The sequence below is a fragment of the Cajanus cajan genome, chromosome 1 (assembly GCF_000230855.2).
Source record: "Cajanus cajan strain Asha chromosome 1, NIPB_CcT2T_4, whole genome shotgun sequence".
In the NCBI taxonomy this organism is placed as follows: domain Eukaryota; kingdom Viridiplantae; phylum Streptophyta; class Magnoliopsida; order Fabales; family Fabaceae; genus Cajanus; species Cajanus cajan.
The window spans coordinates 16,089,469-16,151,143 of record NC_138517.1 but is presented as its reverse complement, the minus strand read 5'-3'; the positions used below and the strand labels follow the sequence as shown (position 1 = coordinate 16,151,143).

At 31.4% G+C, this 61,675-nt stretch overlaps 5 protein-coding genes and 1 pseudogene across 5 annotated transcripts; 1 reads left to right on the top strand and 5 right to left on the bottom strand.

Annotated features, from left to right (window-relative positions):
* Positions 1-4,229: 4,229 nt before the first annotated feature.
* On the top strand, positions 4,230-8,887 carry LOC145949656 (uncharacterized). Its single transcript, XM_083060281.1, has 3 exons — positions 4,230-4,325; positions 4,562-7,639; positions 8,672-8,887. Exons 1-3 carry the CDS (start codon positions 4,230-4,232, stop codon positions 8,885-8,887), a joined length of 3,390 nt encoding a protein of 1,129 aa, XP_082916407.1.
* Positions 8,888-14,709: 5,822 nt separating this feature from the next.
* Positions 14,710-16,258, bottom strand: LOC109804408 (uncharacterized). Its single transcript, XM_020366226.3, has one exon. The coding sequence runs from the start codon at positions 15,971-15,973 to the stop codon at positions 15,269-15,271; it is 705 nt and encodes a 234-aa protein (XP_020221815.1). The 5' UTR covers positions 15,974-16,258; the 3' UTR covers positions 14,710-15,268.
* An 8,342-nt stretch (positions 16,259-24,600) lies between these two features.
* On the bottom strand, positions 24,601-26,023 carry LOC145949630 (uncharacterized; annotated as a pseudogene).
* A 7,722-nt stretch (positions 26,024-33,745) lies between these two features.
* Positions 33,746-35,359, bottom strand: LOC114916169 (uncharacterized). The gene is made up of 4 exons (XM_029272311.2): positions 35,100-35,359; positions 34,719-34,963; positions 34,100-34,146; positions 33,746-33,989 (listed from the first exon to the last, which is right to left on the bottom strand). The coding sequence occupies exons 1-4, from the start codon at positions 35,218-35,220 to the stop codon at positions 33,911-33,913; spliced, it is 492 nt and encodes a 163-aa protein (XP_029128144.2). The 5' UTR covers positions 35,221-35,359; the 3' UTR covers positions 33,746-33,910.
* Positions 35,360-36,226: 867 nt separating this feature from the next.
* On the bottom strand, positions 36,227-38,691 carry LOC109803707 (DUF21 domain-containing protein At1g47330). Its single transcript, XM_083060191.1, has 7 exons — positions 38,688-38,691; positions 38,158-38,256; positions 37,672-37,748; positions 37,307-37,390; positions 37,104-37,217; positions 36,446-36,532; positions 36,227-36,370 (listed from the first exon to the last, which is right to left on the bottom strand). Exons 1-7 carry the CDS (start codon positions 38,689-38,691, stop codon positions 36,227-36,229), a joined length of 609 nt encoding a protein of 202 aa, XP_082916317.1.
* An 18,357-nt stretch (positions 38,692-57,048) lies between these two features.
* On the bottom strand, positions 57,049-59,748 carry LOC145953896 (F-box/FBD/LRR-repeat protein At1g78750-like). The gene is made up of 2 exons (XM_083067675.1): positions 58,640-59,748; positions 57,049-58,518 (listed from the first exon to the last, which is right to left on the bottom strand). Exons 1-2 carry the CDS (start codon positions 59,537-59,539, stop codon positions 58,276-58,278), a joined length of 1,143 nt encoding a protein of 380 aa, XP_082923801.1. The 5' UTR covers positions 59,540-59,748; the 3' UTR covers positions 57,049-58,275.
* Between the last annotated feature and the right edge of the window lie 1,927 nt (positions 59,749-61,675).

Sequence of the window (61,675 nt, the reverse complement as noted above, 5' to 3'; positions counted from 1 at the left end):
ATCACTATGGTATAAAAGTTGGTGTACTTTTTAAGATTAAACCAGTGTATGAAAATACACAATATATTGATTTTTTGTATTCTCATATTCAATAATGTAAGAAGTTAATGTTATATGGTACTATAAAATTAATAATGTACTATATTATTATAAGTTTTGTAAAAACTTATTAAGTTTAAGATAATGTAAGGTATCTTGAAATCATAAGATTTTACATGAATAAAAAATATTTGTTGAAAAAATTGTTATTTTTTTTATGATTTGTACTATACATATATATTAGTACAATTAAAACACATATTCTTGTAAAACAAAAATTTACAAATCAAAATAAATTTGTTATATAGCATGATCGGTAAAGTCATCTCATGTCTATTATAATGCAAAAAATAATTGAAAAATCATGTAGACATTTATTGAATAACTAGGAGATTCTAAAATCAAATATTTTCTCATGTGTCGTTTGTTCACAAGGGAAGTTAATAATGACACCATCCCTAAAAAAAATTAAGAATGAATTTATCTTATTTTTAGAACGAATACAGGATGATATTTGTGGATCAATATACTCCATAAGGACCAATTAGATATTTTATGGTTTTAATAAATGTATCGACAAGATGATCACATGTTTGTTTATTATCAACTCCAAATTAGGCATTTGTGAGATTATTAGCTCAACTAATTAGATTAAGAACTTACGTTCCTGACTATCTAATTAAGAAAATTTGTTTAAATAATGCTGATGAATTCATATCTCATGTTTTTAATGAGTATTATATGTCTATTGGAATTGATATTGAATATTAGGGGTGAGCATAAAACCGAGACCCAAATCGAACCCGAAAAACTCAATAAAAAATATTACTTTTGGGTGGGTTTGGGCGGGTTTTATGGGTAAATCGGGTTAAAATTTTGATTTTATACAGGTTATATTGGGCGGGTTCGGTTTTTAATTTTTAAACCCGTTAAAAATCGAACCCAACCGAAAATGAGATAAGTTTAAATTTTTATTACTTTTGTATAACTAAACAATAATGGTTCAAATTCAAAAGTCTTTATTTCAAGTATAATATAGCCATCAATTTGTAACTTATTTTTTTCTTTTTTTCTCATAACCTAGATGTTTCTTTTGTCTTCTCCTTCCTCATTCAACTTCTCAACACACTAGTCCATTTTTAGAATTTTCTTTTTGTTTGTTTCTTTGTCTTTCTTTTCCATCTTCCTATGTCCATTTTGAGTACAACTTGTGCGGCTGTGATTTCTTATGGGTTTTATATCTAACTTTAGATTTCTTTTGCATGTAACAACTATGGATTTTGTTATCTTTTGTTTTTGCTTCTTTAGTTTGTGAATGTTTCATCTACGAATCTACTTAAACCATTTATTGTCACCTTCATTTTATTTTTGTACACTATTTTAAATTTTTCTTTTTACCGTTTTAAGCTTCATCTTCATTAAGATAACTTGATCTACAAAAAACCTTAAACCCAATTGTATCCACCCGCTCAAATCCGAATCCATTTCAACCCGAACCGCCTCAAACCGAAAGCTCAGTTGGTTGGATATGGGTCACATTTTTTCAAAATCGGTTTACAATGAGTTGAATATTTTTCACCCGAATCCGACCGAACCCGCCCAATGCCCACCCTTATTGAATATCCAATAATACATGTTCATACACAAAATGAACTTGTAGGTCATTCATCAAACGTATAAAATTGATTGCAAGATTATTACTCATAAGATCAAAACTTTCAATACCAACTTGGGAGTATGCAATCTTGCATGCTATAATATTAATTTGCATCAAACCAACAAACTATCAGAAATTCACTCTTTTACAATTTATTTTTGGTGAGCAACCTCATATTTTTCATTTAATCTTTTTTTGGTGTGTTGTATATGTTCCAATTTCCCCACCTCAAAGAATTAAAATGGGTCCTTAAAGAAGGTTGAGAATATATGTTGAATATGAATCATCATTTGTAATAAAGTATCTTAGATCATTAACCGAATATTTATTTATTTCTCGATGGCTGATTACCACTTTAATGAGTTGATTTTTCCAACATTAATAAAAAAAAAATAAACTAGAAAAAATATTAGTTGGAATGAATTATCACTATCTCATATTGATCCTTGTACAAAAAAATGTAAATTAAAGTTCAAAAGAATAATTCATTTGCAAAATTAGCCAACCAATAATAATCACATGTATTCACAGATCTAAATAGGATGACTTAGTCATATGTACAAATTGTTAATGCTCCAATAAGAGTCAAAGTCTCGATTGGACAATCTAATATTGCAAACGAGTCACAAATATGTCTGAAGCATGGTAGAATAATTGGTTCCAAAAATAAAAATCCTTGATTAAAAAAATGGAACTAAAGAGAAAGATGGCCAAGTTGAGGATGTAAAAATTCAAAAATTCTTCTAACATAACTAATATTCTAGAAGAAACTTAGGTACCTAAAATCATTGAAAAGAAGAGATCTTAATAAATTATATTATGAATGAAACACGATGGAACCAAAACAACGTAAATTTTGATGATGTGTTTGCATATAATATAATGCTAAATGTAATAAATGATATCGAGGATCAAGAACTAAATCCCGTTAAGGATTGTTGACAAAAAAAATGATTAACCAAAATGAAAACATGCAATTGAGAAAAAATTAGACTTGTTTGTTAAGCGAAAAGTTTTTGGACCAATAGTACACACACACCTAAAGATGTGAAACCAATTGGATACAAATAATTTTTTGTGCAAAAAAGAAATAAAAATGGTGAAACTATGAGATACAAAGCAAGACTAATTGTTCATGGATATTCACAAAGACCTGATATTCATTTTGAAGAGACATATTCACCTGTAATGAATGCAAGTACTTTTGATACTTAATTAGTTTGTTTATACGATTCGTGGATAAGTCTTCTTTAGAGGCTAGGCATCGTTCACTTGTGACTCTCACATGTAAGTTAAAGTATTTAAGTGTATTCTTGTGACAAGTTTCTTCGTATCTATTCAACAAAGTTTAAAGTCAATTTTGTGAATTTAAACTTAATTTGTTCAAGATTTAACAAATATAAATAAGATTGGATTAAATTAACTTATTAACATAATACAACTGCCATTAAAATATAATTTACAATATATTACAAGATAAATAATATCAATACATATATAATATCATGTTAGATTAAATATTATTTATTAAGTTAAGAAGTTATATTGTTAAACACATAATTGTTTAAAAAATTATCAAATACACATGACATTGAACAAAATTAGGACGACTTGAAAGATAATCCTATCATTAAAATATATTAATTTGTTAAACATGAATCCGCCTAAAGTTCTTTGAAGTTAGGCCATGTTAGTAGGACAATTGAGTTATGAACTATTGCAAAGAAAAAAAAAACTTCTTTTTTTTTATGTATAAAAATGAGATAATACAAATAAGTCAACACCATCAAGAAATAGAAAAAGGTCACACAAAATTTTATTTAATGTGATTCGGTCTTCCATATCTACATTTACAAAGATGATCATTATTTTAAAATATATTACATATATGTTCTTGAAAATCTTTCATTCAAGTTTTGTAAGTGAAACTTGAAAATTCTTTCCTCACAAATTTTATGGATGAAACTTGAAATCTCCTCCCTCACAAGTTTTCTAGCAAAATTTGAAAACCCTTCTTCACAGGTGTTTTGACATAACTTGGAAATCTTCCTTCATATAATTCTTTCTCATTTAAGGTAGTGACCCCTTCTACAGGTCAAGTAATTCTTCTCGTCTAAAAAATCTTTTATTTATTGACCTTATATATTAATCTTAAAAGAGAAAATAAATCTCTAAAATAAATATAATATATTTCAATGCTAAATAATATACTAAAAAAATCAATATTTTTTAAACTAAATAATATGTCAAATATTTAAATTTAAAAATTTGAATTATTTTTTCAACATGTAAAACTTAGCAATAACTCCATTACCTTCTTGAGGGTTTAGGCGATCAATGTTCTAAATAACTGGTATAATAATGTGATAATAGGATTGTGCTCTATATTGTTGCCAATCCATCATTATCGGTGAGATATTTTAAATTGGACACTGATCTTTTCCAACAAAAGAGGATTTGTGCTCCATAAAATTACCTTGAGAGTGACTATCACAGTTAGGGAGAGGTGTCACTTGTCACGAGTGCAGAAGAAATGACTGATGAAATGCATGGGAATACCGTTACGGGAGTGGGACACGTGGATGGTAATGTTGAAATCATGGTGAATCGAAAAAGTGAGAGGAAAAGAGTAACTAACTCAGCTCAAGGATTACGTTGGGGGTTAAAGTAAATATAAAAGAAGAAAACAAAAGTAATGAGGGGTGTGGAATTTATGATCTGTCTTTCTCCTCCTCTGGCCCTCTTTGGGATTTCTTCATTCTCTGTTATGCTATTTCCATTTGTTTCTCTATTCTGATATATGTCTTAGAGTTTTTTTCATACTTCATTGTAAGAAACCCATACTCAATACATAATACAATACAGGACATTGTTATTCATTTGTTTGTTGGGAACGTTACTGTTACATTTGGTGCTTTCATTGCCACCATGGATGAGAATACTCGCTTGAAGGACCTGGATGCTAATGTCAAGAAGCTTTTGGAGCTCATGGAAAAACGAGATCACGATTATTTTGCCAGGTTTAAGAAGCTTGAATTAGCTCTCGAGCACGTGACCAATACGTCCTCCATTGGTGGCTCGAACTCAACTATGATGCATCCCAACACACAACCCTTTCAGGTCCGCAACATCAAGTTGGATTTCCCATGCTTTGATGGTTCGAATGTGTTACAATGGATTTTCAAGGCGGAACAATTTTTTGAGTATTATTCTACTCCAGATTTACACCGTTTGACGATTGCAGCGGTACATATGGACAAGGATGTGGTTCCTTGGTTTCAGATGATGAGTAAGAACAATCCATTCCCATCCCGGGCTGCTTTTACTCGAGCATTGGAGTTGGAATTTGGTCCCTCCCCTTTTGAGTGTCCCCGCTCTACCTTGTTTAAGCTTTCGCAATTAGGTTCGGTTAATGATTATTATATCGAATTTACTGCTTTGGCTAACAGAGTTACTGGGATTACGGTAGATGCCCTCTTAGATTGCTTCATTAGTGGCTTGAAAACTGATATTCGCCGTGATGTCATTGCTCAGAGTCCTCATTCCCTCCTTAAAGCCGTCTCCCTTGCTAAGCTCTACGAGGAAAAATATTCCACCTCCACCAAACCAGCTTATACCACCACTTATTCCAGACACCTTAACACAACCCCATCCCCTTACCTAAACACCAATCAGCAAACACCATCCATACCTGCGATTCTGCCTAACCCTTCCCAGAAACCTTTTACCCACCTCCCTAAATCACCCAATATCAAAAAAATATCTCCAGCCGAAATGCAAATCAGACGCGAGAAGGGCCTTTGTTATACATGTGACGATAAATTTTCCCCTACGCATCGCTGTCCTAACAAACAATACCTATTACTTCATATAGAAGACGATGACGATCCACCTATAGACTTAGCACCGCCAGACCCAATATCCAGTCCCTGCCCTGATGTTAACCGAGAGCATCATGTTTCTTTTAATGCCTTAAACGGCTCATCCGGATTGGGCACTATGCGATTTCATGGCTCGATTAACGGTGTCAATGTCAAAATCTTGCTTGATAGTGGGAGTTCCGACAATTTTTTACAACCACGCTTGGCTCATTATTTGAAGTTACCTATTGAGCCCATTTCCAGTTTCCAGGTCCTGGTTGGTAATGGAAATTCCCTTACAGTGGAAGGATTGGTCAAAGATGTGACGGTCACAATTCAGGGGCATACTATTAAATTGCCAGTTTATTTGCTTCCTGTCTCTGGTGCAGATGTTGTTTTAGGGGCTTCTTGGCTTTCTACATTGGGACCCCATGTTTCTGATTATAGTGCTCTGACCTTAAAATTCTATTTGGAGGGTGAATTTGTTACATTACATGGTGACCAGTCTAACTTACCACGTTCCGCTCAGTTTCACCATATCAGACGCATGTGCAACACTCATGCCATTGCCGAATTGTATACACTGCAACTTCAGTCCGAGGAGCTTCCTTCCGCTCAATGGCTTGACTTACCTGCTGACATTCATCCGGGTATTTCTCGGTTGCTTCACACCTACAAAAGGGTGTTTGACAAACATATTGGGTTATCCCCGGACAGGTCACACAACCATGCTATTCCTTTAATTCCGGATAGTCAGACTGTTAAGGTCCATCCCTATCAATACCCTCACAGCCAGAAGGAACAAATCGAGAAAATGGTTGCCGAGATGCTACAGGAGGGAATCATAGCCCCGAGCACCAGTCCTTTTTCTTCACCGATTCTCTTGGTTAAAAAAAAGGATGGGACATGGCGTTTTTGCACTGATTATACAGCATTAAATGCCATAATAATCAAAGATTCTTTCCCTATTCCTACTGTTGATGAATTGCTTGATGAACTCTTTGGAGCGAAATACTTTTCTAACCTCGATCTTCGTTCGGGATACCATCAAATACTTGTATCTCCAGAGGACAGATTTAAAACAACTTTTAGAACACACCAAGGCCACTATGAATGGCTTGTCATGCCATTTGGCCTCACCAACGCACCAGCCACCTTTCAGAGTTTAATGAATTCGGTGTTCCAAGGGCTGCTGCGGAAATCCGTATTGGATTTGGAAATATACTTAAGATGTTTCACAGTTGACAATCCCAAAAGCTGGAGTAAGTTACTTTCATGGGCGGAGTTTTGGTATAATACCTCATTTCAGTCCAGCATTGGTATGACTCCCTTCCAAGCAGTCTATGGCCGACATCCTTCCACAATTACCAAGTATACTGTAGACCATCAAGACCCTCCTTCTTTACAAGAATTATTGTTGAACCGTGATTTAGTTATCTGCCAGTTGAAGAATAATTTGCTAAAAGCTCAGCAATATATGAAGAAATATGCAGATAGGAAACGATTATATTTGGAGTTTAACGTCGGTGATTTGGTTTTCGTTAAGCTTCAACCTTATCGGCAACACTCAGTTGCTTTACGCAAAAATCAGAAATTGGGACTTCGATATTTTGGTCCTTTTCCAGTTTTGCAGAAAATTGGTTCTGTGGCTTACAAACTACTCCTCCCCGCTTCTGCCAAGATTCATCCCATGTTTCATGTTTCCTTGTTGAAACCTTGCAGAGGTGAACATCAGCAACCATATGTTCCTCTTCCACTATTGACTGCTGAATTTGGTCCTATTATTCAACCCTCTAAGGTATTGCAGTCTAGAATTATTTTACGTGGCCATGATCAGATTCCTCAGGTTTTGGTCCAATGGGAAGGAATGGATACAACTAAAGCTACTTGGGAAGATCTATCATTAGTCCAGGATTTTTATCCTAACTTCAACCTTGGGGACAAGGTTGACTTTTATGGGGGAGGAAATGTCACGAGTGCAGAAGAAATGACTGATGAAATGCATGGGAATACCGTTACGGGAGTGGGACACGTGGATGGTAATGTTGAAATCATGGTGAATCGAAAAAGTGAGAGGAAAAGAGTAACTAACTCAGCTCAAGGATTACGTTGGGGGTTAAAGTAAATATAAAAGAAGAAAACAAAAGTAATGAGGGGTGTGGAATTTATGATCTGTCTTTCTCCTCCTCTGGCCCTCTTTGGGATTTCTTCATTCTCTGTTATGCTATTTCCATTTGTTTCTCTATTCTGATATATGTCTTAGAGTTTTTTTCATACTTCATTGTAAGAAACCCATACTCAATACATAATACAATACAGGACATTGTTATTCATTTGTTTGTTGGGAACGTTACTGTTACATCACTCTAGTCGAACGCAATTGCTTCCTATTTCTTCCAAAGATCAAGCAATCAATCTTTGCACTAAGGCTCTTTTACTCGTAAACTCCTTACTAAGCTTAGTGTGGTTGATCTTCACCAATCCACTTGAAGGGATGTTGTTTGTGACTCAAAATTTTTGGAACATGTATATGTTTAGTCTAATGGGTGGTTCATTCAATCTTGTGGACCATATGCTCATTTCTATAGACTTTTATTAGTTTAATAGGTTTAATATCTATTCAATCTTTTGGTGTGTGTAAAGACTTGTCCTTGATTATTGGACAGTAGAAGTTGCTCTCTCTTGTGGATGAAAACCAAATTGGTTAAAGCATACAAATTTTATTGTTTTCTCTCCTTACTCTAAATAAGGTCTTCTACATGATTTCGTTTTATGTTTTTCGTTTTATGGGGTATTGTTTAGTTTGTGTTTCTTGAATTGTTCTTTGTGTATACACTACAAAAAAATTAGGATTTAACGAGGGTTATTTAGCTGGGGTTATCATAACCTCTAGAAATGTATGAAATTATCAAGGGTTTTATTAACCTTAGTTAAGTTTCAGTGGTTTATACTAAAACCCCAAGTAAATAGATGGATTTATTATGAACCCCCGTAACATTTAGATATTTTTTATTTAATTTAATTTATTCATTAAAAATTATGATTCCCACCTTTTTGTTTTTAATTATTTTTCATTTCCCCCCCTTTTTTTTATCAATTCAATCATTTTTCCCAGCCCCTTCAAATCGCGCGTAACCCTATTTTTCCCTTTCTCCCTTTCGTTCTCTTCTCCACTTTCGTTCTCTTCTCCTTCCCTCTCCTCAGCTTCGGCACCGGCACCGCCGCCCGCCTCCTCCTCAATCTCCATCTCGTCGCCGTCCTCCACGTTTGGGAGCTCGACCCCGTCGTCCTCCAGGTCGCCCGCAAGTATTTCAACCGTCGTTGTCCATAAGGAGCGTCTCTTCATCTACGTCGAGAACGCGCTCGACGCCGCTGTTCGCCCAAGCCCATTGTTCAGGCTGCACGACGCTCTACTGTTCAGGACAACTGCTTGCACAACCTTTTGCTGTTCCAAGAACGTTCTACTATTTGTGTAAGATCCTCTCATTTTTTTATTCTTATAAGTGATGAGCCTAAATTATACTTGTTTTTATACAAGATTTAATGATCAAATTCTTCCATTCTTTGTATCATTGCATTTTAATTGTTCTCATTTTGGTTTCTTTTGTATATGCAGGTATTCAAGTAGAGAATTGAGGAAAAAAAAGGGTTAAAGGAGTGGAAAACCTAAGAAGCTAAGGAGCAGAGAAGAGGCTCTGCGCCGGGCTCAATATAACCTGCGCTGGGCGTGACAAAAACAGAGTATTTCATCTCTGCCAGGAATTAAGCCGGGCGCAAAAGGAATTAAGTCGGGCGCATTAAGCCGGGCGCAAAAGGAATTAAGCCGGGCGCATTAAGCCGGGCGCAAAAGGAATTGCGCCGGGCTTGTGTTGAGACAGAGAGTGCTTGACTTCTCTGGAAGAACTTGTGCCGGGCGCGAAGAATTGTGTGCCGGGCGCGGAACCCTAATCTGATCTCCCAGGCTCGTATTTAAAGCCATTTTCGGGGTTCTTTTCCCCCATTCGCCCAGGGGCGCCTCCAGGAGCTCTGCAGGAGGGATTCTCAGGCTTCGGAAGCCTCCCACGGTGGATCATTCCTTCGGTTCTTCCTTTCCTCTTCCATCTCTATTTTAGTTTTCCCCTCTTTGTTTTGAGAGGTTCTATCCATTGTATTGGGGTTTTGATGTAACCAACAAACTCTATTGTAATCCCTTTGTGTTTAATGTTATATATGTTTTGTTTCATTCCTTGTTGTGTATGATTCTATGCTTAATGCTTGCTTTGGCTTGATCACCCTTTGCATGATTTAAGGTTTCATTGAGTATTGGGAAATATCCTTGAAATTAGTTCTGAACATATGCCTAGTGGGAATTGTACCTAGGGATAGGGCTTGACCCATTAGTAGTCTTAAAACCCTAACCGGTAATGCGGGTGGAGGTATTGAGTACTCAAGGGATTGATATTCAATATTTTGCACCTAGGCTCTTTCTCTAAGGAATTAGGTCTGAGTAAATTTATGGTTGACTGAACAATGAATGTAACAAGAGACATAGGATTCACTAGTGTTTGTTTGGTGGAATCAAACCCCCACAACTTCAAGTGTCCATTTTGCCATTTCTCACCCCATTTCATTTCTAATCCATTTATTTGTGTTTTAACAATTCCAGTAGTTTTGTTCTTAAATTCACATTCATATTTATTGGGATTGTTCTCAAGTCACAAGTAGCCAATGAATGCTTAGTTTACGTTCTAATCCCTGTGGATACGATATTTTTACTACTTGTACGGCCGGTACACTTGCCGTGTTTGAGTCCGTTGAGGGAAGTAACCTAATCTATAATTATAAATAAAAGTACTTCAACGGAATTCTCAACAATAAGATTTTTATATATAGCAATTATCATCATGTAAAAATATGTATTATCGAAAAGTATAAGCTAGGAAAAATTTAAATTGTATTAATAGGGGTTGTATAACTCCCAACACATTCCTGGGGTTATAACCCCTGCTAATTTACAGGGGTTACACATGTTATTTAATGAGGGTTATAAACACACATTACTTAACAGAGGTTCGTAATCCTGGTTAATTACTAAGGGTTAAAAATCGCAATTATATAGTTGGAGTTACAAACCCTTGTTACTTCTTGGGGTTTCGAAACCGCAACTACATAGTCAGGGCTACAAACCTTTGTTAATTACTGGGGGTTAAAAACCTCAACTAATTAGTTGGGGTTTAAAACCGCCAGGAAATTTGCAATTTCCAGGGGTTTCTAAAAACCGCCGTTAAGATGTTCCTAGGGTTAAAAACCTCAACTAATTAGTTGGGGTTTAAAACCGCCAAGAAATTTGCAATTTCCAGGGGTTTCTAAAAACCGCCGTTAAGACGTTCCCTACGGATGATTTACCGTGGGTTTGTGCAACCCCTGGAAATGTGTTTAGCGGGGGTTATAACCCCGGTTAAATTCAAAATTAACCCCCATTAAATCCTATTTTTTTTGTAGTGATAGTATGTTTTTGTGACTTTCTTTCTTGAACAAAACCAATAGGGAAGGCAATACATGTATTCACAGCTAGTTGCGTGCATGCTATTTTCACACTCGTTTAGTCACGAAATTAGTTACAACATTGCTATTTTCTTTTTTTGGACCTTTACTTTTGAAGAGTGGTGATTTTTAGACACCCAACAATACAAACACTCCATTAAGATCCGCGGTTGTTGTTCTTTATCTTTTTTGTTTTATTTTTTGCCTTATCACATCATCAATTATATTCACTACGTATATTTTCATATCTTTCTAAGGGTGGACATCCCTTAAATACTCAAATATCTTTTTTCATTAATGAATACAGATACTCCATGTATACTCACTAATAATGAAATGAAATGAAAGATAATGATTTTATCATTATTCAACAATTATTTTCCTATGATACCAATGAGGGTAACAATCATGAAATTACATAGTAAAGTATGATTATTTGCTTTTTTTTTTAATCACCATGATAATACAATTCAGCACGAACTCAAGTTATCAATTTGGTATCATATACTTTTTTAAGAAGTATAATTTTTAAGCATTTAATTAATAATGAAACATCTTTACTTTTATATAATTTTATTATTATTTTATAAAACACGATATTATGTTTATATTAATATTATTTATTTGGAAATATATATCATAAAACCGATGTACAACTAAACTCTACATATATAGTATTATGATTGATATATATACTTTATTCACTAGTACAAAAGAAGTATTTTATATCTGTTATTTTAGGATTTTTGCGTTAGAAATAAGCTCAACGTTAATGCGGAAGACGTAAATTTACGTCGGACTATACCATGTCCGACTTAACTTTATGCGCTTTTTTTTTTAATTTGATTTACTTTTTGATACATCCAAAACATGCATACAGCCCAGAATACAAAATCAAGTAGTACACCTAACCCAGACAGTCTAGAATACAAATTCAAATATAATTTATATTTCAAAATTTAATCACAAAAAGAAAATAATATATAAATCTTAAAAAGCATAAATTAAGACAATAATGTAAACCTTATTATCTTAAAAAAGCTACAGAACCTAAGTTTGTCAATGCTATCAAACTAGAAATATAATATTCAACTAACTAATTAAACTTAGAAACGTAACTATCATATACTTTGAAGTAACAAAATTGTCCATTGTTCTCTTGTCTTTGTGATTTCATATTCAGGCAATGAAGATGAATCTTGAAAGACCTGAAACATTAATTTAATTATCGTTAATATGCAATGTTAATTATCATAAAGGTAAATATACTTAAATAAATTTTGATATGAATTACCTCCACTCAAGAATCAGTAATACCCGCAGAAACTATGACTCTCATCCAATATATAATGTAATAGCCACATTCAAATGAGTATGTTTGCTTATTACACTAAAATGAGAAACAAATAACAATATTATTTCCAAAGTTGATAAATTCAAATATTATTGATAACATACAAGTACCAAAAAATCATATACACAACTATAGCTACACATTGTCAATAAGGACTTAAAATAGGAACCAAATTCTTAACATATACGTACCAAAAACAATACACCCAAATTCATAACATATACCTACGGAATAACCTTAAATCCTCCAAAACAACACACACAAACAATGTTTAAGTTCAAAAATATCCTCCAATCCAATCTATTTGCACTAACCTTGAATCTCAACACCTTCGAGTACCCTTAAACGCTAACTAAGCAAGATGCGCACCAAAACTTCAATACAATCGGATAAAATGGTCTGCAATGATGAATAGACGTTGCCACCACTGTCGCCGCCGTTCAACGTCACCGAAAACACCCAAGATGCGTAGAAACTCGTCGTCGGAGATTGCCTGAATGTTCTACAAATAAAACCCTAGAGCGCGCGCGAAGAAATGAATCAGGGAAAAGGGATATAACAAGTTTTTTACGTCGGACACCATGAGGTCCGACGTAAATTTTTAAATCTACGTCAGACTATATAGAGGGCCGACGTAGATCTTAAATTTTACGTCAAATTTAATGGTGTTCGACGTAAAAAAACTTGGTTTAAATTTTAAAAATACTACCGCATTTTTTTATGTCAGATTTTTCGTTTTTCAACGATAATACAATGACGTAAATAACAGATTTTGTACTAGTGATTCATCCCACAATGAATGTTTCAAAATAAATGATATTTTCACTTTTCAATGTAATATTAATTTTACTAATTTATTCTTCATTAATTATCAACTATTACAATTAAAAGTAATACATTTATTGAGAAAGTGAATTATTTTAGTAAATTATATTAAAAAGTGATATATTTATTGTTATCTTTAATTTGTATGCAGAAACCTTAAATTGCAATCATTGTGAAACAAAAAAAAAATACTATGTTGTTAACTAGTGAAAAAGAAGGCATTTCCTACTTCTATGATGTCTCGCTTTGAATATACACATGTTAGTGAGAGTATTGTGCAATTACAGACAATTTTAGAGATAAAACTTCTATATAAAATTTATTTTTTGTCCTTTATTAATTATTATCATGCGATTTATATGATTTTTATAATGAGTTAAAAATTTTCAAAAATAATGTATATATCAAAGTAAAATATCATTTTTATGTATTGATTAGTAAGATAAAAAATTTCATATCTTTATTTATTTTATAAAAAAAATAATAATTTTAAGAATAATTGTGTAATGCATAATGAAAATTTTCATTTATAATAAAAACATAATACATAATTATTTAATAAAAATTTTATTTTAAAAATAAAATAATCTCATTAAAAGTAGATATAAAAAGCGGTGGAGGAGAAAAGTAACTCTTTTATCTATTTCTATAGATATCAATATATTGAATTATTGATCTTAATTTTATCAAAATTTTGAATTTGATAGAACCAGATAACATCTAGCACACGGTAAAATCAAGATAGGTATTCTGGGGTAACTTTGATGTGAATTGGGGTCTCTGAAATGTTTTACACCTCAGGATTAAGACGATACTAGGAGTAATAATGAGTTCGTACCCTTTTTAAGTTATGTGAATGTTGTCAAAGTACTTTATTTGTTCTCGAGACAAATTTTCCAAATCTTAAATGTGCTTACCGTACTGAAACTCATTTTATTCCTGTATTAGCCTAATTATGATTACATCTTTCAGTGGGGTATATGAAGACTTCAAAGTTCATATTAATGATTTTTTTAATGCTGTCATATTGCGGTTTCTAACAATAATTGCGTTTTGGTTATAGTTAATTTAAAGAAGAATAACAGTTTTTACATATTTTCTATTGGTTACATCTTACTCTTTACAACACATTCTTTGCAAACAAAGTGTGGGACGTCACCCAATAATTGAGGGTTTTAAAATATTAGTTTTAAGGTTGTGTGCTTTTAATATTCTTTTTAAAGTAATGATTATATGATATCAATATATAATTTTGAAAAAGGAATATTTTAAAAGAGTATGCAACATGATTAAATAAAAGAGGGAGTTAATTTTTATTTATTCTTAAATATATGTTGACAACATTTCTGTTAAAATAATCACATTATGATTCTCAACATCAAAAATAAAAATAAAAAAATATTAGCCATCACTTAATCACTTGTGGTGCAAGTATAAGCAGCATTTCTGCAAAGTTCAACTAGAGTAGTTATAGACTATAGATCAGCTGACAATTAAGCCTCAATTTCTGTGGCAAAATCCTGCTTGATTTGGCACTCTTCCAACAAAGTGATAAAAAATTAAGCTAAGATCCATTCATTTGTGCCTTGGAGATGCCATCACCACTAACATATAATAATTGTACTTACAATTTTTTAACTATGATATCAGGATGAAATATGTATTGTTAAAAGTTGTAACTAATCTTCACTGAACTGTGAGAGTACACAAAATAAGCATTTTTTCTCTTAATAAAATCTATTTATTTCATACTTGAGATTAAGATTTGAACCTTAAATAAATTGATTAAAGAACACAAACTATTACTTGTACAACTAACGTTGATAATTGCATAGCATTATACAATATGATATTACAGAAAGTGTCTAAACTGAAGTTTTACAAGAAAACAAAATCACCAAAGGAACATATATGACAATAAACAGGAGCCAATTAAGCAAATAAGAAGAGTAGAGACAGAGAGTGTGTTAAACCAGGTTGCTAATATTTTTCATGCATTATACTAATGTGCTAAATATCTACCACCAATGCATCAATCTTAGACGAATCACAGGCACTCCTACCACTGCTGGAAAGGCTCCACTGATCAGACACTATGCTTGCTGCAGCAGAAGCAGGCAAAATGCCACCTGCAGCAACCCCACATTTGGCCACAATCCTAACACTCTCTATCAACTCCTTGGTTCTGGCCTCTTGTGACAAAATGTCCATCAACTGTTGAGGAGTTATCACAAGCTTCACTTTCCAAAACCTGCTGCTCTTACTACTAGTAGTAATGCTGCTTTTACTAGTACTAGTCCTACAAGAGTAAGGTTCTGTGGAAGTTTTCTTGAGAAATCCAACTCCTTGGTGGTGTTGGTAGTCCAAGGACATTCTATATAGTGGAGGGTAGGGGGTTGTAGGAACACTATGAGAACGAACATGGCCTTGCCGGATGGCGCGGTTGTCACCGGCGATGTGGCCGGAGGCAGAAGGGTGTTCAAGTTGGTTGTTAAGTGGCAGCAAGTAGTATGACTGTCCTGCCACCAACTCATCAAATTGGCCAAGTGGTTTGCAAAATGGGTCATGGCTTGGGAATAAGCCATGCCCCGGGAACTCATTGGTGATGAAACTCACAGTAATTGGAGCATAGAATTCCATGATGCCACCATTTGATGTTGTGACTTTGATCACTGTTTCAGGATCTGACATGCCCCCTAACAAGCAGTTTCCCATGTTGGACTTGAAATCTTTGTGGAAGTAATAGTGATGGTCTTGTTCTTTGTAAGTATATATGGTAACTAGTTTGGTTCCTTGGAGGGTATTCAAGAGCGGGAAACTTGTGGGGATGTAAAGAAAAAGATGTTTGTGGTGGATTCTTCTTGGTGGGAAATTCTGATGAAGAATATTAGAGTAATACCATAACACCACCCTAAGAGTATTATAAAGTTAATGTGATATTCAGGTTTAGTGTCACATGTTACGTTTTAAAAGTTAATAAAAGTACTTCTTTCTCTGGAGTTTTGGCAAATTAGATTTGGCAAAAGCAGGGTTGGGAAGAAAAAGAGTGTACTTGAACAAGTTTGCACGGTTTATGATGGTTCAACATTTGTTGCAAAACATACTCATCAGTCAAAAGATGAATAAATAATGCATGTGTGTAGTTTTCACCGAGTCTTTGAATAAACACAAAAGAGGAAAAATGTAGTTCGAAATTCATTTTGGTCCCACCATGCTAGGCCCATCAGAACAGAATGGAAGAAAGCAAAAGGACTTGTAGATATACCTGCCAGTTCTTCGCCCTTTTTCTTTTTTCTTTTGACACTTTATCTTTATCCTTTGGTAAAGGCATCAAGGTGTCAAGAAACTAAAAAATCACTCCGTGCTATCATTGTGGAAAATAAAATTACAATCTTGTAAAATAATGTCACGAAGAATAGTTTATTCTGCTTGCTTTGGATTTTGTTCTACCAATTATTGTGGGATTTCATGCTCATGTCACATCTACTATAATCTCTTTGCTTTGGATTTTCACTTAAGGTTGGGGAAACTGTCTAGTGGAAACAACACTCAGAATCATATTACATGGAAAATCACTCGTGATTGAAAAATATATTAATGGAAATTCTATTGACTAACCTTCAATCCATGACTTTAAACAAGTTGGGCATTTCATGTTATCCAGTGATGTAATGAAGGTATAAAATATATAAGTGAAAAATAACTTTTGTCCCATCAACTAGTTTTTCTAGTTAAATTTAAGTTACATTCAAATTTTAAGATAATAATAATCTATTCTAGTGAATATTGTTAGACTTATTAAATCATAAATATCCAACCTTATTTCATGTTAAAAAATGTCTGATTCTCAATTGCAAGAAAGTATATTAGAGATCTTCTATTAATCAATGATGTGATCATAATCGTATGTAAATATGTAAGTGAAGAACATTTCTCCACTCATGAACTAATTTTAGAGTCGAGTTAAATCCAAACTTATATTCTAATTAATGAAAAATTATTAAAAAATACATGCATATAATTTGGGTATTTTCTTGGGTTAACTCTTTATGTCCATGGTTCTAATCTGTGATGCCTTGTAAACAAAATATGAAAGAGAAATAAATGTTGGGCAGGTCACAATAGGTACACTCTCGAGGAAAAAAGTCAAAGTTCAAATTTTGGAATACGAGGAGGGCCTACACAAAAATTATGGACTATCAAATATGCATGATCCCATACAATCTTTACAGGTGTTTAAAAATTTTAATAAAAAAAGTAATAACACTTGATTATATTTTATGTAGAGATTTATTAGGAATTATGTCGAGTAGAAGCACCTAATAAAAATGATGAGAAATGTTAAAGATGATGGAAATAGATGAAAGGCAAAAAATTAGTTCGAAACTTAGGGGTGTATTAAATTAGGATTTTAAAGGACTTTTATAGTTAAAAAAAATCTTATAGATTTTAAAAGATTTTGCAGGATTTTCATGACTTTTAAGATTTTGTAGGATTCTGCGAGACTTAAAATTAGGATTTTAATGGATTCTGTAAGACTTTTAAATCAGGATTTTTATGGATTTTAAGGGATTTTGTAGAATTTTCGTGGATTTTTGACACTTGATAAGATTTCAAAAAAAATTTCATACATTCAAATTTAAAAAGAGTCATGTTGCAACCCGAAAATTTCCGATCTTGCGACCTATGATTTAGACATCCTTTTAAAAGTCTCATTAATTAAGGAATACCCGGACACTAGACTAATCCTTAATTAATGGTTTTGAAAATAGGTTCATGGAGTCGCCACCAATATTTTACTCAAAATATTGGAAAAAGAAAAGGTTTTTAAAGATCCAATAATGGCCTTGATAACCAAAATTGGGTTCGGGGGTCGATTACGTGTAGGGAAGGTATTAAGCACCCCTACAACACCCTAAATCGGTACCCTATGATGAAGATAACGTAATAAGATTTAATAGATTAAATATTAAATCTCCTTTAATAATGTTTATTTACATGCTTAAAATATAAATTAAGCAATTTCTCTAAAATATCTACATTATGACGTTTATTATAATAAAAAGGAAATAAAAAATGAGGAATAAAAAGAAGAAAAGAAGATTGAATGAAATACCTCTTGACCAAGCTTTATTGAATCTTCAAATATGGAAAAGGTGCTTTGTGGCGATCTTTCACACTACAGTATGCCTCACAAATCTCAAGAAATACAATAGGAGGGAGAGAGAATATAGAAATGCGACACAAATCTCAAAAAAATATAATAGAAGGGAGAGAGATAGAGAATTTTCATGCTCAAAGGAGTCTTATTCGAAATTTCTCTGGCCGCCCGGAGAACTGTGCCCAAGACTTCAATTTATAGGGATCAGCAGTGGGCCAGAACGGCTTGTTCCGGTTTCGGAACGGCCCGTTCTGGCCCAATTATTATGTGTAAATTTCGTACCTTGGAACGGCCCGTTCTGAAAACGGAACGGCCCGTTCCAGAGTAGAAAATAACACAAATTTTCCTTTTCCAGAACGGCCCGTTCCAGATTTGCTTGGTTTGGAACGGCCCGTTCCACCCAAAATAATTAGTTGATTTCAGTTACGTTGGAACGGCCCGTTCCGGGGTTCAGAAAGGCCCGTTCCAATTTTGGAACGGCCCGTTCTGAGTTTTGGAACGGCCCGTTCCGGGCTACTGAAACCACCTGGCCTTTAGGCCTTCTGATGTCTTGTCTTGTTGTTTGCCTACTTCGGAAGCCCCTTCCCTTCGTAATGGAGGTCCATTTCTTTGTTTGTGTGCCCCTCGGACGAAATTGGGTGTCTACAGCTGCCCCTCTTTACTTGTCCTTTGGAGTAGCTATGTATTGCTTTTCCAAAGGCAAGTAAAGACGTAGACATTTCATTCGGGTCTCCTCCTCGTCTCTTTGGTGTTGGCGCTTCTACGTTCCTTCTCTTGGATAGGTGTATTTGCTCGTGTCCTCGCCCTTTAGAGTAGTTGAGTGTTGGTTGCATACTCTATTGGGTAACAAGGCTAACAAACTGTAGACCTGATCTTCGATCTTCAAGTAGATGCTCCATTGCGTCTCTTGTGATAGTGCGTTCTTTTATTTGTAGCTTGTTGAAGAGGGAGTATTTTCGTAGCTCAGCTTCCCTCACGACTTTGTCGTATACCGGATTGGGAGATGACTACAGTCTCCCCAGACCTTTCCCTCACGGCTTTGTCGTATACCGAATTGGGATGCGAGTACAGTCTCTCCAGACCTTTCCCTCACGACTTTGTCGTATACCGGATTGGGATGCGAGTACAGTCTCTCCAGACCTTTCCCTCACGGCTTTGTCGTATACCGGATTGGGATGCGAGTACAGTCTCTCCAGACCTTTCCCTCACGGCTTTGTCGTATACCGGATTGGGATGCGAGTACAGTCTCTCCAAACCTTTCCCTCACGGCTTTGTTGTATACTAGATTGGGATGCGAGTACAGTCTCTCCAGACCTTTCCCTCACGGTTTTGTCGTATACCGGATTGGGATGCGAGTACAGTCTCTCCAGACCTTTCCCTCACGGCTTTGTCGTATACTGAATTGGGAGGCGAGTACAGTCTCTCTAGGCCTTTCCCTCACGGCTTTGTCGTATACCGGATTGGGATGCGAGTACAGTCTCTCCAGACCTTTCCCTCACGGCTTTGTCGTATACCGTATTGGGATGCGAGTATAGTCTCTCCAGACCTTTGTTGTATTTTGAGGAAACTGTCGGTGCCCTCATTGGCTTGCTTGAATTTTGGTAGATATTTTCCCAAGGATGTTGGGCAGGAGGTGTGTCGTGATGCCTCTAATTTGGGCTGCTTTTGTCGTTTGTTCAGATGCTGTCAATTGGAATTTGTGTTTCCCTTTCTTGGCTTTTCTTGTTGGTGTTGTGGGATGAAAGACTGCCCCTAGGTGGATGGGCAGGAGATGTTTGATGTGCCCCTGTGTTGGTGGGCAGAGAAGTGGATGGATAACAGGGATTCCAGTGTTGCCCCTGCTACATGAGTATTGTGATGCCTCTCCAGGCGCTTGTTGCGGAGTCCTTTTGATTCATGGATGATTAATTGTTGATTGTTGATGGATGGTTGTGGATGCCCCATGGTGAGTATGGATGCATGGATGCACATGAAAATGCAAGACAGGAATGGATTGGATTTTTTATTATATTATTTTATTTTTATTTTTTTGTAAGGTGAAGTTATACCCTTTTGTGCACACTTGTGCCCTATGCATGCTATGCAATGATGCCTCTATGCTAATGCTTAAATGCATATTGATTTTTCTTTCAAGAAATTAATCTATGCGCATTGATCAATGACATGGATTGTTAGCCTTTTAGTCGTGTCGAATTTAGTGTTGCTTTTTTGAACCTGAGATTTATGTAGTTCAGCCCTCTCGCTCGTACCGGATATGATATATTAGCCCTTAGATTAGGTGTACCTAGACTCTGTTCTAGGACACCTCCATCTTCTCCTTGTGAGTGTTCACTGTGCATACTCCGTGTATCTCTCAAACTTATCTTAATGCCATATAGGTCAAGAGGAAAGAGAGGAAGAAGATATATATATATATATATATATATATATATATATATATATATATTTTGTAAAAGTTTTGGTAGAAAGGATTTTTTTTCAAAAAATGGTTTATAAAAGAATGGCTGGCCGAGGTAGGCTAGTGGTTTAGGCTGATGAACAAGCACATTCAAAGTGAGGAAATCATTTTTCGCGTTAGCTTATTATTTCCTTCAAAGTTAAGTGATGACTTGGGATTGCATATTGATTAAATGATCTTATCGAGCCGCCTTTCGGTTTTCGGCTCGGGATGCTGCTTTTTCCGAACTTTTGCCTAGGTTACTTGAGATGCGTTCCCTAGCAGACATTTTCTTTTGATCTTTACTTTTGTCTAAGCTACCCTTTTTGTTTGTGGGTCTCCTAGCGGACCTTGCCCTAATTTTTGTGCAGCCCCCTTGGTGGGTTTCCTGCCAGGCTTTTGCAGCATTTGTGATCATCTTTCATTCCTTCATTAAAGGGGGATTCCCCTTGCACTAATTTCATTTGGACTTTTATCCACAAGTCATGCCCAATTTGATTGATCTTTATGTGTTTTTTTTTTATTGTGTATTAAGCTATTGTCTCTGATGACGTCCTTATTTCAAATGTACTTGTTCATTTAAGGTTTGTTGACGAGGCTTAGAGTAGATAAGAGGGAGAAGAGAAACGAAGTAGAAAAATGTATGGCATTAAAATAGAATTTTTAATCTACACGTGCCCATTTAATGTAGCTCGAAGGCCCGGGCATGCCCCGAGTTCGTGATTCATACACAGAGAAGTAGAAGGAGGTTGCCCCTTAGAGAGGCCTAGGTCATCTGACTATAGAGCCAATCCTCCACTTTCTTGGATGTGGCACTTTGTGTAGAGGGAGGTCCTTTGGCTTCTTCTCTCATGAAGGTGTTGTCAACCCATATCAAGAGACTTTCTTGAGTTGAAGTGATGATAGAGCTTTTCATGGAGTCTTGCTTCTCAAGAGGAACACTTAAGCTGTCTCTTGATTTTCAGCTCGAACAAACATTGCCCTTTTTTTGTTTTGTTTTTTTGTTTTTTTTTTTGCCTAGAACGCCCTTTGCGGGTTTTCATTCTAGTAGCTTCTTAACAAGCAATGCTTATCTCTTGTTGAAATCACCTTTTGAGAAAGCTCTATTCACTTTGCCTTAGTGTTTGAGGGATTCGTCCTCCTCAGGTTCCCTTTATTAGCTGGCATCTCGTTAGGAGTGTGGATCCATCCATTCATGGTCATTTCTCCTATTTCGCTTGGATTTCACGGTTGCACGACACGACTTTATCCTCTTTGGGGTAAGAGTTGACGTCTTAATGATTGTGGAGTTCTTTACCCTAAAGTCTTTATGCATGACTTACTCTCCATTACTTTCGATTAACGCACATAGGTTAATTTCCCTTTTTATTCTCATTTATTCTTTTACAAGGAGGGATGAATGTAATGCAGAATGTAAAGAAAGTTGAGAATAATAAATATCAGTCTCATTGATTTGTTTATTTGTGAATGCTCAAATAGATTTCGGCAGTATTAAGTGAAAATCTATATTAGATTCTAAGAAGACTTACTTCAACAAACATATCGAAGCAAGGGCCCAACCATAGTATTTTTTTTTTTTAAATTGATTTGGGTTTTTCTTTATAGCACAGATACTGCCGTACATTAGAGCATTCATTTTTCTTAACTTTCTATACGTATTGCAACCTAATCCTCCTTAGCTAATGAAATAAAATGAATGAAATTAATGAGCTAATCTAGAATGCATGTCATTTTTTTTTGCCTAATCTTTATCATGTTTCTATTATCTAAAGGGGAATGATGCATGGTAAAGATGTGATTTCTTTTATTGATTTTTTTTTCACAGAAAGGAAACTACCTATATGATGTTAATGGAATGCTGACCTAAGAATGTACAAAAGGGTATAAAATTATTATTATTATTTTTTATTATTTGTTTGTTTATTTTAAAATTCCAATCCATCTTATTAGAACAAAATAATACAAACAAATGCACACACATATGTTCAATCAACGTACACCCACGAACAGTCATGATCAAATCCTTGGTCTGTGGTCCCTGTCAAGAAAAGTGCGTTGTATAGGACGGTTCTAATCTCACTGGTCTTTAAGGCCCTCAAGGTGCCCCCATTATAGGGACCCAGTATCTCTGTCGCCGTCACCTGGCAAACTCTAAGGTCTGTCGCAGTATTTCGAGCTAGAGTAACTGATTATCACCTTGAGTGTGATTTTCGACAAGGCTCGCAGGCTCCAAGGCCAAACTTGGGTCGGTCGTACCTCAACCACTCCCTATGTTTAATACCCTCATGCCCCCGAGTGTAGGGGGAACTGTTGTGTGCATAGGTTTGTGTACAAATTTTATTTCAAACAAGTGCGGAATTTAAATAAGCAAACATATATCAAAGCCAAACAAAGAAAACAAACAAGGTAAAGAGGAAAAATATTTAAATTATAATTCTTATTTTATTAACTTGATCATTTATTTGGGCCTGACCCTCTTAAAACGTCCCCAGCGAAGTCGCCATCTGTCGCAACCCGAAAATTTTCGATCTTGCGACCTATGATTTAGACATCCTTTTAAAAGTCTCATTAATTAAGGAATGCCCGAACACCAGACTAATCCTTAATTAATGGTTTTGAAAATAGGTTCATGGAGTCGCCACCAATATTTTACTCAAAATATTGGAAAAAGAAAAGGTTTTTAAAGATCCAATAATGGCCTTGATAACCAAAATTGGGTTCGGGGGTCAATTACGTGTAGGGAAGGTATTAAGCACCCCTACAACGCCCTAAATCGGTACCCTATGATGAAGATAACGTAATAAGAATTAATAGATTAAATATTAAATCCCCTTTAATAATATTTATTTACATGCTTAAAATATAAATTAAGCAATTTCTCTAAAATATCTACATTATGACTTTTATTATAATAAAAAGGAAATAAAAAACGAGGAATAAAAAGAAGAAAAGAAGATTGAATGAAATACCTCTTGAACAAGCTTTATTGAATCTTCAAATATGGAAAAGGTGCTTTGTGGCGACCTTTCACACTACAGTATGCCTCACAAATCTCAAGAAATACAATAGGAGGGAGAGAGAATATAGAAATGCGACACAAATCTCAAAAAAATATAATAGAAGGGAGAGAGATAGAGAATTTTCGTGCTCAAAGGAGTCTTATTCGAAATTTCTCTGGCCGCCCGGAGAACTGTGCCCAAGACTTCAATTTATAGGGATCAGCAATGGGCCAGAACGGCCTGTTCCGGTTTCGGAACGGCCCGTTCTGGCCCAATTATTATGTGTAAATTTCGTACCCTGGAACGACCCATTCTGAAAACGGAACGGCCCATTCCAGAGTAGAAAATAACACAAATTTTCCTTTTCCAGAACGGCCCGTTCCAGATTTGCCTGGTTTGGAACGACCCATTCTGGTATTGGAACGGCCCGTTCCACCCAAAATATTTAGTTGATTTCAGTTACGTTGGAACGACCCGTTCTTATATTGGAACGGCCCGTTCCGGGGTTCAGAACGGCTCGTTCCGGGCTACTGAAACCACCTGGCCTTTAGGCCTTCTGATGTCTTGTCTTGTTGTTTGCCTACTTCGGAAGCCCCTTCCCTTCATAATGGAGGTCCATTTCTTTGTTTGTGTGCCCCCCGAACGAAATTGGGTGTCTACAAGTCAAAGACAAAAATAATAAAAAAATAACAATATCTAGATAAATAATAATAATAATAATAATTCTCCATAATATTCTATTATCTTAAATAACATTCACCCACATATCCATAGCTATACTAGTCCTCCAAGCATTAGCGTCTTCTTGCTCTTGCTCCTGGGTTTGAATAATAGGTTCAAAAGTATGATCTTCATTAAACGGTAATGTTGAAGGTTCATTCACCGCTTCAATTGGAAATTCATCAGAACGATATTCTTTACGTAGAAAGTTATGTAGTGCTGCACATACTAACACAAGTTTTACTTGTGTCTTAAATAAAAATGGAGGTGCTGACTTAAAAATTGTGAACCTTGATTTTAAAATACCAAATATTCTCTCGATTACATTCTTTAAAGACGCATGACGAAGATTGAACAATTCTTTCTCATTTTCAAGGTCATTACCCTAACCTGCAAAATCTTGTAGATGATATCTTACACCTCGAAATGAAGCTAAAAATTGTCGTCAATTAGGAAATCCACCATCCACCAAAAAATATTTACCTAATTACATATGCAATATATATAATATTAGTATAATAATAATAATAATTATTATTATTATTATTATTATTTATAGAATAAGCATTTACCTTAAGCCACTTTAAGTGTATTCCTCCTTGTTATAGCATCATTTAGTAGCTTAGAATCATGAGCCAAACCCTCCCAACCACTAAGAATGTACATGAACTTCAAATCAAAATTACAAGCAGCTAATACATTTTGTGATATCTTTCCATGACGATTATGATAATTACTTACATCTCGCCCTTCACTATTGCTGGAATATGTGTCCCATCAATAGATTCAATGAAATCCTAAAATTTAACATATATAACACTTCATCGTATGAAAAATATAAATATAGAAGTGTCAAATTTAATTATAATTTTTATTGTAAAATAATTAGTACATACCTTGAAGAAAGGGAAGAACCTTGTGCTTTCTCTAATTTTAGCTGGCACAATTGATCCTGGTTTAACCATCAATGTAGGTGCTATCGTATTCAAAGCCTTCAAAATCTTGTGAAAATTTTCACTTGTAGCAAATTGTGATCGGCCAAATGTGTTATGAATTACACAATATCGAGTATTCTGACCAACAATTTGTAGGAATGATGCAATCATTTCTTCAACACAAATATATCGTGTATCCTCTAGAGGTGTTTTCACTCTAAGAATTGCACATAACTTTCAAAATAAATCTAGATACATCCTATAAACTTGTCGAAATATTGCAGGATCATCGTTTAATGCTCGATGTATATAGTCATTTCCCATGTTAGTAATTTGTTGTCGATTTAATGAACGCTCAATTTGTTCATTACGTATCATAACTATAAATTGAGTCAACACATGCATTAATGCATGAATTGCCGTTACACATGCGTACATGGCATCATAAAATTCTTTGTCATATATCTCTTTGTCACCCATTGCTTCTTCATCTATGTCACTACCTTCATACATGCTCGAATGTGACATTGTACATAAAACAATATAACTAAAAATAATAATATAATAGAAAAATAAAACATGCTAAAATATTTCAATTAAGGACGACCAAAATAACACCAAAACAATATAATTCCACTATTCAAAATGTGTTCATACACAACCAAAATATAAAGCAATCAATTCAATCAAGTGCAAGATCGAATATATTGGCTGTTCAAATGGATCAAATACCTCAGCCATTATAAAAAAAACATGTAAAAATGGAAATATAGGAACATAAGATAATTTTTTATATATAAAAAATTAATATATTCGATATTGAGAAAATATTTAGATATATAATTTTTTTTTATATAAACGGAAGTATTTAGATATAGAGAATATATATATATATATATATATATATATATATATATAATTTTAGTTATATATTATATGATAATTTTTTAACAATATTTATACATATAAATTATTCTAACAAATATTTTAACAATATTTCCTTTTTTTTAAAAATAAGCTAATGAAGGCATAAACCCTAAACCCTAAAAAAATAGATACTGCAATGTCTTATGTTAATTTTCTTTTTTTAAAATATAAAAAAAAATCATAATTTCATAATATAAAAACAAAAAAAATTCATAGTATAAAAAATAAAATAATTGTTTAGTCATAAAAGGAGGAGGGATAAGAGTAACAAACTCAAGGGAAGGAGAGAGATCACAGTTTTTATGGTGAGAGGGTTCTTCTCTCAACTAAGATCCATTTTCATCTCATTCTACTCACAAAAACCCTAAATGAAGTTCATCTTTTATATATATATATATATATATATATATTGTAGAGATCATGATATCAATTTCATCTTTCACCTTTTCTTTTTCTTGACGTGTGTTATAAAAAAATTTACCACTTAAAAGTTAAAATTTCAAGCATTTTTTTTGTGTTATATAAAGGAACAAATTCAACTAAATAGAATAAAATAGAGCAAGTCAATTAAAGAGAACGAACAGAAAAATAAAGCAATTCAATGACACTATCATTTACATATCAGAATTTCACAACATAGGGGAATGAGATGGGAACAATACTACAATATTATATATGAGCAATGAACAATAGTGCAATATTATTAGCAGAGAAAAATCGGAGAAGACAGGAGCATAAAAAAAAAGATGAAAAAACTCACTTGAAAATTCTTGAAGCACTTGAAAAGTCACTTTAAACAATCCTTCAAAATTCGATGGGTTTGGATGAGATTGTTTTATGAATTTGGTATTTATAGATAACACTAGAAAGTCCTTCAAAATCTCTCACACACAACAATCCTTTAAAATCCTTATATTTTTGAATACCAATAGATTATTTTTAAGTTGTAAAAAATCTCAAATGAATACCAATGAATTTTAATAGACTCTTTAAAAAATCTTGAAAATCCAGATTGAATACCACTGGATTGTTTTTAAGTGACATAAAATCCTGATTGAATACCAATGATTTTTTTACTAAAAAAAAAATCTTTTAAAATCCTACGAAATCCTAAACCAATACACTCCCTTAACTTTACATCGATTATCAACTATTGCTCGAATGCTGCTTTTAGATTTGATAAAATATCCATCGAATTCAAGATACAATAACATGCATTTTATTTATTATTTGTTATATTATATAGACTAGCAAATATAGAATTTTTAAAATTAATAAATAATTAACAACACACCCTGAATATTATTATCTTGACTATCATAACAACTTCATCTTTAATGTTACATAGGAGGGGAATTTAAATTCATGCGTCAGCCAGACCTTTTAAAAAAATAATTTTTCAAGATTTTGAACCTATATGCAGCAACATTACATATATAAAATTGAATTTGTTGACTCACAAAAACTTGAACAAAAATGAAGAGTGTATGAGGTCTATGTCTATTGCAACTAGACTTGTTAAAAAGGAGTAAACACAAAGCATTTATAAACTAAATTTCCCAAAAATAAGGATATAGAGCATACATACTGTAATAATGGGAAATGAGTCTTCGCAACCAAGTTAAAATATAATTCACTGTATGGGTGGTATGGGGAAAAAAGAAGCTTAATCTTGATTATACTCTTAACAGAATAAATTCTGATTTTTTCCAAAGTGCATGCCCAAAAATACAAAAAATGTATTTAACCTTTGTGACAGATCTACAACACAATAGAAAAGAAAAAGTATAATCAGGGGTCTTTTCCTCATAACGGACAAGGCAATTCTGAATAGTAACCTGAAAATTGACAATCTTATTGATTCAAATAAAGGAACTGAAACCAAACATGAAATGTTCAGGAATAATTTCACGTGATATATGGTTGACCTATAATAAGAAGAAAAAAATAGAGTTCCTAGTCCGATTCTCTCACACAAATAAAATGTCTCTAAACAAGGAGAAAGTTATACGTAAAATAGACAAAAATAGGATAATCGTCTGTAAAATTCTCTACATAAAGAATTAATCACGGATATCAGAAATTTATATGATATTAACTTTGGCCATGGGAGACTTTTGAAAAGTACTTCACCGCTGTGTTTACTTCACCGCTGTACATGTGTTTACTATCTCACCGTCTACGTCTGGAGATGAATCCGTGTTCACTTTCAGTGACTCCAATCTAATAAAGCTCGGAGGTTGAGATGTCAATGAAATGAGATTTGAGATATCCTACACAACTAGAATGAATTGGATACATATTTAGAGTCCGTTTATGTACCATGGTGGTCTCTCGTTGACCAATCCAAGACACATCGACAAGATGTTGATCCAACATAGACTCTTCGCACCTCAATGTTCAACCTAGAGGGCTATGTATTGTGGTGGTTTCCTTCCAACATAAACTCTTCCCACCTTCATGCTTGAGCCTAGAGGGCTCTATACCGTGGTGGTCTCTTGAGGACCGATCCAAATCACATCATTAAAATACCGATCCACTATAGGCTCTTCGCACATTCTTGCTTGAGCCTAGAGGGCTCTCTATCGTGGTGATCTCCTAAGGACCGACCTAAATCACATCATCAAATGTCGATACAACATAGACTCTTCACACCTTCATGCTTGAGCTAAGAGAGCTTTGTATTGTGGTAGTCTCCCGAGGATCGACCCGAATCACATCATCAAAATTGCGATCCAATAAGAATTTAGATCATAGTAGTTTCCTTTCAGTCGACCCAAAATGCATCATCAAAATGTCGATCTAACAAGAATAGACTGTAGTAGTCTCTTTCTGATTGACTTGAAGTGTATCATCAAAATGTCAATCCAATGAGAACATAGACCATAGTAATCTCCTTCCGACCCACCCAAGGTGCAATATCAAAATGTTGATCCAATGAGATCATAGACTATGCGCTTTAGTGTTCCAACATGGATTGTTATGTACCAAGGTGATCTCTCAAGCAATCACTAGGAGGATCGGTCATAGGATGACTGGACCCCTCTCTCAAATGGTTATTTTCTTAACATCAACACAATCGAACATGTGACGAAATTATTCTCCTTTTTGTCCAAAAGTTTCTCAAGCATGTAGCTAGCCTTGGGTGTGGTGACCTACTTCCCCCATCCTAACAGTCTATAGTAAGATCCCACAATTCTCAGAATGGCTAAGATAACAACCATAAATATTGGAATCATGGGCCTATTAATGACAATAATAATATGGCACATGCAATCTACGGAATATAACTATAAACGTGAGATTTGTGTTTATAATTTCATACCTATATATAGAGGGCGGTTAAGTCTAGAGAGAATGAGGTTACATTTATTGAATGTTCTAGGCCAGGATTGCTAATAGATTCTTTTAGCACTATATTACTAAGGGTTTTTCAAAAGTGGTCCTCAGTACTGAAACAATTTACAAGTTATGAGCACTTTTAAGAACATTTATACTAGAAAAAAAATCATTACCTTTAACAAAATTATATCGAAACATTTTCTTAAATGAATATTTTGAAATGGAATTTAAACCATAAAGATTAAGAACAAGCAAACATTTGAAATGTTACAAATAACATAAAGCATAAGGCAAAAAAAATTTGTTTGGATACAAGTTAGAAGTATTTTAAAGAGATTTTCCACCAAAAACAAGTGTATTTTTCAATAGAGAAACTCTCAGAAGCATTGTAAGCTTGTATCCAAATACGCCAAAGAAGGCAAAAACGTAGCAAAGTAACTTACACGTAGTATTAATTACTTGAAAGATATGCCAAGAAAATTTCCACCCAAAGATGATTGATCTGTGGCCATCACAAGATTGATAACCCATGTCCACACACACTTCTCGGAGAAATGAAAGAAGACATTTGAAGAAGAGTTGGTGATCAGCAAAACCCGTGATATGAAAAAAAAGTAAGATTGGAAGAATGCTCATAGGAGATCACCTTGGAGATCCACGTCCTTCAACTAGTATTCACCAAGGTAAAGGATAATTATTAATCTCACTCTAGGCGTGAGATAACTATTGGATAGTGAGATTGATCTCAATCTCTTTTTTGTTGTATACGTCGTATGAAGGAGAAAATTCCAATTTGTGACTTGTGCTATGTTTTTTTCTCTTTCATATGATTCTTCAATGCTCTAATTAATGTCTAAAATGTATATGTATGTTTAATTTCATGAATCAAATTAATCTTATGAATCTTGGATTGTCCATGGATTCCTTTGTAAATCCCAACGAATGAACGTATAGAGTCAATATGAGATAATTGAGATGAGTACGTGGGAATATGTAATTATGACTTAATAGATGGTTTTTGACTTTTAATCTATGATTCTATCAATTGATGGCCATTTTTTGTGAAATTTGGTGATGAGATGAAACACAAGGTTGAATAATCGAAGTTTGTATCTGTCGAATTTTTGTCACAAGTGTGATTGATGAGTCAAGATTATGACTGGTAAGTCATGGGCATGACCAATGTTACGAGTGTAATTGGTGAGTCTCGCAATTGTGACACATCCTAACCTTGAACTTTTAGAAACATCGAGCTAGTCATGGGCGTATTGTGACACACCTTGTTACTTCTTTTTCTTATTCTTTTCTTGTTTTTTCTCCCTTTTTATCACCTTCATTGCTTAAGATGAGTTATATTTATGAGTTCGGGATACAACATATTAATATGATTAAGTATGATGAATAGAGCATGACTTTGTGATGATGAAATGGATGAATGTTGTGAATGGATTGATGTTGCCATATCATTGAGAATATGCATAGAGATAACAAGATATTGCATTAAAGTCTTGCGTGACATGCATAATGTGAATCAACAAATCAATACAATTATATATATATATATATATATATATATATATATATATATATATATATTTGACTAGTACTAGATGCATATGCCAATTGTGGTTCATGTTTATTGCATTTTGTGTGAATGTGTATTGTGTGATAAGTGATATAGTAAGTGAAGTGGTGAATTTCGTTATTGCAAAATGGAAAGTAACTGTGCAAATGCATAGGTATCATTCTATTTTTTTTTTAAAATAGGTTTAGACCAACAATTAAAAAGAGTGTTTATGTTTATTAAAGAGAAACATTTTTAAAGAAAAATATTTAAATAAAAACCCATAGTTTGGTTTGGGTTATTCTAATTAATCTAATTATAATTAGGATGCAATTCAAATTCATACACATTAAGACACACGATAAGAAAAAATGCTTAAGATATTCAATAATTTTTTTGCTTTTGTATATTGTTTGATAAATAATAGACTATAACAAATAAAATAATATTAAATATATTACAATATTCTTTGTAATACTATTAATTATCATAATTAACAAAAAATTATTATTATTATTATTATTATTATTATTCTAATAAGAATGATAATGTTAAGAATTGTAATAACAACAATAATATTATTATTAATAATGATAATAACGATAATAATAATAATAAAGTTATGGTGGTGAGGGTAGAATTCAACAACAATGCTAAGCAACACTATTGATGATGTTGGGCAACGATAGTAAAGCTTGAAGTAGTGTTTGTATTAATGAGTGCTTTTGTACTCGAGACAAAAAAAAATTATCTCGTAACTTACTAAATAACAAAAAATAAGATTTTTGTCATGTCTCATGATTCTATTACCTTCCTAACATTTTGCCTAGAAGGCCACTGGGCCGAATAGCCTAACACCGTCAAAGGAACTTGGCATAATAATGACTAAAAATCTATATCTAACACAAAATTTAGTTATAAATAATCATGATTGATTACTAAGATATGGTGCCCTACCTTCCCAACATGAAACCAAAAGAATACTCCGATTTAAACTTTATATCTTTTATACTTGAGGTTAGTGGGTAAATGTATCTTCTTAACCTTTAGTCGATCGATAAGGCTTGACAAGAGGACCCTTACAAGGGAGCCTAATCAAGAGAGTTTGGTTGAGTATTTCACTGACCAATCGTATCCTTACTCAGAAAACAACTTGACATTTGGTCTTGAAATTCATATCTAACATAAAATTTAATTATTAATAACAATGATTGAATATTAAAATACCACATTTATTATCAGACAAATTCTTACAAGGTCCCAAAAATTCTAGACTTACGAAGGCCAAAAAAAACAAGTATCAAATATTCAACTTGGAACAAAGAAATCTTCCATTGAATACGCTGACTTTGGACAGTCGCTAACTTATCTCTAATACATTTTTCAGATAAAACACAAATAAAAGTAATTAAATTTTTAATCTGATTGATCCAATTTGGTCTAAAATTAATAAGTTTATTTGTTTTTTACGGTAAAAATGAATTGATTTGTCGAATTGAAGAAGGTAGGAGAAAATGGAAATAATTCGTTTGATAGGTAATTATTTTATTTTTATCATGTAATTCAAGAAATTGTTAGGCGAGATTTGCTCTTTTACTCCTCTATGATTTCCTAGTTGTAATTTTTTATTCTTTTTTTAATTACGCAATTTTAATTTACTGAATTTTAAATTTATTCTATGATTTCCTAGTTGTAATTTTTATTCTTTTTTTAATTACGCAATTCTAATTTACTGAATTTTAAATTTATGCAATTTTAATTTCCTATGTGAATTGAACCGTTAATTGACGAACATGGACTCTATGAATCTAAAATCCACCGTTTTAGTATCTTTAACTTCTTTGATTTTTTATACCCAATATTGTTATGCTTGCTTACAAGTCTCTGTGACTTATGGACGGCCCTTTGTTTTCTAATTTATTATTTGAATATATTCTCTGCATTTTATAGTCATTGTTCTGTGACTCATAAATTTCTTATGTCTAACTGTTACTTGAAACTTAGGGGATATATTGAATTAAAATTTTAAAGAATTTTTTTATTTAAAAAAAAATTCTACAAATTTTAAAAAATTTTATAAGATTTTCATCACTTTTAAGACTACAAAATTTTACAAGATTTTAATCAAAATTTTGCAAGATTTTTAAGTCGAAATTTTAATGAATTTTGCGAGACTTTGTAAAATTTCGTGAATTTTTTACATACAATAAAAATTTAAGATTTTTTTTCATATATTTAACTTTAAAAAGAGTCAAAAACAAAAATAATAAAAAATAACAATATTTAAATAAATAATAATAATAATAATAATAATTCTTTGGAACTCAACAAAAAAATATACTATTTGCAGTCATTTATACGAGTCATATATTGTAAGTTTAAATACTTTTTACATTAAATTACTTTTATAGTAATTATTATAAAAATAAACAATTTTATACGACAATTCATGAATGATTGAGAATATTCAAGATATTTTCACTGTTAACGTATTTGAATTATATTCTGTTGATACCTAGAAAATCAAAATCATGATGTTGTAACCAAATAAATAGTTAGAAAGTTCTTTAACGATGACCAGAACCAGAAGCCCTCCTTGATGATCTTGATTGTGACCTTAGTGATTGCAGCAGGTTAATTCTAATGCTGAAAATAAGAAAAATTGAAGCATGGAATTCGTTAATTGCTATCAATTTATTGAGGGTAAAGTGAAATGGACAAGGTAGCTATTTGAAATTCAAGGTAAATTTACTCACTTCTTTTGAACATGAACATATTCATCAGTTTCATCCAGTATGTCTCCCTTGAAAAGGAAAAAATAGATTGCAATCAGCATGGAAAAAAGATGAGTTCTAGTGGTGTCAATAATGGAAAACACCAGAAGCTTGATATTTCAAAAAATGATGAAACATTTCACTAAACTCCTAAGGGTCAACTAAATTAGTTGGTCGTTCAAACATTCAAAATATTAAACCTGAATAAGGTTTTTTTGTTATTTTCATCAAAGATATTCTCCAACCGATAGTCAGATATTAACTCCATTCAAGACTAAAAATCACTGAAATGAGTTATGTCTCTAAACAAGTTTGTTTCATACTCACGACCAAAGAATCAAACTCTTATCACATATTTAAGGAACTAGCTATCTACTAACTGTGTTACATCTTGTTAGTAATGAGATTAAGGTCTTAATAGAAGTAATCTTAACCCAGCTTCCCATATTTCTCCTAAAGTAACATAACCATGTGTGTTATCATCACTAAAAGAAAGAAATGTTATATGGTTTTCACAAATAGGAATATGAAGTATTCTGCCCTATTGACATAAGATTAGAAAAACAAAGTTATTGCATAAATGATAAACCACCATTCTAACCTGTAACAGTTCCTCCATGACATCTTCCATTGTGATGATGCCAATAACTTCCTCATCTATAACATCCGGAAGAGACTCTACTTGTTCTTGTGAGAAATCTCCATTTTCTTGTTCCACTGCTTCACTTTCTAGTTCCATCATATTTTTTAATGTTGGACTATGAAATTCCGCGTCGCTAGAGTTTAAACCAGATTCATGAACTGAACTTCTCTGACTTATTTCCAGGACAAAGGATGAATCAGATTCTGCAGATCCCAGATTGAGTAACATAAGTGATTTATCCTCTTCCAAGAAACTAAATTTTTTCTACTTTTGTTTTGCTATTCATCTTAAATAAAGTGCTTTGATTTGATACCATGGCTAAATTCTGTAAGATTTTACCTCCAGCAACTTGAGCTGGGTTTGATTTTTTATGAGTAATTATATTCAAAAAGGTAGGTGCACCGACAGCATGAACTGTAGTGCTCTCTGTGTCTTTGTTGGATTCCAAGACAATAGCCATATGGCTGTGACCCTTCTGGAATTGATTCAATATTTCATATAGTGGCCAACTTTCATAAACCCTGTCACACAATTATTAAATAAGCAATATCATGTAGTTAGCATAGTAGTGACTACTGTAATCATTTGTAATACAACCTCCCTTCCATATCTATTAATGCTTTAGCCTTCTTTTTTTTTTTTTGGAGGGAAAACATATTATAGTTTTTCCATTGCTACAAAAGTAATTTATCAGATGTAAAGTGACATTAAATACACATTTTAGTCCGGATACATTAATATTTTGCATCCATTAAATACTCCTTAATTTATGTACATTAATCTTAAACATCAATATATATGGAAATAAGAGTATAAGTCTTTTTAGATACAAGTTAGAAGTACTTCTAAAAAAAATTTATTGAAAAAAAAAATAACTATCAAAAGTTCTTTTAAACTTGTATCCAGTCAGACACAATATCTGATGGCATAAAATTCCTGTCAAGTTAGTTCTATTACCTTGGAATTTTCCTAATAATCAAATTCTTTATTGGTGTCTCATCTTCTGGGCGGCAAAACATCAAATTTTTAACCTTTGCAAAAGAATTCATAGTAATACCATATGAATACAGAGTATCATTAAGCAATGTTGAGAAACATAAGCTAAGGTACTGCAAGTAACTACATTTTCTCAAATGTCAAATGCAAACTTTCTTTTTAACCTTCATCAATTGGAATGTTCATAATGACAATACATACTCCCCTAGTTATATATTCAAGATTTATTGCAGAAAATACTTGAATACATTTCTATTTTTCATATGTGCTTCTTCAATTGCTTACCAATATGAGGCCAATAATATTTCTTGGGTGTCCAGAATGTATAGGTATTCGACTGTGACCTTTGCTCATTATTTGTGTCATTGTATGCCTGATGATCGACAAAGGTGAACTGGATTTATACATGAGAGATTGGGAGAAAAATATTTATATATATGATTTCAAAGTTGAGTTATGACAATATTATATTACATGTCAAGTTTTGAATTTATATCGAGAGAGAAAGTTTCAGATATGGGTGTCATGGCATCTTTAGCTGTCTTCTGAGTCAAATCCATAGCACCTGTGATTATAGAAGTTTCATGATGTGACAATTCTCCACCCTTCCCTGCCTGCATATGGATATTTAGCCATTAATTTCACACTTATGATCAAGTTAGTTCAGAGAGAAGATATTAGGATGAAACCTCATTTGCATGTAAGTCCACAAATGTCTTCAACTCTGACCTTCTGAGAAGAACTGAATGCTCTTTCCCTAGAGCCCAATCCAGCACCTGCCAAAATAGATAGATACTTAGAGATATTAATTAAATCCTCTCAAAAGATGCCTTTTACAAAATCACAATTTGATGTACTCATGAAGTTTACCTTCAAAAAAATGAAATAAACAAGTTAAGAGTATGTTTGAATAAGTTTCTCTAAAAGTACTTATAGAAGAGAAAAATAAGAAGGAAAAATTAAAATAATTAAACAAGTTTCTTCATAAGCTAAAATTAATTTATGTATAAATTAAAAATAAGATTTTAAAGAAACTAATATGAGAAAATTTTTATAAATTAACTTATGTATAAACTAATTTAACTTATAAAGAAACTTATTTCATTTTTCTTTTTTATTTTACTTTCTTAGAAGTTCTTATAGAGAAATCTACCTAAACAGGTTCTAAATCTATAATTCAATCTTTTTCTAGTTTTCCATTATGTGTATATAACCATGGGTAGCAGAATGAAGTTGTTTATGTGGTTTCTGATTTTGGGGAAATGAATCATCAAATACAAATGCAATAAATGACAGTGACATTGATAAATACAGAATAAATATAGACACACATAACATATAATTTACCTTACTAGCAGGATAGGTTATAGGGAAAAAGAATAGCAGAAGCAGTTGAACAATAGGAGCCATTTTTGCTCCTAAAGTTAGTCCATATCTAGAGCACACAGCTTGAGGTAAAATCTAAAATGACAAATGTGAAGAGAGTTAATTTAAGAAAAGCATGCCTCATTTCATCATTGTGGGAGTGCATCTTTCAAAACAAACATTACCTCTGCAAACACGGTCACCAAGGGTGCTGACATGAGAATAGTAAACCAAGATGGGAGGATTGCATCCATAAAAAGGGGCAGTGCCTTGAACAAAAACAATTAAATACACTCTTTCTCAGTGATTTATTAATAAAAATCATATATTGTACCTTCATTTAACAGCTAAACAATGTTTTATCAAATAAGTAGTGTGAGTTTCTGCTTTCTCAGCAATTCAAATTAAAAGGTAATTGCCTAAAGGAACATTTTTGGAGAAAGAAAGCAAAAACCATTTCAGGGCCTTGTATAATTACTTCAACATCTAGTATATGTGATTCTTTAACCATATTAACTTACTGAATAGGTGGTTGCTATATACAACATACCTCCATGGCAAGTGATTTTCCTAGGAGAAGGGTACATAGGACAAAATGTCCTTTCTTTACAAAAGGTTGAATCCTTTCTGCAGATAAAGTTAGATATTATTAATGCCAATTCTTAGAATAACTAGTCTATAGACTGTGGGTGGCTCTTTTTAAATAGATATTGAACCTAATTCAACCAACTTATAAGATATGAGTTTTCTTCTACTTATTCTACTTATATATTCTTATAGAACTTAGATTTTTTCCAATACCAATTGAGTTTAATGGTCATCCATATGAAGAGCAATCATCATATATATCGTTGGTATGACTCAACTTTTTACTTATTTTTTACAAAAGTAAACAACTTGTCAAAAATGATGGCTTGTGATTGGATGATATGTAAAACTACTTTACAGTATCATTACTTACAGCACCTATTTTCTCATACCAACTATGCTGTATAGCTTAAAAAGTGCAGACTGTATTGACATATAGATTGTAAACCTGCATGCTTTCTGTCTTTTGGAAGACCAGCCTTAATGAGGACCTCAAGATCAACTTGGCTGAAGGACAGTAGTCCTAGAGCTAGACCTGATGCAATGCCTGCCAGTGACACAAGCACCAGACATATAATCAGAAACAACCAGAAACTAAACTCACAACAAGGGTGTTCATCTTCTCCGAATATCATGGTGTGATTGGATAGATGAAGTGTACCAATGTTGGGGAGTGCGTTCAAAATGTATCCATATTTATTGGGTGGCTTGATTTTTCAAGAGAACTGGTCATGAGTGCTTCTTGTGTACAGACATCATGACAATGAGGAAGAAGATAGAAGATAGATACAAATAGCATTCGGCTCAAGCGGCCAGTATCTAAAACCTTAAAGATTCTATGAATATGTTGATTATAAGAAAAGAACAGCATTTCAAATGGAATATAGAAATGTCACTCTTGAAATATAAAATATATTTAAAAAATGGGTTGAATAAGTTTTTGATTCCTACAAAATTTTAGTTTGTTTTTTTAATTACCCATTTTAGTTTCTCCTTTATTTTTAGGCATTGTCTAGATATGATTTCTTGTGAGGCTGTATTTTTATTCTTTGGATATCTCCAAGGACCAATATTAATGACTACAAATAAACGATGAACTTAAAAATGAATATATTTTTTTTTAATAAAGACTAACAAAATAAAGACACTTTATGCCTCGTAAATATTGTACATGAAAGTTACTAAATTGTAAAAAAAAATTGTTTTAAACAAATAATAGTTTTTTATTTAAATGAACAAAATAAAATTATTGAATTATTCTACTCTAAAAAAATGAGTGATTACCAAAATAAATAAAAGATAAAAATATATTTTAACTATGTACACAAAAGTATTGAATTATTTTTATATATTGATATAGATTAAAACTATAAATCTAAAATTTTAATGGAACCAAAATTTATTTAATCTTAAAAAATTATTCTATTAACACCTTCCCTTAAAAGAATTATTTTAAGTATTAAAAAAGTAGAGTTTTTGTTAATAATATGTATTTTTTTGTGTGTTTTCGATGTATTAAATGTCTTTTTTTTAATTTTTTTCTTAAAGTAAATTATAAAGATTGATTAACAAAACCACTAAAGAAAGTTATCTGCAAATGAAAATTATATTTTGATTGCAGGAATGGTTTTTTTTTTTTTTTTTATGAACTATACAATGCAAACAACAAAAATTGATTTGATTGCCAGAATGATTTTTTTTTTTTTTTTTGGGTGAAAGATGTAAACAGAAAAAAGTTTAGAGCCTACAAGCTAAATGATGGTGGAGATATCCAGACTTGAATGAGACAAAAAGTTAGAGGCTGAAAAAAACATTCCAGATACAACTAATGATGTCATGTAAATGTTGAATGCTTAAACAAAAATTTAGTTAAGCAATTTTTTTTTTTTGCCAGCACCACAAATCCTTTGACTCAGCACTCTAGCTATTTGACTATTTGTCGTATAATAAGTTTTAATTCCCTGGAGTTAATTCCCCAGAAAAATTAAAATAATGATAAGAGTATGTATGGGAAATATTATTTTCCAACATTATAATACTTTTAAAAAAATTATTTGCAAAATTAGATGTATGTTTAAGATAATACCTGGAGTTCATTTTGATTATAATCAGTTATACATGTAATTAATTATTGAAATAATTTAATTTTTTCAAGTATATCACACATTCTAACTATGAAATTTAATTAGAACTGATGTAAAGTTATTGTTTCAACTTTAAGTCTTTTGTATCTTTGTTTTAACATTTGTGAATCGTTATAACTTTATCTTAAAATACAATTTTTTTTAAGATAACACAATAACACAAATATTAAAATAGACGATACTCCATATACATCAACCCCTAACAGTGAAAAAAAAATATTCAGGTTGGAACAATTACTTACATATGAAAATTTTGATTTTTAATTTATAAAAACTTGGTTTGAAATGGAAGGTAGGTTTACTCTTCCGAGCAAACGAAGGACATTAGGAAACTTAATAGTGAGTTTGGAGTGATGGTACGATTGTGAGAAATCGAATTCATTTTCACGATCACAGTGAAACAACTTTTTACCACTTATCCAAACATTTGGTTAGAGTTTATCTGAAAAAAAAAGTCAAAAAGCACTTCTAAAAAAAATAATAAAAATAATGCGTTTTCAAAATCTAAATTTAGTTTCTACAAAAACTAATGTATAGAAAATCATTTCTTTGAAAACTAATTTTTAAATTATAAACCTTAAAGTTAATTCAAGTAAGAAATCTTATTTATATGATAACAACTTATTACAAGTTTCATATTAAAATAAATAAATTATATTAAAATTTCATATTAAAATAAATTAATCATATTAAAGGATCACAAATAAAATTATTATGTATTATTACTATCATATTCCTCAATCATTGTTAATATAGTATAGAGTATAAAATATAAAAGAAAGAAAGAGACAATATATGACCACTATATCAAAATTTAGTTATTAAAAGGTAACTTTTAATTTATTTTATTAGAAAAACTCAAGTCTCACATTAATTAAAAATAAGAAAATTAAAAAGGACGTAAGTAGAGGACAATCTTCACCTTACAAACTGATTTTGTAGAATTGAGTTAAACTCATAACCAACTATTTTAATATGTTATCAGAGTTATTATAATGGTCATTCATCGTTGTACGCATCAAGTCCAATAATTTTGAGTGTGAGAAGGTGCATCTATATTAAAAAAAAAATACTCAAATTCCACGTCCATTAGTGTATATAATGGAGGACATAAAAGCTACGAATCTTTTCTTAGTAAGTCTTAAGAAGTGAAAACCAAAATAAATAGATAAATGAGTCTTAAAGAAAAGTGAAAACCAAAATAAGTAGGTAGCTATTATTAGTGGACAATTAATTTTTTGTTTACATATTTATTTTCTTGTTATTTTACTCGTAAGATATGATGTTGGGAAAATTTAATAGGCTAAATTGTATTTTTGGTTTCTTTATTTTTTTTGTCAATCTGCAATTTTGGTCCCTCTATTTTAAAATAGATATTTAGTCTCTCTAATTTTAAAAATATAAAATTTTAGTCTCCCATAAAATTGACATATATTAACTGCTATACTTTAATATTTATTCATACTTAAGTGGTGTGATATTTAATAACATGTCATTTAATTATAAAAAAATAAAAAATAATGTAAATAAAATTTATTAATAAAATAAATACCAATTACTCATTAAAGTATATACAAACAAAAATCTTTAGTATGTTACTTTGAAATTTTTAATCATATATGTCACGCAAATATCAAGTCACTTAAGTAGTGATAGATCATAACACTTAAGTAGGACCAACATTCTGTATTTTTTAAAATAGAGGGATTAAATGTCTCTATTTAAAAATAGAAGGACCAAAATTGCAAATCGATAAAAATAAAAAGACTAAAAGTAAAATTTAATCGTATTAATATAAAATAAAGGAGTATAAATATTTTAAAAAAAAATATGAAGACCAAAGGGAGATATACCTATATATATAATATAATTTTTAATTATATTATATATAATAATGTACAAGCTAAAATACTAGTTACGTAATAAGTATAGAAGAGGTAAAGAAGAATTATGTGTTTCTACATATTTATTTTTAAAAAAATAAAAATAACAAAATTTACAATAACAATGATGATTTTATTTAGTGAAAAAATATAATTTGTAATTATTAAAAATATTTTTGGCTTAAAACGACAAATAGGTGTAAAAATAAAAATCGAATATAGATAAATAAGTTAAAGAAAAATAAGTCTAAATAAAAGTAAAAACCAAAATTTGATATCCTTTATATAAAGGAGAAATTCTATGGTATCCATGTTATTTGAGAGGGTACCGGTACAGTTGTAATTACAATTTTATTTTATATTTTAAATAATTTATTTAAATAATATTTATGATATTTAATTCTTTCAATTTTTAAATTATTTATCTATTTTATTTTTATTTTATATATTCTAATTTTATTTGTAATAATATTATTATATATTTACGTAGTTTAATTTTAATAATTTTTTTAAGTATATTTTTGTCTTTTCACTTAAAATTTTTAAATTTTTAAATTTTAATTTTAATAATTTTTTATTTCTACTATTTATTAATTCTTTTCTTTTTTAATCTTTTATAATTAACATTATTGAAATTTTATAATCTTATCTTACTTTCCATTTTATAAATATAATTTGAATTATTTATTTTATAATTAAATTAAATTTTTTTAATTTTTTATGAGTTTACATAAAAAAATGTATTGAAACTCCTTGATCTTTGAAGTTACCGTGACAATTTCCTATATAAAGTATAGAAGTATAAATAGAAAATGCAAGCGGATCAACAGGAACTCCAATAACTTCCACACATAAGAATTGAACCACTAAAAAACTCAAAATAAGAAATTTAGCAATTGTTATTGCATTCCTTACAGAAAATTTTGTCTATTCAGTGAACTAAATTCTACAGAAGTGTACAACACAACATATGAAGGATAAAAATCAAAATTTCTCCAGACATTTTTTATGCGATTTCTTGCTTATAAAAAGAAACACAATTTACTTATTACTAAAAAAAAGATTTTCATTAAGGTGTTGGCAAAGGGAAGGCGCGTGGGGATGTGGATGTGGGTGTGGGTGAGGATAGTGTGGTTAAGGAGGTGGATGGTGATAAGTTGGAGAAGATGAGGACATTTAAGGGAGAAATTTTTATTAAAAGTCATGTGACACTCATCTTTGGAATTAAGAGAGGTTGGTATAACATTTAATCAATTTTTAAGGAATTTTATTATAAGTCTAAATTATAAAGAAATATTGGATGCAATCTTAAAAAGATACAAGGGATGCGAGTATAACTTATTCTAAAAAAGTAATCTAAAAAAACCGCTATGCAATTAGTGAAATTTTGGTACTTAAAAACGATAAATATTTTAAATTTGTTGATAAAATTAAAAAAAGACAAAAGATCTATATCAAAATAGAAACTAAGGCAATTAGTAAAAGGAGTATCCCTTTATATAATGAATAATATAACTATTTTTAATTTTAAAATATATATTATAAAATTTATTTAAATTTCATATTTGTTTTCTTTTATAATTTAGTTATTCACGATATTAAAATGGACATATTTCGTTAGAAAATCGTGATCCAATTTTATTTTATATAATCACATTAAATTTGTATTTCAAATTATTAATTTTTTTTATCCAGTTTCAAATTATTAAATTTGAATTCAAATAAATAAATCAATTAAAAATTAATTCTTATCAATAAAACAATTATAATAACAAAATTTGAAAATTTAACAAACTTTAGCGTTAATGACTAGAAAGATATGAAGTCCTCCATTGATAAAGGGTGGTTTTGATTTACTCATCCTCTGTTTCTTTTTAAGGGTCACATTTTGGAATTTTTTTTTTTCCCCTTCTTATTTGTTATTTTCATATTTTAAGATAATATTAACATCCTTTTTTCCTTTCAAATATACTCTTGGATTCTTTAATTATTTTACAAAATAAAATTTTGTACTCTTTTAGACAATAATCGACGGTCCACTCTAACCAATATCTTTTGATTTCTTTTTTTTGAAACAAATCATTTAAAAAAAGTAAAAATAATAAATATATAACAATATTTCTTTAAAATAAAAATTTAATAAATTTTTTAATAACTTTAATTAATATTTTAGCTTGTATAATATATAAGTCAAATATTTATTATATAAATAAAATTTAAAATAAATTATACATATGTAAATACTATATTTGAATAAATAAATAAATAATTTAAATATATAAAATATATTTTAAATTTATGATAAATAAAATTATTTTTTTATTAACAATTTTATTTTAAAATAATGAAATTCAATTAATAAATAAAAATCAAATTAAATATAAAATAAAAAAAAATTAAAAATATTTTCGAAGAATCATATCTAAAATTATTCTTCACATAAAATAGTCCTTCCTTATATGGATAGATTATAATAAGAAACAGAAAAGGAGGGGAGGGTTTTGGAAAACCTCTAGCGGATTCGCCCACACAGTAAACTCACTGTCTCTTGTGTTTTGGAAAACCTGTGAAAGAGAAAAACATGGACATGATCAGTGAGTTGCCTGACACAGTTCTACTCCACATGATGGATTTGATGGAACCAAAGCAAGCTGTTCAAACTTGTCTCTTATCCAAACGATGGAAGAACCTTTGCAAGCGACTCACCAATCTCAAATTCACATTCTCTCCCGTTAAAAGTTTCGAAAACTTTGCTTCTTGGATTCTCAACACTCGCGATCACTCTTATTCCCTTCACAATCTTTCTATTCATTTTTGGACCGACACTCGTTGCCTAGGCAAGCTCGTTAAATATGCTTTGTTACACAATATCCAACATTTGAAAATTCGTATACTTTCATGCTTTGGATCCACTTCTGACTACATCCCTTTACTCTTTTCCTCTCACTCTTTGACATCTCTTTCTATTAGTATTAACCGTTTCATGCAGCCTTTACGTGTAGTACTTCCAAATACTCTTCACTTGCCTTCAATTAAAAGCTTGCATCTTCATCGTGTCACGTTTACTGCAAGCGACAATCATTCTGCTGAGCCCTTTTCAATGTGTCACGTGCTACACAATTTGAAACTTCAATATTGTGCATTGCATGATGATGCACAAGTCCTATGCATATCTAATTCTACTCTTTTCAGTTTGACTATAATTAGACAACAAGCTTCGCAAATTGTGCTTTCTATTCCTAGTGTTTCTTCTTTAACTTTCAGGGTTCTGATCATAATGAACTCCTCTCCACATGCAATCTTCCTTCTCCTGGAGAAGTAAATATTAATGTGAATATGGATGTTAATGGTACAAATCCATTCATCATGAAATGGCTGCAAGTGCTTTCCAATGTAAAGATATTAACATTTTATCCCAATTCTTTTCAATTAATATATGTAAGTTACTTTACCTTGTTTTCACCTTTATTTTTGTTTGTTCTCAGTCTTGCAATTCAAACTATCCATTTAAATTATATATATATATATATATATATATATATATATATATATATCTGACTAATGCACTCTAACTGTGTAGATCATCTGTCAAATCTCATTTCAATGGGGCCTCAACCTCCGAGATTTGCTAGATTGGAGACATTGAAAGTGAAGAATTTATATTCAGACATATCTTATGAGGAAGTAAGCACGGTGGTGGAGTACTTGCTTCAAAACTCTCCAATGGCCAAAGTACTTTATATATCAAAGTGATTATGCCGGATGATATGATGTGATAGGAAGAGAGAAATAATGAGTGTTATAAGGCTACAATGTTATAAGGTTGGAGCTGCTACCAAAGTTTATGTCTTGCAGGAGCCAGAGGATGGTTTCTGTGTTATTATTTGTTATTATTTTGTCTGTTATCATGTGGGGTTGGAACCTTTTACACGATTTGCTGTTTTACATTTTGGTTAGGGGATCCTAGATGGTATGGGTCTGGTTTTCATTTTGATTTTATACTTTATGTAAGGTTAGGTTGCTGGTACATATGGTGCTTCAATTTTTGCTAGTGAAAAAAAATAATATTGATTTTGCACGTGATGCAGTTACCATCACGTGATGCAGTTACCATCAAACCTGATTTTGTAATTCAAGCTTGCATGACATCACAACATTAAATCGGTATCATGTCTTGTCTTCCTAGACTCTATCACTAATGTAAAATAGGTATTTTACGTCAATTATTTTGAAGTTTTTATGTTGTAAATAAGTCTGATATAAATACGAGAGATGTAAATTTACGTCGCATCTACCATGGCCGACGTAAAATCATTTCCATCCTCCTCGTTATTGGCAATGTCTACCTCTCCTGCATCGCCGATCGGAAGTCCCAGGTCGACTTCGAGGCTGTCCTCCTGGCCCTCTCCGCGCACAAAACACCCTTAGAATTACAGACCTCAAACTCAGTAATCGCTGAAATCGTTGCGAGCGGCGTCATTCTCGACCCTCTCGACGATTCTGTCCTCTTCGTATTTGAGTTCCTCTTCGAGAGCGAGGCCGCCGAGGGCTCCAGCAACAACGCTAACAACGAGGCCAGTACAGAGGCTTAATTTGGGAGCCGCCTTGGGCTTGGGGTTGTAGGCGGAGGAATAGTCAAGCGGGGCGGGCCCAATGGAGGCGAGAGGAGTCGTGGAGGTCTTTGAGGAGGAGACGGAGGGTGGCCATAAGGGATTTCGAGGTGTCGGAGGGTTTGGAGTGGAGGAGGGTGTGCTTGAGGTAGAGATCGACACCAAAAAGATGGAGTGAGGTTAGGATTTTTTGGACGGAGTCAAAATAGGCAAGTTTTTTTATGTGGGATACCACGAGGTCCAACATAAAAAACTTGATTATATATTCAAAAATACCATCGTATTTTTTTTACATCAAATTTTTTTTTTTCTGACGAGAATACAGTGACATAAATTTCATATTTTATACTAGATGAATCTTAAAATCCACCATTTTAGTATCTTTATCTCCTTTGATTTTTTGTTCACACAATATTGTTATGCTTGTTTACAAGTCTATGTGACTTATGGATGGTCCTGTGCTGTTATTAATTTATTATTCTAGATAGCTGGACGGTTGGTGGTTAAACAATTATTTGAATTCTCTTTAATTTATAGTCATCGTTCTATGACTGCTAATTTTTGATTATTTTTTTTAGTGTAATTTCATCATTGTTACCTCTGTAAGTTAATTAAGCTCAGTAGATGTTAATCAAGGACTCTAGGCAAGATGCTGTTATCATCAAATTGGTTGGGTTATCGATCGGTAGGGTTTATCACTCTGCCTCGTAAATTGAAAGTGACTTGGAAAGTAATAGCAGGTTTTGATATCATGGATGTAATAAGTAAAGATCTGCAACCTGAAATATTAAACAAATATTTTAGATAATTTTTTTTCTAAGATGTGTGATAATACTGATATTAAGGTAGCTTATTCGCAATTTATACGCAAGTCCCATGGATATGTGTAAAATTGGTAAGAAAATTAAGGGATAAACTTATTTAAATATGATAGTATAAGATCATGAGATTTTAAAGATTGGATCAACTCTTAAATTCAAAGAAATGGTCCAGGTTTATCTTAATTAATTAATATAATTTAATGTAATAAAAAAAAGTTTTTGTATGCCATTTTTTGCACGTATAAAAAGTAAATCGACAAATTTAAATTAGAATGGACTCATGGAAACTCATTCTCATGTACAAATACAACACTTATTTATCTCTTTGAAAGTGTTAGAAACAATTTTTTATATGTAATATTTGACTTTTTGGATGATAGAGAAAAGGCTATATCAAAAGGTTGATGAATGATATATTATAATCTACTTATTTTTTTCAAAATGAAATAAATATCGATATAATAGTTATGATATATTATAATCTACTTATTTTTTTAAAAATGAAATAAATATCAATATAATAATAATAATTGATTAAAAATTAATAGTTAATTTATATTTTATTTTATAAGAATTTAATTCTTATAAATTTTAATGGTTAATTTTATAATTTTAAGCAACAAATTCAGGGCACGTTTCATGCTCCATTTTCGGAAACCGCCTCAGTCAAGTCAGCAAGAACTTTCATTTGCGAATGTGCTTCGCATTAGGGATGACAAATGAACCCTTAAGTAATGCTTGAATTCGTTCTGATTTTGATAGGAAATATCCAGTTTGACTGGATATGGATATAGATAAAATCTAATATGTTAAACCAGGTATAGTTACGGATATATATACCCGCCTGTATCGTTTTCGATTTAATTGTGTTAAAAAATTTAATATTTTATTATGTATAATTATTTATTATAATATGAAACATTTATAGTTGTTTAATTATTAAGAAATCTCTTAATTAAAATATGAAATAGAGAAAAAATTTAATTATAATTATAATATAATAAAAAAGTAATTTAAAAATATTATGTATTTATTTTTGTAAAAAAAAAAAAATTACGGGTACGAGTACGGGTATACTCAATATCTGACAGGGATAGAGATGATGACAAAACTTATATAACCAACAAGTACAGATATAAGTACAGAAATGGGTTTGAGTCACGAGAACAGAGAAGAGTATCATGAAACCCGTACCTAACCTCCCCGGTTGCCATTCCTACTTCCCACTGTTGAACGCACAATCCATGCGTTTGGCTCCAATTTGACCAATCACCCAACCATTCAAAAATTGCCCAACCAATCCCTAAACCTCCAATTTTTTTAACTATAACAAGATTCAGTCCTCCACCCTTAACGCAACCAGCAGGCTTTCGCAATTTTCACATAACATGAGTACAAGGATCTCATTCAATCTGGAGACAATAAAGAGTTCCAAAAGAGAAAAATAAAGTGGTTGAAAGATTATATTAGATGAAATTAAATATTTATTTTATGTTTTTAAAAAATAATAAGATGTTGATACATACATAAATATTATTTATTGATTCACAATAAAATGAATTTAAAGAGATTAAAAAAGATAAATTTGCATCTTTCTACGAACTAACTAGCTACCTCCCTCTTAAACCATCACATAAAAGCACTCCCTTAAAAAATCCAACGCAAGTCTTATTTTTCCAAATGCATCCATACCACTTTATGCAACTTAAATCAATTCGTATCCAAGACATATTTCCCCCACCCAACACTTTTTCAAGCATTGCAACCTTGAGGGTAAGGTTGCTTCTGAACCTGTCGACAATGATAGAATGAATTTAGAAAGTTCAATAGAGATAAAATTAAATGGGTGAAAGACTTTCTAAGTTAGTCTTAAATATTTATCTTGTAATTATAGTATTTTCATTTTACTCTTCTTAAAATAATCGGACACTAGTGCAAAAATAGGCTATTACGTCACGTAATTTACGTCGAAAACATGTAAATACGACGTTATAAAAACGTGGTGGCAGTTCCGTAAATATTAAGTGACTAATTTACGTCGGACAGGCTGGGGTCCGACGTAAATTAGCCAATCTACGTCGGAGAAGCCATGTGGCTGACGTAGATGGTCTAATTTACGTCGGACCCCCCTTGTTCGACGTAAATTAGCCACTAAAATGCCCCAATGCCCCATTCTATTCCCGTGCGTCCCTTTGTTTGCACATTTCTAAGTCTCTAAATCTTCTTCTCTAAATCTCTAAGTCTCTAAGTTCGTTTGTTTGCACATTCCTCCTTTGTCTAAGCCTCTAAGAGTCTGCACATTCCACATTTGAAGTAATTTTCTTCAACGAATTATTTTCTTAATTTTCTGTTAAATGTTCATCTGAAACGGCTCGTTCTGCAACCAGAATGGACCGTTTTGCTTGAGTTTTTTGTTTGTTAATTGTTGATCTAGAACGGGCCGTTCTAGATAAACAATTTACACAGAAGTATTGCAGCTGAAACGGGCCGTTCTGATTTTAGAACGGGCCGTTCCAGACGCATAAATCTGTGTTAATTGTGTATCTATTTGTGTATTATTTGTTTTTTATTAGTTGTTTTGTTACTATATTGTTATTATCTTTTTTACTTTATTTGTCTATTTAGTTAATTTGTTGTTTTAATGAAAGTTTAATTTTTTCAGGATTATGGAGGATTTGGGGTCTGGCAGTGGAAGGAGGGAAGGTAGATCTGTCACCCGATTGTTTGGGTTGACAGCTGGACGCATTGCTAAGGAGAGGACACCGGTTGAGGTGGATCCTCGTTCTGGCAAGGCGTCAGGCCCAAATGCTGCCAAGTTTAAGAGCTATTTGGGAGTCCTAGCTCGACGACATGTTTCTATTATCATTCCATCATGGGATGACGTTCAGCAGGCTGACAAGAACCTCATGTGGCAGGATATTCAGGTATATACTTTCACATCCCTTAAATATTATATAACTTAAATACATTATTTATTATTTGTTGTTATTTTCATAGCAAAATTTTGACATTCCCAACACTAAGGTCATGAGGAGGAAGATGTTATCTGCCCTTGCCACCAGGTGGAGAGACTTCGACTTTCTTGACACGGGAGTATGTATTTGGGGAGCGACAAAATGAGACTCCCTGTCTAAAGTACCAGATCACTGATGAGGAGTGGATGCAATTGCATGCCACTCGATTGGACCCTTCTTGGTAGGTTAGTTATTGATAACTCTTACATTGACACAAATACTTAAGGTATATTTTAATTAATCTCATTTTCTTTTTTGTATTATTCCAAGCCAAAAGAATAGCTGTCCAAGAACGACAGAGCAAGAATGATGCACCCCATCTATTGTCAAGAGGGGGATATGAATTAAAAAAAAAAGAAAATGATGAAGGCTAGGGCAGAGGCAGCAGGAGTTGAGTCTGCTGATCGTGTGGAGTCACCTCCCCGCCATGAGATGTGGATAGAAGCTCGAACAAAATCAAATGGGCAAATGACTTCTGAGTCTGCAAGGGTCGTTGTTGATAAAATAGTAAGTAAAAATATACAAACTAAGACTCTTCATTTCAACTCATTTAATTCATAAGTGTAGTTTAGGATATACTTATTGTTAATATGTTGTAGGAGGGTTTAGTTGAGCAGACCACTCAGGGCTCATTTATATCCCATGGTCGGGATGATATCCTCACAACGGCCATAGGAAGGCTAGAGCACGCAGGCCGTGTGCGTGGTGTTGGTGGTTCTTGGAGCCACCGAGATTTCTTTGGTCCACGATCATCGAGGAGCAGTACTGTTGACTCTTGCAGTCAAGAGGCTATGCAGAGAATGGAGATGCAATTTGAAGAGAAGTTGAAGAACATTCGAGAAGAGTTTGAACAGAAGTTTAAACTTTTGGCTCGTTCTCAACAACAAACTACAGTTGCTCATGATGGTGTTTGAGTCAGCACTAAAGGGAGTTGTGCTGCTCCAGATCCCTCAGGGGAACAAACTCACACTGATGTACCAAACCAGTGTGAGTTATATGTTGAGGATGACCCCCCACAGTTAGTGGCTATTGGCCGAGTATTTGAGGGTGGCTCAACCATCCATGGTGTCCCTCTACAGCCAGACTGGACATGGGTTGTGGTTGACCAAGTTCAAGATGTTGCTGCTCCAGTGCCTTTGCCCAATACAGAGGTTCAACTAGTGGGGCAGGCAACCAGCACATTCTTAGCTTGGCCAAAACGTTTGGTGATGCCCCTTTCAGCACAGGCAAAGGTAATTCTATTATTGCTCTTTTATATTCTTATAATTCTATTATTGTTTAACTAATTTTGATTATTTCTTTAGGATTTTATCAATCGTGGTAAGGAGGTCATGAGAGAACCTCATGTTGATCATGCTAATATCGCAGAAGCTGAGGATGATCTCATATCTAGGCTTCTAACAATATTACCACGATTAAAGAAGAAACCAATTCAATTGCAGTAGGACACTAGAGTTTTTGGAGTTGATAGCTCTGATGTTCCACTATACATATCCCTGCCTGATGCATTAGAGATTGTTGGGGAAAACTTCATGTTAAATATATCTATCATATAGCTGTGGGGCATGTAAGTCATATTTCCTTTTATGAGTCTAAATTTACAATAATTACATTTAACTTATAATAATTTTTTGTGTTAGGTACATGGACAAATTGAGTGTGGAGCAAGCATAAACACAAGTATATGGATTTATTGAGCCTCAATCCATCCAAAAATCAGGAAACACTCAGGTCCAGATCCAACAATATATGCAAACATGAATGAGTGAATCAGGAAGAGATATATACATGGCTCCATACATTGACGGGTTAGTTTTTTAATTGGTTTTTTAATCATGGTAATTTTATGACTAATTTGTTTGTCATACAATATAGGTCCCATTGGCAGTTAATGGTAATCATTCCTAAGGAATACACCGTGATGTGGTTTTGTTCACTACATCGAAAACCAAGCCACGAAATTAAATGCCAATTACAAGGGTAACTAAAATTTTTCATTATGTTTTAAAACTGTAATTATATATATTGGCTAATATCTGTTCTTATTTCAATTAATTAGAATCGTGTCTGGAGCTAATATTTTAAGTGGAAGAAGCAAATCATCAAAGACATTGCACTTCATATACCCTAAGGTTAGCAAATTAATTAATACAGACAATAATATTTAAATTTATTGACTTTGGAAATAATAGTTATTTGTTTCTCATTTTAGTGTAATAAGCAACAAGACTCGTTTGAATGTGGCTATTACATCATGTATTGGATGAGAGCCATAGTTTCTGCGGGTATTACTGATTCTTGGGTGTAGGTAATTCATATCAAAATTTATTTAAGTATATTTACCTTTACGATAATTAACATTGCATATTAATGACACTTAAATTAATATTTCAGGTCTTTCAAGATCCATCTCCATTGTCCGAAGATGAGATCATCAAGATAAGAGAATAATGGGCAACTTTTTTTCTTCAAAGTATACAATAGTTAGATTTCTAAGTTTAGTTAGTTAGATATTATGTTTCTAGTTTGATAGGATTGAAAAACATATGTTTTATAGCTTTTTTAGGATAATAGGATTTACATTGTCATAATTTATGCTTTTTAAGATTTATATATTATTTTCTTTTTATCATTCAATTTTGAAATATAATTTAAATTTGTATTTTGGACGGCCTGGTTTAGGTTTTATATTTTGCACTATATATATATATATATATATATATATATATATATATATATATATATATATATGTAGGTTTTAATTTTGGGTATATCAAAAATCAAAATAAAAATAAAAAAAATGACAGATTTTACGTCGGACTACACTATGTCCGACGTAAATTTATGTTGGACCTAGCACTGGCCGACGTAAATCGTCATTTTGTTTACACTTCAGGCCCTTTTTTACGTCGGCCATAGGAGATGTCCGACGTAAATTTACGTCGCCTCCCAGAGGCGACGTAAATTTACGTCGCCTCCCAGAGGCGACGTAAATTTATGTCTCTTGCATTAACGTCGGAACCTTTTCTGACATAAAATCCTTAAAATAACCGACATTAAAGGCCCCTTTTATACTAGTGGAATAATGCCAGTTGTATTGTATGGTCACCTTTAATAACTATTAAGTTTTAAAGATGTATCCTTTAGTCTTTGTAACCATCAATGAAATATTTGAATATTATTCATATTGTAGTTTTTATATTTTTCATACTTCTAATGGTAACTATAGAGTATTTTATAGTAATGCAACTTTTAGATCCGTAACACCTAATAGAGTTATTCAAGGGTATCCGTCATTGGAGATTTTTACCAATGAAAAATATTAATATTAGTTTTATCTTCTCAATAATCTACCCATCAACAGATCACCAAAATCCACTTGAGATCAGGAAAACAGTAACAAATAGCCCAACTGTTCCGAAAACCAGAATTCATCAGAGAGAGTATTATGTAAACTTGTGACAAAGTGGCACACCATGAATTTCTTGTGTTGAGTTCGATACAACATTATATGCATTCAATTTGTTATTTGATATTTTAAGACTGTCAAATATTTATTTTGTAAAATTAAAAAAAAAAAATTAACAACACACCCCGACTATTAATTACCATCTGACTTCATATCAACTGCATTTTTTTTAAAATTAATTAGGAGAGGAATTTGAATTCATGGTCATCCTAGGTGAAACGATAAACATTGTGTCTTATAATTGAACAAGGTAATCAAAGTGTTCATATTTTAGTATATTTTGAAATAAATATATTATATCAATTTTGTTTTATAAAAGTGAAGTATCAAATCATCTTGGATTAATATAAAATTTTGTATATATGATCTAAGAGATATGAACATTCAATCTAACGGTTGGATTTACAAAATTCACATTTAATATAAAGTTATTGAGCAGTGTAATACTTAGTAAAAGTTACACCAGTATTATTATAATCCCCTCATATATATATATATATATATATATATATATATATATATATATATATATATATATATATATATATATATATATATATATATATATTATTAGTATGAAGAAATCATCAATCTCTTCGGCTAAAAAACCTAATTGATCATGTTACAAGTTTAAAGAGACAAAGTTCGGTAACACTTCCACTATTGTTAGTATGAAACTTTATACATAAACATTTTAAAAATATATTCATAACATAAAAATAGATAAATAATTCAATTTAAAATGACATGCTTTATTATTACATTAAAAATATAATGTTAACAAGTATTTAAAAAATGTACTATATTTTTTATTTAAATTTCTCATCTAAATACATTCTTAATTATATAAATAATTTAAAAAAAATATTTTCTCTAAATAGTTTCTATAACAAAATATTATAAAAAATACACATTTTTCTAGAAAATATTATATAATTTTGTAGACATTTATTAAAAAAGTTCATAATTATTAAGGGGTGTATTGGTGAATTAGGATTTCAATAAATTTTACAGGATTTTTTTATTATAAAAAATTATTGTGCTATTCAATTAAGATTTTTTTAAATATAGAAAAGTCATGTGGTATTCAATTAAAATAATCATGATTTTTTAATCTATCAATTGATGTATAATTTATCAATATTTTTTTTAATTATTAAATATATAAAATGATTTTTCTATTATTAAATATTATCTATTGTTAAAATTTTTAAATTATTAAAATTTAATTGTTTATTTTTGATAAAATTTAAAATATAAAATTTTGAAGTATATGTTAATTCTCAAAATGAAAAAAGATTTTTCAATTTATGCTGCACATATCCTTAAAAAATGTGATTAAGAGGATATTTAGTATTTTTAAAACATACTTCAGAATTTTTAAGTCAAGATCTCTATTATTATTTAAGACACAAACTGAATTTATATTAACATGTAATAATACATAGCTTTCTTTGCAAAGAATATCGTTTTAATAAATTTTCAATTGAATTAGTGAATGAATTTTTATCTTCAACGTCACTAATTAATAAAGATCATAATTTTAAACATACTATTCAATTTGAACTGCATGAAAGAGAATATATTAATGCATGGAAGACTGATATAACTTTAGATATGTGAAAAAATATTAGTTAGGAAGATATTAAAATCAATTATTTATTAAAAGATAGAGAAAATTATTAATCAAAAGATAGAAAAATTGTGTTGATTTTACTTTTCTTTATTATTTATGTTATATTTTTTTATTAAATTTTTTAGTATGAAAATCCCTCTTTTTCTATAAAAAAAAATTCAATCAAAATTCATTAAAATTTGAATTATAAAGTCTTGATTAAAATTCAAATCTTAAAATTTTTTTAAAAAAATCATAAAAGTCACAACATTCCTACAAAATCTTTAAAATCTATTAAAATTCACAATATTTTTTCATGCTAAAATTGTTTTTCGAAATTTCAATATAATATACTCCCTAAAAATTTCTAAAATATTTTATAAAATTACTATAATTAATAAAAATATCTTTTAATAATTTAAAAAAATTTAGAATGTTAATTCACTGTAAGGTGATATCCAATTTCTGACTACGGGAATATATAGGGGAAAACAACGAAGCCCAATCAATATTTTATTTTTGACTATTTTTCAAAAGATCCCAATAAATTAACAAAATATGATTATATTTTATAAATTTTTATTTCTTTCTTATTTTAATGTTGTGAGATCTTATTTGTATTTTGACAACTTTCTCCTCAAACAAAAGACTTAATATCTCATTCTTTGAGTTCTGTTTTTATATATTATTATATCATTTTTTTGTTGTTGTAATAAAGAGTTATTAGTTATAGCCAAATTCAACCAATAGTTCTAAAATAAATGATAAGATATTTTGTATTTATATTTTGTAAACTATATTTTTATCAGATAAGCATAATCTGATTTTATACATGAGTTCTCTCTATATAAAAAAAAAATTGTGATACAAAAAATCAAAATTTGATATTATCCTATTATAAAAGTAAAGAAACAAATCCTAAAATAAAAAAATTAAATTAAATTTACATATTTAAAATATAAATAAAAATTTCTATAAAACTAGTTTAGTCTTCTAAAAATATTTAGAGATATTCCCAACAAAATTATGCTGATGCTGGGTAAATTATTACGGGTGGAGCTGCTGCCTGTATTTTGAGAAATGGATTACATGGGGAGTTATAAGGTGGTGTCATATTTCTATAAAAGGATGTTCATTTTAAGAAAAAACGAAATGTACATGTATTCCTAGACTCCAAAAACGCAACTAAACCCTAAAGCTGAATAAGCTCCTTACAAAATCTGAATAAAGTGTGTTAGCCAAAATGTAGTGAAATGATATAATTAATTTAATGCATATTCGTAAATATTTATTCTAATGCGCATTGATTCATTTTACAGTGGTAGCATTGAACCAGTTTGAAACATTCCCAATATCACATGGCTCATAGTTGCCAATAATCCAGCAACCAATAAGTCCTTATGTTCCATGAAAGTATGGCTACACATAATCACCCAATTAATTTTACCACGATACACAACAATAAAAAAAAATTATTAAAATTATCACTTCAGTAAAAGTTGGAATAATATATGTGAAGTCTTAAGTTGAAACTCTCACATCGTGATTATAATTTCTATAAATCATTCAAAATATGTATTCAATTTACTGCTGCTTAACTGCTCTACACTATGTTTTTTTTTTTTTTTTTTTTTTTTTTGTTTAAATTTGAATTTCTTGCCATTATTCAGCTGTTATTCTTGTTCTTCTCTTCCCTTCTCCTTTCTCCCACTCTACAAATTCTCCCTGTCTTTCTTTGCCATTTTCCCTTCTTCTTCCCTCATTCTCTATTTTGAACCAGTGATTTCTAAACCAAACCCGTCTCACTACAATTTGTCCAGTTCTATTTCTACACAAACACATGCAAACTTGCCTCTAGATGATTTATATAATATCTCAAAACTAATAACTAATAATTAATTTCAACTTCATTAAAATATTCTCAGCTAGTATTTGATGTCAACACTAAACTTGACCAACTTCTTATCAATTTTCACTTTGGAAGAACTAAAATAAAGAATACACACTGCTAAATAATGATCATATATCATTCATGGACCTGTTGTCATAGTCTTTTCCCTATTGCCCCGGGAAAGTGAAATGTTACCATATAGAAACCATCACCTACATCCATGATATCAAAAACTCTCACTAGTTTCCTAGTCACTTTCAATTTATCAGGCAAAGTGATAAACCCCACCGATACCCTGCCAATTTTATAATAACAGCTTCTTGCCAAGGAGTCTTTGATGAACATCTACCAAGCTTAATTAACTATTGCAGGTAACAATGATGAAATTGCACAATAGAAAAAAATTAGTAGTCACAGAATGATGACTATAAATTCAAGAGAATTCAAATAATTAGTTAATCTTGTAGTATGAATAATCGTTGTAATTCCTGCTGATTAAAAAATCAGAATTCAAATAATTGGTTAACCACCAACCGTCCAGCTATCTAGAATAATAAATTAATAAGAGCACAGGGCCGACCATAAGTCACAGAGACATGTAAAAAAACATAACAATATTATGTGAACAAAAAATCAAAGGAGATAAAGATACTAAAATGGTAGATTTTAGATTCATAGAGTCATGGAAGACAACATGATACGGATATAATGTTGTAATGTCATTTAAGCTTCAATTGCAAAATTAGGTTGGTGCTTAACTGCATCACGTACAAAATCAGCAATTTTTTTTTGACAAGCAAAATAATGTCATTAATATAATAAGAGACATTGAATTGAAGCAACATATGTACCAGCAAGTAGCAACCTAACCTTTCATAAGAGTATAAAATCAAAATGAAAACCAGACCGATACCATCTAGGATCCCCTAACCAAAATGTAAAACAGCAAATCGTGTAAAATGTTCCAACCCCACATGATAACAGACACCATATAATAATAAGTAAAAACACAGAAACCATCCTTTGGCTTCTACAAGACATAAACTTTGGTAGCAGCTCCAACCTTATAACATCGTAACCTTATAACACTCATTATTTTTCTCTTCCTATTACATCATATCATCCAGCATACTTAAAATTTTCTCTCTTGTCTCTGTATGTCAAATGGTGTCTCATTAAATCTTGGCTTCCACTAATCACTTTGATATCAACTTTGGCCAATGGAGAGTTTTGAAGCAAGTAGTCCACCACCGTGCTTATTTCCTCAATATATTTTTCTGAATATAATTTCGGCACATTCAATGTCTCCAATCTCGCAAATCTCGGAGGTTGAGGCCTCATTGAAATAAGATTTGACAGATCCTATACAATTAGAGAGAATTATATATATATATATATTTAAATGGATATTTAAATGGATATTTTGAATTGCAAGACTGAGAACAGGCAAAAATAGAGGCGAAAACATGGTAAAGTAACTTACATGTATTAATTTAAAGGCACAGGAATAAAGTGTTAATATCTTTACATTGGAAAGCATTTGCAGCCATTTCATGATGAATGGATTTCTACCATTAAAATCAATATTCACATCAATATTTACTTCTCCAAGAGAAGGAAGATTGCATGTGGAGAGGAGTTGGTCATGATGATCAGAACCCTGAAAAGTTAAAGAAGAAAGACTAGGAGTAGAAAACACAATTAGGGGAGCTTCTTGTCCAATTATAGTCAAACCGGAAAGAGTAGAATTAGATATGCATAGGACTTGTGCATCATCATGCAATTCACAATATTGAAGTTCCAAATTGTGCAGCACGCGACACATCGAAAAGGGCTCAGCAGAATGATTGTCGCTTGCAGTAAATGTGAAACCATCAAGATGCAATCTTTTTATTGAAGGCAAGTGAAGAGTCTTTGGAAGTATTATGCGGGAAGGGTTCCAGCCATGGTAAATACAAAGTGAAAGTGACGTCAAAGAGTGAGAGGAAAAGAGCAAAGGGGTGCACACAGTAGTGAATCTATAGCATGAAAGTATACGAATTTCCAAATGTCGGATATCGTGTAACACAGCATATTTAACGAGGCTGTCAGAGAGTTCAGGGTCGGTACAAGTGTGAAAACAAAGATTGTGCAGGGAACAAGAGTGATCGCGAGTGTAAAGAATCCAAGAAGTGAAGTTTTCGAAACTTTTAACACTGCGGATCCATGGAACAAGGTAATTAGGAGTGGGGTCGGGAGAGAATGTGAATGTGAGATTGGTGAGTTGCTTGCAAAGGTTCTTCCATCGTTTGGATAAGAGACAAGTTTGAACAGCTTGCTTTGGTTCCATCAAATCCAATATGTGGAGTAGAATCGAGTCGGGTAACTCACTGATCATGTCCATGGTGGTGTTGTTAATTCTCACGACCTTTTTCTCTTTCGCAAACGTTGTCAGTTTCAGGCTGAAGTGTATGTACGAGTGTTCTTTATCTTTCTTGTTCTTTAACCCTAATTTTTGTTATATATATTAGCTTCAAAATTTATTAACGCTATTAAAATTAAAATTTCTGTTAGATAACAATATTTAAATTTTGATTGGTTTATTTATTTAAATTCAAATTTAATAATTTGAAATATAAATTTAATGTGATTAAAATTTAAAATAAAACTATTATATTGAAAGTTCTTTATTCTTAGATTATATATATATATATATATATATTAATTTAGGATAATTTGATACTTTATTTTTATAAAATAAAATTGATGTAATATATATTTTAAAATATAATAAAATATAAATACTTTGATTATTTTTAAGTTGTTCAATTTTAACAAAATTTAATATAAACACACACATATATACATATACATACATATATGAGGAGGGTTCAAACGACACCGGTGTAACTTTAACTAAGTGTTACACCGCTCAATAACTTTATATTAAATGTGAATTTTTTAAATCCAACCGTTAGATTGAAAGTTCATATCTCTTAGATCATATATATCAAATTTTATATTAATCTAAGATGATTTGATACTTCATTCTCATAAAACAAAATTGACGTAATATATACATTTTAAAATATACTAAAATATGAACACTTTGATTACCTTCAAGTTGTTGTTCAATTTTAACAAAATTTGACATATATGATCTAAGAGATATGAACTTTCCATCTAACGGTTGGATTTTTAAAATTCACATTTAATATAAAGTTATTGAGCGGTGTAACACTTAGTAAAAGTTACACCAGTGTCGTTTGAACCCTCTTCTACATATATATATTAGGTTCAAAATTTATTAACGTTATTAGAATTTCTGTTAGATAAAAATATTTAAATTTTGATTAGTTTATTTATTTAAATTCAAATTTAATGTCATTAAGATTTGAAATATATATTTTATATTGGTATATTTTTACTAATTATTTAAAAAATTTAATTAAATAATTATTTTTTAAAACCTACTGTTATATTAGGTTCAAAATTTATTAACGTTATTAAAATTTCTGTTAGATAAAAATATTTAAATTTTGATTGGTTTATTTATTTAAATTCAAATTTAGTAATTTGAAATACAGATTTAATGTGATTAAGATTTGAAATATATATTCTATACAAATTTTTTTAGTCTTAGTTTCTATGAACCAAATTTATTTGTATGACCTTAATTAAGATTCTTGTTTTATGAGTTTTCTTCTACATTACGATGTGTAATGTGGTGTATGAAACTTGATATAAATTTTTTGTAGTTTATAGGAAATTTTCTTTTGAAATCCAAGCCAAATGCTTGTCTTAGTAGTAGTCATGTGTAATTTTTGTTTTGTCCACACTTCGACCGGTCTTTTTGTTTTTGAATCTTGAAAAGATATATGATATATATAGTGCTGCGCGATCTGACTTTAATGTTTTTTTTTTTTTTAATTATAAGCTTTGAGTTCATGCATATTATTAGTTTATTAACATATTTTTAAAAAAGTTAGACTTATATATATATATATATATATATATATATATATATATTAGTTTTTACTATTTCTTGTTTTCTAGAATTTTTTGTGATTCAATTTGATTTTAAATTTTTGTGAATATTTTAAACTCTCAGTAGGAAAACATTTCTTGAACTTTCTTTGAATTTCAAAAAGTTTTGAAAGTAAAGGCCTAAGTGAAAATAAGTGTAGTGTAGCAATATTGTTCACCAATTTTTAAGTCATTTTGATTTTGTCTACTTTTAAACTTTTTTGCAATTTTGAGTTCTTGTTTTGGAACATTTTGTGACAAAATTATAACAACTAGAACAAAAGAAAAATAGTTGAAAAAAATAGCTCCAAAAGAAAGAAAAACAATTTTGTAAAATATAAAGGAATATATATATATATATATATATATATATATATATATATATATATATATATATATATATATATTTTGGTGATAAAAAGAATATAGAGAACATTTTGTGAAAAGCAATTCAAAAATATGTCAAATTTCCTTTTATTCAACTTTGTATTTAATTTGGAAGTGGATTTGAGTC

Excerpts from the sequence above, each read along its gene's own strand:
- LOC145949656 (XM_083060281.1), top strand. The coding sequence starts at position 4,230 with ATGACTGATGAAATGCATGGGAATACCGTTACGGGAGTGGGACACGTG. Across the intron at positions 4,326-4,561 it reads GAAAAAGTGAGAGGAAAAGA|GACATTGTTATTCATTTGTT; the intron begins GTAACTAACTCA and ends AATACAATACAG. Across the intron at positions 7,640-8,671 it reads GAAAAAGTGAGAGGAAAAGA|CCCCTTCAAATCGCGCGTAA; the intron begins GTAACTAACTCA and ends CATTTTTCCCAG.
- LOC109804408 (XM_020366226.3), bottom strand. The coding sequence starts at position 15,973 with ATGGGAAACTGCTTGTTAGGGGGCATGTCAGATCCTGAAACAGTGATC.
- LOC114916169 (XM_029272311.2), bottom strand. The coding sequence starts at position 35,220 with ATGGCTATTGTCTTGGAATCCAACAAAGACACAGAGAGCACTACAGTT. Across the intron at positions 34,964-35,099 it reads CCCAGCTCAAGTTGCTGGAG|AATCTGATTCATCCTTTGTC; the intron begins GTAAAATCTTAC and ends TGGGATCTGCAG. Across the intron at positions 34,147-34,718 it reads TCATGGAGGAACTGTTACAG|GGAGACATACTGGATGAAAC; the intron begins GTTAGAATGGTG and ends TTCCTTTTCAAG.
- LOC109803707 (XM_083060191.1), bottom strand. Across the intron at positions 37,749-38,157 it reads AAAAGACAGAAAGCATGCAG|AAAGGATTCAACCTTTTGTA; the intron begins GTTTACAATCTA and ends CTTTATCTGCAG. Across the intron at positions 37,391-37,671 it reads GAAAATCACTTGCCATGGAG|GCACTGCCCCTTTTTATGGA; the intron begins GTATGTTGTATA and ends TTTTTGTTCAAG.
- LOC145953896 (XM_083067675.1), bottom strand. The coding sequence starts at position 59,539 with ATGGACATGATCAGTGAGTTACCCGACTCGATTCTACTCCACATATTG. Across the intron at positions 58,519-58,639 it reads GTGCCTTTAAATTAATACAT|GATCTGTCAAATCTTATTTC; the intron begins GTAAGTTACTTT and ends CTAATTGTATAG.